Raw genomic sequence first — 72089 nt, 5'->3', positions numbered from 1 at the left:
ACAGAGCGCTTCTGGAATTAATCTCAAAGCAATGGCAGTCTCTTTGATGCAAAGCCAAAACAGTGACAAGAGAAGACAGATCAATAGTCATGAGTGCTAACCTTTCCTGAGCCAAATCCCATTCTAACTGATTTACACGATTTAGTCGCCTTCAGTTCTTATAAATAGTAGTCAATATTAGTTCCCCTGCTTCATGAATAAAAAAGCTGGAGCTTCAGGCTATGTAAATTATGCTAATTAACAAGGCTAATAAGGGACAGAGAAGACTCACACCCTCAACTGCTCAAACCATGAAATAATCTCCTGCAAAGGGAGCCAGGAGCACTGTAGGCCTGGGTTCCAGTTGCAGCTCTGTCACACTGAGGATGTGGACTTAGAAGGCCTGCCTGCCCGGTATTTAGGTCAGTTGTCTGAAATGGGATTGGTAATAAAGCTGTAATGAGAAGCTGGTTGATGTGAAATCCTTGTGGAAAGTATAAAGTGCCATAAAAATGTCAGTTATCATCATACTCCCGTCATCATGGCACATATGGGCTGGGTTGAATTGTTCCCATGTAAAGTTAGGAAATGAAAATGAAGTAGTTCTGTTCCTATTCAACCGCACAGCTAGACTCACAGGCTGGTTCTAACATCACAAAAACAAGCTGGGAGAGTAAGTAAATTTTGTAAAGTGGTGCCCCTGTGACTTTTTTCTCTGTGTGCTTCAAGATCTGACCACCACTCCTGATGTGGACTCTTGAACACACTGACTCATGCTGTCAAGCAATACTTTTTCATAATACTTACCAATAATGATGCTGAGTCAACATAGTACATTGTTTTTCTTAAGGCGCCATTTATAGAGAGTGTGTTTAGAAGGAGAAACCCTATTGGTCTTCCTATTACCTTTAACTCACTCACCACTTATCCTCCACCATGAAATGAAACCCAATTGTTCAAATTGGTGAAGTCAGCTGTGTGAGCCCTGGGTAAATTTCTTCATTATTCTGCATTTCAGTCAGCTGGAGCTAATCAAATCTGTCCTGCTTCTCTCAGCAGGCATATGGGAAAAATCAACCAAGAATATGCAAGGGTATGATAGAAGAAATGAAAGAGGAAGAGGAGCATGTTGGAAATTAGTGAGCAGGCAAAGAGGAGAGAGAGCTATGAAAATTGGAGAACTGAATACCAGAGCTAAGCAGGTTTGGGCTCTGAAATCACCACCCCACCCAATGTGCCTCCATAACCACACAGCCTGGTTCCCACTTGTAAAACATCTTCATGACAAACAGTGGTCTATCCAGGGTACTATTTTCTCAGTAAAAATAAGGATCATTTGCTTGCAGTAGAGAATGCTGTAAGTATGTTTTACATGATAACTGCATCAAGCAAATTACTACTATTACAGCCCCATTTTACAGAAGAGGCAACTAAAGCAAAGAAGGGTCAAAGACATGTCTAAAACACCCAGCTGATAGGTGGCAGAACTGGGATTCACACCTGGCAGAATGGCCCCAGAGTTAGTTTTATTTCTTTTGTGTGTGTGTGAGTGTGTGTGTGTGTGTGTGTGTGTGTGTGTGTGTGACAGAAATAGAGAGACAGAGAAAGGGACAGACAGACAGGAAGGGAGAGAGATGAGAAGCATAAATTCTTTGTTGCAGTACCTTAGTTTTTCATCGATTGCTTTCTCATAGATGCCTTGACCAGGGAGGCTACAGTAGAGTGAGTGACCCCTTGCTCAAGCCAGCAACCTTGGGCTCAAGCAATTAACCTTGGGCTTGTCAAGCCAGCAACCATGGGATCATGTCTATAATCCCATGCTCAAGCCAGCGACCCCATGCTTAAGCTGGTGAGCCTGTGTTCAAGCTGGGGACCTTGGGGTTTCAAACCTGGGTCCTCCGCATCCCAGTCTGACACTCTATCTACTGCACCACCACCTCGTTAGGCTCAGTTTTTAAAAGAAGCCAGGAAACCAGGTTTTTATACAACATAACCTGAGTTTAAAGTGTCAAAGACCAATTTGGATTTCTTAAAGTAATGTGCTGTGGACCAATTATGTTTTCACAGATTTGTTTTCTCTTTCCAGTTTCTGGTGGTCAATGAGGCCCAGGAGGGTGGAGCAGAGAGATAAGCAACCGAGAACAGAGCTGTTTGTGCCAGGATGGGCAGCAGTTTAAGATCCCCCACCCCTCCCAGCACTGGCTGTAGGATTGGTCATTGTCAGACTTTCTAGCAGAACCACTGGGGAATAAATAACAATGAACTGATTTATCTTACCTTTGCTTCTCATCTTTCTCTAGTGAATGCTGTTTATTTTTTAAATAAATGTAATCCTTGAAGAGTTGTACTGAAGCTGTAGTAAACAGGCAAGAGAAAGCAGGCTTCAAACAATTGTGTCTCATTGTGGTTAAAAGAGTGGGCTAACCTTGACCCCACATAGGACAAGCAAGAAACAGAATCAGTAAGATTGAAAATCACTTCCTGAGATGTGGAATAATAAGTAGGAGGGGTCATGAACACAAATGTCCATGAAAGTAAAATTTTTATTTTCTCCAGAAAATATAGATTTAGATACTACTAGTAAACTGTGTTATTCTCATCATTACTTCAACACTTATTTTTGAATAAAAATATTCTTTCTTGGCCCCAGCTGGTCAGGTCAGTTGGCTAGGACATTGTCCCGATATGCCAAGGTTGCAGGATCGATTCCCTCATACAAGAATAAACCAGTGAATGCATAAATAAGTGGAACAGTGAAAAAATGTTTCTCTCTCTCCCTCAAATCAATTAAAATTTTTTAAATTTCTTTTTCAGATAGTAACTTTATACTGAGAATAACCTGGCTAATGCCACCTTAAGTAAGTGACCAGAAATAAAGTCACTAGTAATTAGACATTCGGGTACCTCTACCTCCGAATCAAGGTAGTAAAAGTGACACACCATCACTTCTTGCTAAATAATGCTTAACTCCAATCTAATCATGAGAAAACTTGGAGGTTTGTCAGATAGTTACTATCATTGTTTTATTTCAGGAAGCAAAGGAGGACAAAAACGCCCAGACAACTTGATGAAGGAAGCAGGATTTATTTAGCTGGCAGAGCAGTGTGACATCCCAAATAGGCAAGTCAAACACATGCTCCCCCGAAGTTAGATTTCTTACGTTTTATATGCCCTTTACAGAACACAGGTTTACATGCAAGGGGCTCATGATTCCTTGAGGTACACATATCAATCACACAACTTCAGGATGGGAGGAGGTTTAGGTGAGGTCAGAGAATAAGCATTGAAAATCACCCATTAAAGTCTTAAAAACTTTCAAGAAAAGTAGAGAGGAAGGGGTTTTTCAGATAATCTCCTGTAGGCTCCCCTTCCCCTGCATTCCTCCTTGCTTCTTCCTCCTCAATAGGGGCAGGGGTCTGATTTCTCCTTCCTTCTTCTTCTTCTTTTTTTTTTTTTTTTTTTTTACAGAGACAGAGAGAGAGTCAGAGAGAGGGACAGACAGACGGGAACAGAGAAGAGATGAGAAGCATCAATCATTAGTTTTTCATTGCAACACAGTTGTTCATTGATTGCTTTCTCATATGTGCCTTGACTGTGGGGCTACAGCAGACTAAGTGACCCCTTGCTCAAGCCAGCGACCTTGGATCCAAGCTGGTGAGCTTTGCTTGAACCAGATGAGCCCACGCTCAGGTGGCAACCTTGGGGTCTTGAACCTGGGTCCTCCGCATCCCAGTCCGATACTCTATCCACTGTGCCACTGCCTGGTCAGGCTCCTTCCTTCTTTCTTTAAAACTTTCTAGTACAAAATCCAAAATTATCCCAAGCAGGAAGGTAATTTGCAATTTCACTGACCACTTTTAGCTGGTGTTGCTTAGCCCTCATTGTAAATCACACACAAGCATAAAAATCATGTTCTACAAACTTATTTGGCCAACATTCTACCCCTTTTGCTCACTTTGCTCTCTACACCACAGGCATTCCAATGAAGGGAATGAAGTACATTATACGAACAAATTACAGTAACAGTACAAGTCATACAGTTTTAACAATTACAAAGGCGCCCTTTACAAAATCTCTCTGAGAGCTTTGCCTAAAACAGTGATGGTGAACCTTTTTATAAAAACGGCCCACTTTTGCAGCACTGGTCAACCTGGTCCCTCCCGCCCACTAGTGGGCGTTCCAGCTTTCATGGCGGCCAGTCGTGGTGCCATTTGGTTGCTCCGCTCCCGCCCACCATGAAAGCTGGAGTACCCACTAGTGGGCAGGAGGGGCCAGATGGACCAGCGCTGCAAAAGTGGGCGGTTTTTATAAAAAGGTTCGCCATCACAAGCCTAAAACATAAAATTTCCCTGAAGCTTCTTTCCACCAGGAAGAAAAGCTTCTTGGTTCAGGGGAGTTTCCTTCTTTAGTTTCAATATTAACATTCTGGTTTAGCTAATTGTACTATAGATTCATAAGGTGTAAAACTGGGAAAGTTAGTGAAGAATATACAAAAGCTCTGTGTACTGTTTTTGCAACTTTTTGTACTATAATATTATTTCAAAGTAAAAAGTTAGAAAAATAAATTCTTTTGTTATAATCCTACCTCCAAGTCTACTTTAAACAATTTTAAAGGATTAAATCAATTACATGCTATCTTTCTATTATTTTGTCTGAATTAACAAATTCAACATTGAACTGTTGAATGATGCTTAAATGTATAAACTTAAATGAATGGGAAACTGTAGATTGTCAGTGCCTGTTCTTTCCTTGCTGTCCGTCTGCTGCTCGGTATGGTGATTGTTGTGTATGTTTCTGAACACTGCCTCCTCTGCTCTGGGACCCCTCCCTCCCTGTCCCTTGGGGACTTGCTCTTTTCTTACTGAAAACATTGAAATGATGGCTGCAAGTCAAATGAAAGCTAATACTCTCCCCTCATTTTCAAACACCAGATTGACCACATGGCCTACATCTGGCCAATAATAATACTAAAACTTCCCAGCTACAGTGATGGTCCAGGCTTGCACCTAGAGTTTTTCTCTGGGATCTTCATATTGAGCATGAGAAAGAAGTCTTTTGTTTGCCTTTTCATTATAAACTGGAAAGCTGTGATCCCACAAGTACCAATAGCTAAATACTGCATCCTGTGGAAGAGTCTGGGAAATGAGACTGCGAAGATATATGGGCTGAGAGGTGAGTGGAAAGAAAGGCAGAGGGGAAGGAGGAGAAAGGGAGAGGTGGCTGGAGGAGGGAGAAAGAGAGAGAGAGAGAGAGAACTCTTGCTAATGCTATTTAAGTCTCTTGTCCAACCTCCTGTGAAAAGAAATATAGAAAAAGATCTATATTTCTTTTTCATTCTTTTAATTGCACAAGCCAATAGATTTGCCTTTTCTTGCTTAAGCTAGTTTTAGTTAGAATATATTCTTTGTCTTCTGAAACCAAATAATATTGATTTATTCAAGATGACTATATATATATATATATATATATATATATATATATATATATATGATACTGCTTATTTCACTACATTTTGGGGCTGATTCAAAGAAGAAGGGACTGGTAATATTGGTACATTTTAATCTAAGAATAAAGTTATTCTAAGAAAGAGATACCTGAGCCAGAGTCAAAAATCACTGAAGGGCATAAGGTCGGTGGGCAAGGGGGGAAGATCATGTGAGGAACCAGACCCGGGGACTCTGGCTAGTAACTGCCCACACCCATGCGCACCAAAAGAAACTTCCCAGGAGCCCTTTGAAAAAGAGTGACTGTCCGTCAGCCAGTGAATTTCACCATGTCATATCAACTCGCCTCCACCCTAGAGACCCTTTAAACATCCCCCGTGTGGTTTTGTCCATGCGACTTCTCTGGCCTCTATCCCCCAGGACCAGAGAACCTCATCAGGCAGGATGCACTGTACTAAATAAAGCTTTTATTATTCCACACTTCATGGCTATGCCCTTCCTTCTTCCTCAGTGAGGAAAAATACCTTACATTTGGTGCTGAAACCCAGGAGGAGTTGAAGCCCGCTGGAGCTGCTTCTCTCCCCTTCCCTCTCAAGGAAGAACCAGGATCTCTGATTTTTCCACCCACTTCAGCACATGGTGCGGTAAGTCCCCTGCCTCCAGCCTCCCCTCAGTTTTTTCCGCCGAGACTCCCTGTCTGTAATCGCAGCTCTGTCAGGGACCTCTTTTCCGTTCCGTGTGCGTGTGTGCAATGGAGACGTCCTGGCCACATCCACTTTACCTAACCGTCTGGTGGCCAGAGCTTGAGTTGCGGGATGCCAGTTCTCATCTCTGATCACTCCGAGGACTGAGCGCGGCCATAGAAGGCACAGGGATCTAAACCTGACTCACAAACACTCCTGGTGCCCTGGCCAGTTTGCTCAGTGGTAGAGCGTCGGCCTGGCGTGCAGGAGTCCCGGGTTCAATTCCCGGCCAGGGCACACAGGAGAAGCTCCCATCTGCTTCTCCACCCCTCCCCCTCTCCTTCCTCTCTGTCTCTCTCTTCTCCTCCCGCAGCCAAGGCTCCATTGGAGCAAAGTTGGCCCGGGCGCTGAGGATGGCTCCATGGCCTCTGCCTCAGGCACTAGAATGGCTCTGGTTGAGACAGGGCAACGCCCCAGATGAGCAGAGCATCACCCCGTGGTGGGCATGCCAGGTGGATCCCGGTCAGGCGCATGCAGGAGTCTGTCTGACTGCCTCCCTGTCTCCAACTTCAGAAAAAAAAAAAAAAAAAAAAAAAAAAAAAAAAAAAAAAAAACACAACAAAACCCACTCCTGGAGTGCCTTATCCGAAATCTCTCCTTCCCTAAAGAAGAAAAAACTGTTCTCCTTCTCTGCTGTGGCCAGGCCACAGAACCCACTGGATAATCGGACCAGGTGGCCTCCTGAAGGGACTTTCGATTTTAACACCCTCACCAATTTATTGCGAAAGAACTGGGAAATGGTTGGAGATCCCTTACATTCATGGCTTCTAGTATTTGCGCTCCCGTCCTAATCTGTGCCGCCTGCTACACGGCGCAGGCCCTTTCTGGCCAGAGAAACCTCAGCTAAACCCTCCACTTCTGATCCTTTCTCTTTGCCAGCTCCCCCAAGGAACTCTCTTCCCCTCCTGTATGACTCCCTCCGTCCTATCGAACCCCTGCCCTCCGTTCCAGGATCCTGTTTCTCATTCCCCTGTAAATACCAGTCCCTCTTTCTCCTTCCTGGCTGGCCAGGGACCCCTCCCGTCTCCACTGTGCTCTTAAGCCTACTCCCCTCCCCCGCCAGGCCCTCCTCCACCAGGCATTGGCTCTCACGCAGGTTTGCAGGGATCCAGACCCCACAGCCCAACCCTGGTCTTCTTGCAGGAAGGCCTGGCCCTGACCTGCCTCTGGCTCTAGCATTTCCAGCTGGATCTGGGTGCCAGGCTCCCCAGGAGCCCCCCTTTTCTTATTCTCAACCCCCAAACCCCTATCAAAGATCTGTGAACATGGTATTTAAAGTTTTTAATAGTCACGACTAGTAGAAAAGGCCAAGGCTATTTACCAGGCCTGCATGCAGCAGAAGATAACTCTCCAAACCCAGGCGCTTGTGGCAGCCCTGAGGCTGGCAGAGCAACAGGGGCAAGGCACAGGAGGTGCCCAATCCAAGTCCAGGCCGCAAAGAGGAACACCATCACTGGTCCCGACAGTGTCCCTGCCCGCCTGGCCACCCACTGAGGCCTGCTCTGACTTCAAGCAGCCCGGTCACTGGCAAAATGATTACCCCTTTTGGGCAACAGGCTTTTCCTCAGCGCCTCTATGTGGAGGACAAGCCACCCGAATGGGAGGCCAAGCCAGCCAGGCAGATCCATCGCTCGAACTCCTGTACCTCATGGACTACTGACACGGCCCAGACTTGAAGACTCCCATCATCCTCACCAAACTCAGGGTAATGCTGCAAAAGCGAGTAAGTTCATCTCATTTCTTGTGGACATGGGGACTACCTTCTCTGTTTTGCCATCACACTCTGGACCTCTAGTTCCCTCACAGGTCTCGGTTATGGGAGTGGATGGGACCCCTTCTTTTCCCCTTCGCACACCACCCCTGACATGCAGTTTGCACGGAATTCCCTTTTCGCACTCCTTAGTTATGCCCTCTGAAAGGAAAGGGGCTTCCTCACTACCAAGGGCTCCCCCATAATCAATACTACTCTCATTTCTAACCATATCTTTCACCTCAAGCTTGCCCCATGCAGGACCGCTGGTAATCAGAACCACTGGGCCCTAACCATCTCCTGCTCACCAAAAGGCTGAACCCTGCAGATCCTCCTATTGCTCCCCCCTTTTTTAAAATCCTGTAAGGATCGCATCTCTGAAGTTTCTCGAGTCACGGTCAAACAGATGTTCCTCGCGACTCCCCTCAAAGCCAGCATCTTCCAACATCCCCTCCCCACAATGTTCCTAACCAGCAGGAAGTAGCCAGATGAATAGCGGTGCCCTATCTAACATGAAAGGTGCCCCTATCTAACATGAAAGGTCGGTGGGCAATGAGGGAAGGTCACATGAGGAACCAGACCTGGGAACTCTGGCTAGTAACCGCCCACACTCATGCTTGCCAAAAGAAACTTCCCAGGAGCCCTTTGGAAAAAAGCGAAAGTCCATCAGCCAGTGAGATTTCGCCATGTCATATCAACTTGCCTCCACCCTAAAGACCCTTTAAATATTCCCCACACGGTTTCATCCATGCGACTTCTCTGGCCCCTGTCCCCCGGGACCAGAGAACATTGTCCGGGAAGCACTGTACTAACTAAAGCTTTTATTATTCCACACTTCTTGGCTATGCACTCCTTCTTCCTCAGCGGGGAAAATACCTTACAAAGGGTATTAGAAAGCAGAACAAGGATCATTGCTGAAAGACTAAAGATGATCAAACTTTCTCAATTTCAAGAATGAAAAGAAAGTAAGTTCTATGAACTAGATCAATGGACTACCATTGATTTCAGAATATAGTATAAAAATTGGTTTGTATTACTGATAAAATTAAGTATTGATCCCTGGCACCCAGCATGACGAGCAAGTCATACTGTTGCCAACAAGAGTCAGTCCTGTAGCCACTATATATCTAGACTTCAGCATATCATGTGACAAGGTCTTTCTGCTCTCCTTTGAGCAGTCACTGGTAAGGTAATAAAGCATAATGATTATTAAATTAATTAACTTGTAGGGAAGTTTCTAGTGACTATCTTCTATCTTTGTAAATCCTGTAATAATAGATAAAGTAAAGACACCAAAGAAAAGCTGATGGCATTTGAATACAGCATGAAGCTAGGAGCCAATTGTTGAATGATAAAAATCAAGATTCCAGACATTCTGAGAAGCTGAGATTCAGCAGGGAAAAAAATTAGTTTTATACTTAGCACCCTGCTTTTATACACACAGAGAAAAGAAACAAAACCAGTATAAGTCAGGGTGGAAATCTGACTCAATAGTAGTACATGTGATTACAAACAGAGATCTTATATTAAACTATTAATTCAATAAGAAAAAAAATAAAACCAACTCAATTCTAAGCTATAGTGGCAGAATAATTTCCAAAAAGAGGTAAAATTCTTGCTCTGATTGACACAGGTTTGGCCAACTCTACTGCATTTAATTCTGGGTGCCATATTTTTTAAATGTATGTTAAAAATGTCCTGTCTAGACAACAGTAACCAGGATGCAATCATTAAAAAAACCTGAAGATATTTAACCTAGAGAAGAAAAAAGTTAGGCAAGACATAATCTGTCTTCAAAGTCTGAAGAGCTGTTATACAGAAAAGAGATTCAGATTTATTAGTGTGATGTTCTAGGGCAAAATTAGCATGCTTGACTAGAGGTAGGTAATGAGTAAACATGTATGTCCTTATAAGGACAGACTTTGTAATCATTTGAGCCAATCAAAACCAAAGAATGGGCTGTTTGGGGAGATCCTGAATTACCTAAACACTAGATAGGTATATTACTAAGGACTGTCATGTGTTTGGGGGGAGGGGGAGGTGTTAACTACATCAAAGCTTCTCAAACTTTAATTTCTTTTTTTTTTTTTTAAATAAATTTTTATTAATGGTAATGGGATGACATTAATAAATCAGGGTACATATATTCAAAGAAAACATGTCTAGGTTATTTTGTCATTAAATTATGTTGCGTACCCCTCGCCCAAAGTCAGATTGTCCTCCGTCACCCTCTATCTAGTTCTCTGTGCCCCTCCCCCTCCCCCTAACTCTCTCCCTCCCTCCCTCCCATGTCCTCCATCCTCCCACCCCTGGTAACCACCACACTCTTGTCCATGTCTCTTAGTCTCATTTTTATGTTCCACCAATGTATGGAATCATGTAGTTCTTGTTTTTTTCTGATTTACTTATTTCACTCCTTATAATGTTATCAAGATCCCACCATTTTGCTGTAAATGATCTGATGTCATCATTTCTTATGGCTGAGTAGTATTCCATAGTGTATATGTGCCACATCTTCTTTATCCAGTCTTCTATTGAAGGGCTTTTTGGTTGTTTCCATGTCTTGGCCACTGTGAACAGTGCTGCAATGAACATGGGGCTACATGTGTCTTCACGTATCAATGTTTCTGAGGTTTTGGGGTATATGCCCAGTATAGGGATTGCTGGGTCATAAGGTAGTTCTATTTGCAGTTTTTTGAGGAACCACCATACTTTCCTCCATAATGGTTGTACTACTTTACAGTCCCACCAACAGTGAATGAGGGTTCCTTTTTCTCCACAGCCTCTCCAACATTTGCTATTACCCGTCTTGTTGATAATAGCTAATCTAACAGGGGTGAGGTGGTATCTCATTGTAGTTTTGATTTGCATTTCTCTAATAACTAATGAAGCTGAGCATCTTTTCATATATCTGTTGGCCATTTGTATCTCTTCCTGGGAGAAGTGTCTGTTCATGTCCTCTTCCCATTTTTTTATGGGATTGTTTGTTTGTTTGTTGTTGAGTTTTATGAGTTCTTTGTAAATTTTGGATATTAGGCCCTTATCTGAGCTGTTGTTTGAAAATATCATTTCCCATTTAGTTGGCTGTCTGTTTATTTTTATATCAGTTTCTCTTGCTGAGCAAAAACTTTTTATTCTGATGTAGTCCCATTCATTTATCTTTGCCTTCACTTCTCTTGCCATTGGAGTCAAGTTCATAAAATGTTCTTTAAAACCCAGGTCCATGATTTTAGTACCTATGTCTTCTTCTATGTATTTTATTGTTTCAGGTCTTATATTTAGGTCTTTGATCCATTTTGAATTAATTTTAGTACACGGGGACAGGCTATAGTCGAGTTTCATTCTTTTGCATGTGACTTTCCAGTTTTCCCAACACCATTTGTTGAAGAGGCTTTCTTTTCTCCATTGTATGTTGTTGGCCCCTTTATCAAAGATTATTTGACCATATATATGTGGTTTTATTTCTGGGCTTTCTATTCTGTTCCATTGGTCTGAGTGTCTATTTTTCTGCCAATACCATGCTGTTTTGATTATCGTGGGCCTATAATATAGTTTGAAGTCAGGTATTGTAATGCCCCCAGCTTCATTCTTTTTCCTTAGGATTGTTTTGGCTATTCGGGGTTTTTTATAGTTCCATATAAATCTGATGATTTTTTGTTCCATTTCTTTAAAAAATCTCATAGGGATTTTGATGGGAATTGCATTAAATTTGTATATTGCTTTGGGTAATATGGCCATTTTGATTATATTTATTCTTCCTATCCAAGAACAAGGAATATTTTTCCATCTCATTGTATCTTTTTCGATTTCCCTTAACAATGCTTTGTAATTTTCATTATATAGGTTCTTTACATTCTTTGTTATGTTTATTCCTAGGTATTTTATTTTTTTTGTTGCAATCGTGAAGGGGATTATATTTTGAGTTTGTTTTCTAATATTTCATTGTTGGCATATAGAAAGGCTATGGACTTTTATATGTTAATTTTGTATCCTGCGACCTTACTGTATTGGTTTATTGTTTCTAATAATCTTTTTGTGGAGTCCTTCGGGTTTTCGATGTATAGGATCATATCATCAGCAAAAAGTGATACCTTTACTTCTTCTTTTCCGATATGGATGCCTTTTATTTCTTTGTCTTGTCTGATTGCTCTGGCCAGAACTTCTAGCACCACATTAAATAAGAGTGGAGAGAGTGGACAACCCTGTCTTGTTCCTGATTTAAGGTAGAAAGTCCTCAGTTTTATGCCGTTTAATATGATGTTGGCTGATGGTTTATCATATATGGCCTTTATCATGTTGAGATATTTTCCTTCTATACCCATTTTGTTGAGAGTCTTAAACATAAAATTGTGTTGTATTTTATCAAAAGCCTTTTCTGCATCTATTGATAAGATCATGTGGTTTTTGTTCTTTGTTTTGTTGATATGGTGTATTACGTTAACCGTTTTACATATATTGAACCATCCTTGAGATTCTGGGATGAATCCCACTTGATCATGGTGTATTATTTTTTTAATATGTTGTTGTATTCGATTTGCCAGTATTTTGTTTAGTATTTTAGCATCTGTATTCATTAGAGATATTGGTCTGTAGTCTTCTTTCTTTGTGCCATCCTTGCCAGGTTTTGGTATGAGGGTTATGTTGGCCTCATAAAATGTGTTTGGAAGTACTGCTTCTTCAATTTTTTGGAAGACTTTGAGTAGAATAGGAACCAAGTCTTCTTTGAATGTTTGATAGAATTCACTAGTATAACCGTCTGGGCCTGGACTTTTATTTTTGGGGAGGTTTTTAATAGTTTTTTCTATTTCCTCCCTGCTGATTGGTCTGTTTAGGCTTTCTGCTTCTTCATGACTCAGTCTAGGAAGGTTGTATTGTTCTAGGAATTTATCCATTTCTTCTAGATTGTTGTATTTGGTGGCATATAATTTTTCATAGTATTCTACAATAATTCTTTGTATATCTATGATGTCTGTGGTGATCTCTCCTCTTTCATTTTGGATTTTATTTATTTGAGTCCTGTGCCTTTTTTCCTTGGTGAGTCTTGCCAAGGGTTTGTCAATTTTGTTGATCTTTTCAAAGAACCAGCTCCTTGTTTTATTGATTTTTTCTATAGTTTTTCTGTTCTCTATTTCATTTATTTCTGCTCTGATTTTTATTATCTCCTTTCTTCGGCTAGTTTTGGGTTGTCTTTGTTCTTCTTTTTCTAGTTCCTTAAGGTGTGAAGTTAAGTGGTTTACTTCGGCTCTCTCTTGTTTGTTCATATAGGCCTGAAGTGATATGAACTTTCCTCTTATTACTGCTTTTGCTGCATCCCAGAGATTCTGATATGTCGTATTTTCATTTTCATTTGTCTGTATATATCTTTTGATCTCTGCGCTTATTTCTTCTTTGACCCATTCATTTTTTAGAAGTATGTTGTTTAGTTTCCACATTTTTGTGGGTTTTTCCCCCTCTTTTTTGCAGTTGAATTCTAGTTTCAAGGCTTTATGATCAGAAAATATGCTTGGTACAATTTCAATTTTTCTAAATTTGCTGATATTGTCTTTGTGGCCCAACATATGGTCAATTCTTGAGAATGTTCCATGTACACTAGAGAAAAATGTATACTCTGTCGCTTTGGGATGAAGTGTCCTGTAGATGTCTATCATATCCAGGTGTTCTAGTATTTCGTTTAAGGCCACTATATCTTTATTGATTCTCTGTTTGGATGACCGATCTAGAGCCGTCAGCGGTGTATTGAGGTCTCCAAGTATGATTGTATTTTTGTTAGTTTTTGTTTTAAGGTCAATAAGTAGCTGTCTTATATATTTTGGTGCTCCTTGGTTTGGTGCATATATATTAAGGATTGTTATGTCTTCTTGATTCAACTTCCCCTTAATCATTATGAAATGACCATTTTTGTCTCTGAGTACTTTTTCTGTCTTGTAGTCAGCATTATTAGATATGAGTATTGCTACGCCTGCTTTTTTTTGGGTGTTGTTTGCTTGGAGTATTGTTTTCCAGCCTTTCACTTTGAATTTGTTTTTATCCTTGTTGCTTAGATGTGTTTCTTGTAGGCAGCATATAGTTGGATTTTCTTTTTTAATCCATTCTGCTACTCTGTGTCTTTTTATTGGTAAGTTTAATCCATTTACATTTAGTGTAATTATTGACACTTGTGGGTTCCCTACTGCCATTTTATAAATTGCTTTCTGTTAGTTTTGTATCTAGTTTGATTGTTCTCATTTGTTTTTCTATCATTTGTTTTTGTTTGTTTGTGTTCCATACTTCTTTCCTCTGTTGCTACCTTTTTTAAGTCAAGTGTTTTTGTGGTGGTTTTTTCAAGGGTGGTTACCATTAAGTAATGAAAAGGGTACCTACCATATTCATTGTAGTACCCTATCTTATGAGTATTTCTGCACTTCATCGTCCTTTGCTACTGTTAATCTTTATCCTCTCCCCCCTTTTTTTCCTTTGTTGTCACAGTTTAAGTTTGGTTTTATTGTGTTCTTGGTGGAGTTGTTACTTGTGGTGTTGTTTTCTTTTGTTCTTTGAATCTGGTTGGAAAACCCCCTTTAGTATTTCCTGGAGTGGGGGCTTTCTGTTGATAAATTCTCTCATCTTTTCTGTATTTGTGAATGTTTTTATATCTCCTTCATACTTGAAGGATAGCTTTGATGGGTATAGTATTCTTGGCTGAAAGTTCCTCTCTTTCAGGGCTTTAAATACTGGGGTCCACTCTCTTCTAGCTTGTAGAGTTTCTGCTGAGAAATCTGATGATAATCTAATAGGCCTTCCTTTATATGTTGTACTCTTCTTTTCCCTGGCTGCCTTGAGAATTTTTTCTTTGTCATTGGTTTGTGTCATCTTTATTATGATGTGCCTTGGAGTGGGTTTGTTGGGGTTAAGAAAACTCGGTGTTCTGTTTGCTTCTTGAATTTGAGGCTTTAGTTCTTTCCACAGGCTTGGGAAGTTCTCGTCTATTATTTGTTTGAGTATATTCTCCATTCCATTTTCTTTCTCTTCTCCCTCTGATATACCTATTATTCTTATGTTATTCTTTCTGATGGAGTCAGACAATTCCTGTAGGGCTTTCTCGTTTTTTATTATTTTTGAGTCTCTTTCTTCTTCTCTCTGTTGTGCCTCAAGTTGTTTGTCTTCTATTTCACTAATCCTATCCTCAATCTGCGCTGTTCTGTTAGCTAAGCTTGTTACCTCGTTTTTCAGCTCGTGAACTGAGTTTTTCATTTCTGTTTGATTTGTTTTAATAGTTTCAATTTCCTTGGTAATATATTCTTTGTGTTCATTGAGTTGTTTTCTGATCTCCCTATATTGCCTTTCTGTGTTTTCTTGTATATCTCTAAGTATTTTTAAGATTTCTATTTTAAATTCTCTGTCATTTAGCTCCAAGGCTTTTCTCTATAGATTTTTCCACATCTATTTGTGTTACCTCTCTTTCTTTTGTATCCATAATATTCAATTTCCTCTGTCTTATTGGCATCTGAGGGTGGTCTTGTTGATAGCACTAATTAGAATTAATAAAGAGTAAAAAGTAAAAAAAAAAAAAAAAGGTAAAACACCCCACAAAAAAAACAGTAATAATTTATTATTTCCCCCTTTTTTTCTTTCTTATCTTTCCCTCCTCTCCCCTCCTCAGGGAAATATTGTGCCTATAATGGAGGGCCTGATTTGGGGTGAAGAGTTCAAGGGGCAAAAAAAGGGAGTAGGGACCTACTAAATGCAAAAAAAAAAAAAAAAAAAGGAAAAATTTTAGACAAGCATAAGATGATTTGCTTGTAAGTGATGGTCAACTAAGAGATATAATGAGAGGGATAAGAGGGAACCAGAAAAAAGGACCAAAAAAAGAATAATAAAGAAGAAAAAAATAAAAATAATAAGTAAAAATCTGTTGTATTAAGTGGAGCAAAGACTAAATACAATGGAGACCTTGGGTTGGGAGGACTCAAAATGCCACAAAAATAAACAAACAAGAAAAAAACAAAAACAAAAGCAAAAAAGAAAAATAAAGCCAGAAAAAGCCTTGAGTCCCAAATTAACTAATTTGTTCGTGATTGAGGATTAAATGGGAGGAAAGTAAAACGAGAAAAGAAAAAATGAATAGAAAGAAAAAAATACGAAAAAGAGAAAAACGAAGGAAGAAATAAAAAAGAAAGAGAAAAAACTAAATAAAGCAAATCAAAAAAAAAAAAGAGGAGAGAGTGAGAGTTAAGTGTTTTGGAGTATAACCTTAAAGGAGGGTGAGGATGAAGAAGAGAAATAAAATGTAACAGTTATGGGTAGTGTAGTTCAAGAAAAGGGAAGCATAAGATGGGCAGAGAATAGAAGGACCGAGGTGGAGGAAATAAAGGCAATAAGACAGAAGAAACAAACAAGAACAACAAAAAAATTAGTGGAACAAGTTGTAAAGTCTGTGGGTTTTTCTTGATTTTGAGAGGTTAACTTCTTCCTTTTTCTTTTCTCTCCCTCTTCCTGGTCGGTGACTCTGTACCCCAGGCTCTGTCCCTGTGTCACACTTAGGTAGGGATTTGCAGTTGATCGGATTCTATGGCAATGTCATATAATTGGCTTTAGTCTTGCTGGTAGTCAAGGCTTGTTGGCGTTTGCAGGGTCCAACGATGAGAGAGTTTGCTTTCCTGGATTCTCTCTCCTAGTCCCCCCTTCCTGAATTAGCAGCCTGGTGATCCAGCTATAAGGCTGCAACTGCTTCTGCCTGGGGAGTAAGAGGCTCAAAGAGCTGGGAAATCCCCACTCTATCCCCACTCAGTGCAAGGCTTTGGGAAAGGCTCTGGCAGTCAGGGCCTCCAGTGTAATCAGGCGGGGGTGGGAGTCAATTGTTGTCAAGGTGACTGTTCAGCGCCTAGCATTCAGTTGGACCTCTCAACCCAGGCTTTCCACACTTTGTAGCCTGTTTTGGCTGGGAAGAAGAGGCACTAGTCTCTGCTTGCGACTAGTGTAGTATAGATCTTATTATCTGCCAAGTCCCTCTTGTTAGCATTTATCCCTGAATATGGAGGCTCTATCAATCAGAAGTTGCCCCCACCTCTTTAGCGAGAGGCACTAAAAAATATCATGCCTCTTGTCTTGGGTCGCTGAACTGAGAGAGATCTTATCAAATTAGAACCGAGAGTGCGCAGATTTCATGGATTAAGCTAATTTCAGTGATTGGGTTGCAGCTGTGCTCCCGCAGGTATTTCAGGCTGCCTGCGTGCGCCCCTCCCCCAACGCTTGATTGTTAGCTTGAATGGCTGGGTGAGGTGCCCCGCCCACGGAGAGAATCTCCCAAGTAGAAGACCACCCTGGTGCCTCTCCCGCTCGCCCTGCCGCTGGCGGCTGGATCGCACCAGGCGCAGGATAATGGGGCACCCTGGGTGTGCGGGCCAGTAGGGCACTCTGGGCGTGTGGAATGCCCAGGGCACGCGCGCGAATGGGGTGCTCCGGGCACCGGTGGCTGGCGACTCTCACTCGCAGTGCGCGGGCCGCTGGGAACGTTAGCGGTGCTCGCTCTGCAACCAGACCGGGCGCTGGCGGCTCCCGAGTGTGGGCGGTGCTCGCTCTGCAACTGTACCGGGCGCGCGCCCGCGGCTGCTCCCGAGTGTGGGCTGACTCACCACAGGCGCACTCCCTGGCGGCTTGAATGAACGTCGCTGCGGTAGCTTCCTCTACACCCTCGTCTCTCAGATTCAAGTGATAACAGTCCTTTCGCTTTCAGTTTGTGTGGAACTCCGGAATGCTCCGAGGATAAATTTTTCTGTTTCTAGTTGATAAATTTGTTGTGATTTAGGGGAGAGCTGTCGGACGCGCTGCTCACGGCGCCATTTCCGTGACGTCACTCCTCAAACTTTAATTTCTAACAAGCTTCAAAGTGATACCTATCACTTTTTTTTTTTTATCAAAGTGATACCTATTATGCTGGTATGTGGACCATAAATACTCTGAGAAGCAAGTAACTAGAATGCTTTAACTCATTTTTTCAGTACAAGAGTCTCTAATTCTCATGGGAAAATATACTTCAGAAATAGAGAAAAATTATACATGTGGTTTTCCATATGAAAACGGCAGTTTTTGAAAGCATAGAGAAAGCAGGAGCATTGTCTGGAAACAGAAGCAGAAATACTCCAAAAGTTTCTCAGTAAATGCATATTGTAAAAGAACATGTTCTACAGAGCCAGAAGTATCACACTCCCTGACCTCAAACTATACCACAAGTCTACAGTAATCAAAACAGTATGGAATCGGCAGAAAAGCAGACACACAGACTAATGGAACAGAATTAAGAGCCCAGATATAAATCCACACATATACTGGCAACAAATTTTCAACAAAGGAGACAAAAACATACAGTGGAGAAAGGACTTTCTCTCCGATAAATAGTGTTGGGAAAACTGAAAAGCCATATACAAAAGAACAAAACTAGACTGTTTTCTGACACCATACACAAAAATTAACTCAGGGTGGATTAAAGACTTGAATATAAGACTTGAAACAATAAGATTCATAGAAAAAAAATAAGTCTAAGGTTATAGACTTTTGTCTCAGAGGTGTCTTTGTGAACTTGACCCTAAATGCAAGGGAAGTAAAAACAAAAATAAATAAATGGGACTACATCAAACTAGCAATGCTTCTTCACAGCAAAAGAAACCATCAACAAAACAAAAAGGCAAGCAACTGAATGGGGGTAGATATTTGCAAACAAAATGCCCAAGAAAATGATCATGCTAAAGCTAAAATATATAAAAAAAACTGATAAAACTCAACAAGAACAAAACAAACATGCTGATTTAAAAAATGGGCAAATGACCAAACAGATCCTTTCCAAGAAAGACATATATTTTCTTAACAAAATTATATTATATAAATGTAATGAATCTCTTTACCAAGCTCCATACAGGTATCTCTAAATTTCATCCAGTTTACCCCAGCATGCCATATAACTATTGTTATTTTCTATGTTGGGAACACTGCTATAGGTAGATATGTCTCTATAATATGTTCTCTTCCAGAATATCTTCTAATGACAGACTAATTTATTATAGATTTGTCTTACTATATAGTCACTATTACCCAAAAGAAACAGGTAAGTCTGTACAACTGAAAAATGTTAAAGCTAAGTTATTTCCTCGCTCCTTCTCCTATGACTCTTGAAAGGGCCAGCAGTGTTCTTTTTCTTGACCTCAGTTGTTACACAGTGTTCACTTTTTGATAAATTACTGAGCACATTGTTTTGGGCACTTGTTATTTATTTCATAGTAACAAAAGGTTTAAAATTTTTTGTTTTCTAAGACTAAGGAAGTATGGTAATCTATAGATCTCAGAACATATTCTTAGTTCCTGCTCTTACTAGCCTTGCTCCTATTATTCTCGAAGAAAACTTAATAAATGATTGTATCACAGGGCAGTTAGGAGCAGTCATGAAAGACATGATACTCACTGAATAATTCATAATGGAAATAACAATTTTTTTCGGTGTCTGACTTATCCTGTTTTATAGATATAAATTACTCAGATTAATCAAATACTATTAAAACTAACTTAAGCCTGATTAAGCAGTAGCACTGTGGATGATAGAGTGTCGGACTGGGATGCAGAAGACCCGGGTTTGAAACCCCAAGGTCACAGGCTTGGGCATGGGCTCATCCGGCTTGAATGCGGGCTCACCAGCTTGAGCGCGGGGTTGCTGGCTTGAGTGTGGAATCATAGACATGACCCCATGATCACTGGCTTGAGCCCAAAGGTCTCTGGCTTGAGCCCAAGGTTGCTGGCTTAAGCAAGGGGTCACTTGCTCTGCTGTAGCCCCCCAGGCAAGGCATGTATGAGAAAGCAATCAGTGAACAACTAAGGTGCCACAACAAAGAATTGATGCTTCTCATCTCTCTCCTGTTTGTCCCTATCTCTCCCTCTCTCTGTCTCTGTACACACACACACACACACACACAGAAAACAACTAACTTAAAAGTGATAATTGGCTATTCTAATTCATGATATAAAATAGTACTTATGGGCCTGGAGGTTATTACTCTGGTCTACACAGCAGGATAGGGCTAGATAGCACTTTATATGACAAAGTTAAGATGAATTCTACATCTGTATATGCACCTCTAGCCTTAGCAACCATTCGTTTCTTCTACATCCAAGAAATTCTGGCAAATAAGGTCCATCAGGTGAAATTCAGAATAAATTACTCATATATATTGTTTGGATGGAGATATTATATTCTTACTGAGAGAATATATATAGTTTAACTATTAAGTAAATCAACCAAATGTTTGTTCCAGGCTTGCATGGTGCTTCATTCAAGACAAATGTTTTATTAATGAGACACTGGCCTCAATGCCAACACTCTGCTAAACTGAGTTAGTTGAATAATAATAATAAAAGGGGCAAACATATTTCTGCTCTAACCATACCTACCACTATTAAACATTTGCCACAAATGTTTTTGCTTTGCTAGCACACAGCGTCTATCTAGTGTGAGAATGAAATACCCTAGAGAGCTTGAGGCCACAATTTAGGCTGTGACATGAAGGGAAAGGAAGACAGTTCACCCAGCCATCAACACATACATGTATGAATTCACAGAGGACAGAATAGCTATCAATCTGAGCCCATTCCACAACATTTCATGTGAGAGTTGCTCATATTATTGTGATATGCTTAACTGCATTGCATGGCTTATTAACACTGACATTTGTTTTTGTTAAGAAGCTTTATGTTTAAAGAAATTATCAATGTACCCATATTTCTGTAAAAATGTAGGCAAATGAATAATTAATAGTCCTCAGCTTCATTCTCCACCGAGTGTAGTGTCATTTGCTTCCTATAAAGAACATCTTTTGCTTTTTTTTTCTCCACAAGCTAATATGCCTTCTTCCCAATCTTATCCCCTTTCTTCTCTCTTTCTCTAAAATAGGCTGCGCCCCCCAGCGGTTGGAAGCTTTAAAAAACAAGAAGAAGAGAAAAAAACCTTTTGTAGATGAGACTTGATCCCCTGCAGTTTTACTTTTGGGCTGTGTCCAGCACGTTTTCGTGAGCTCCATGTAAGTCACGATCATGAACCTAACCACACTTCTCCCCTGCGGTCAATTTTCTATTTTCTATTTAAAAGAGGGAAAGGTACAGTACAAAAGAAAAACAGCTTTGTTCTGGCCAGTTGCAGAAGGGCGCAGTCCTTACGGCTCAGAAGGAAGGGCAGCGCCTACCACAAGCGCGCGTGGCGCTGTCCACTACCCGGTGCTGAATATTGCACACCAGGGCTTATCCCGCTAGGTTCATTCAACCCGTCAGGACCTAAATAGGCTCTGCCACCGTAGACTAAATTCATTTCCCCGAGAGTGAGGGGTTCCTTTAGACATTTGCTTATTCGCTTTCCACGGAAAAACATTCTTTCACAAAGAGGCATTGGGCATTTTATGGGAAAGTAATGGCACAGCTTCAGTTCGACACCAAAAGTGAAGAGCTCTACTGAAGGAAAAATGGAAAGTTTGGTGTTAATGAAACCTGCTTTTTCTCTCCTCGAGTCAACACAGCAGCATTCAAGTTCCTAGACCCCCTGGTTTATGAATAAAAAAAGTAATTTTCTGTTTAAAAAATCATGTGCTTAATCATTTTTCTGATAAGCATTGTAAATAAGTGGTACTGGGATCTGCAAAATCTGAAATAGAATTTTAGATATTGTTTTAATGAGATTGAGAGACAGAGAAAAGAAAAGTAAATTTGTCAATTAAGGTGGTTTGAATGGTTTAAAATACATTTTTAAAAATATTGCTCTAACATTGTCTTCCAGGCATGATCATTTTCTTGGGCAGTTCAGATCATAATTTGGAGAGTAGAAGCTTCCTTTCTACCTGCCTGCCCTCCTAGCCTTGGTCCGATTTGAAAGATATAAGAGCCCTGCTCTTTATAGCAGGTGCTAATTGACACCCCCAGGGCCATTATAAGACTACTTCTCCCTCCTTCCCCTCACAAAAGAGATAATCAAATAAAGAAAAAGGAAACGGACAGAAGGGAGGGAAAGTGTGCTGCATTCTCAGCCTTTAGGTAGTTATATTCAAATGGGGCACTTCTCACAGCTACAGAATTGACGCTCAGACAGGGACAGAGTTAACTGATTCCGGCAAACGGTTCCTTCCCTTTCTTAATCCCTCGCTGCTTATTTTAGCGCTTCTCCACCCTGCCAGAAATACCATCCAGATCTTAGTCCAGGTAGATCTGACGTCAAGAGATGGCTTTCGTCGATTTGACGTGTAAACAGTCATTTCCATTCCAGCTGGGAAGGTCTGGGGCTCCACTCAGCCGGGAGACGAAAGAACTGCACTCAGCACTCGCCACCGCCCAGCTCTCCTCCCATCCCTCCTGTCTCCTCAGGGAGCAACGGAAGCGGGAAGCTGTCTGAAGCCCGAGGGTGGAAGGAGCGAGTCTTTTTGGCTTTTCTCCTATCTTGCTTCTTTCCCCTCTCTGCTTCCCACTTCTGTGCAGGCGAGTGTGTGAGCCATGCAGCGAAGAGCCTGGACTCTGCAGTGTGTTGCTTTCGCTCTCCTGTGCTCTTGGTGTGCACTGAACAGTGTAAAAGCGAAGAGGCAGTTTGTGAACGAATGGGCGGCGGAGATCCCTGGGGGACCAGAGGCAGCTTCGGCCATAGCCGAGGAGCTGGGCTATGACCTCTTGGGTCAGGTAAGAGTTTGCACTTTCAAGAAACTTTCTGGGGCCCAAGGGGACTGACGGGACTGGCGCGCGATCTCCCGAGTGTGAGCCCCAGATTGCACTCTGCCAGGCCCTGGGGCCAAGAGCAGGAGCTCTTCGCGCTCGCCCCTGCGGGCTTGGAGAGGGAGCGCTTGCATTATTTATTGTTTGGGCTGGGCGCAGACAGGCTGAACGGAGCCGCGGCAGCTGGGTAGAGCGTCTTCTTGCTGTGGTCTGCTCTGGAATTGAAACTCGTTCCGCACGGGTTGAAGAGAAATCCCTCCTGGCTTATTCACAGAACTTGAGATGCACGCAGGCTCCTACCAACCGAGCGCCCCCGAGAGAGGCTGCGCTCTGTCCCCTGGGACTCAGCCAGTCTGCGTCAGGAGCTGGCTGGTTCCTTCTTTTCAATATGGCAGCATCAGACCCACATCCTGATACAAGGGGCTAAACAGGCTTGGAGGTGCCGGCCGGAAGCCCAGAGGGGCACGTCCATGGTGTTGAGACAGTGCCAGCGGCCGGGACTAGAGGCCAAGAAGCTGGGGGACCAAGGGGAGGCCTGGGAAGTCGATGGGAAAAGAGGTGGGTAAAGACGTGAACCCACTCTTCCCGCCTCTAACTGGGAGCCCGGGGTTTTCACCGAATACTTGCGAAGTCCGAGCTTCACAACTTCTTGGCCAGCAAGGGTCAAGCTGCAGCACTGACAGTGGGGAAAGGATTTCGTTCTTACTTGTTCCCAGCTGTACGCATAATAGTTTCCCTGGGGGTTTCAGCTTCCGAGGGAACTGTTGCCTCTAAGTGAGGGCTGGGTTAATAGCTAGCTGGGGGCGGGGACAGGAGCTTTCAGGGGGGAGGGCTGCTTAGCTGTGCAACTCCTGGGGGGAACCCAGAAGGTGTGAGTTCTAATCCAAAATTTCCTTTTCCTTGGCTTAGAATCAAGCCCTCACCCCTTGCCTGAAAAATTGTAATAGAGGAGAAGGGAGTTGTAAAACATTTTGGCGCGTTTTTGTGTGTGTGTGTGTGTGTGTGTGTGTGTGTTCTGGAGGTGTTGACTGAGACACTGCTGAAGTCACAGATGAGTAATCAGCGTGGGCGTTGGCTCAGCCATAGATCGAATTCGCTGGGGAATACGCCTTCCGTTTGCCAGAGGCTTCGTTCTCCAACTTTATGAGCCAAGCTGTCTTTGAAATGCCCAGCAGGAAAGTCGGTACACAGATTGACTTCTCTGTGTCCTCTGTGTCCCAGGAGAGGACCAAGACTTTTCGCTTTTGCTCAGACCTTATTCTGTACCAGGCGCCGTGTTAAGGGCTCAGAACTAAAAGGAGGAAAAGACGCTTTGAAAAAAATCAAGAATATAGAGGAGACTATTTTAAAAACAAATGGTTGTAATTACAGGTAATTGGTGTAGTAATAGTTGTACCTAGAGTCTCAATATTCGTTGACTGGAAGATTGAAAATGGAAGGGAGCTGGGAGTGTGTGTGTGTGTGTGTGTGTGTGTGTGAAAGAAGACAGCACAAAGGAGGAAACATTTGCACAACCTTTAGGAAGAGTCCAAAGTTGATAAGAGAACATGATAAGATTGGAGAAGGCACTCCAGACAGAAAATATAGCTTGTGGGAAACAGGGAGATACAAAGAAAGCTGCTTAGTTGTGATTTGGAAACTGCAAGGAATTGTGAGTTTCTAAAGGGAGAGTGTGTAGTGGGTAGAATTGTACTAGTGTGTGGTGTGGGCATCATGGAAATCTTGGTTGGCCTATGGGGAGGGGTAGGACTAGGGACTTACTCCTATGTTCTTTGAACAGCTAAATAGCACTGATAACTGTGTGGAAGAAGATTGTGGGAGAGAGCAAAAGATAAATCCCTCTTCTTTTTCTCACCTACTAGCCCCAGACATACTTCCAAATCTGAACCATTTATTATGTGAATTGCCTTTCAAAATCATATACCCCCAAACTAAAAAAACAGTAAGTCAATATTCTCGGTAGGATCTTCAAGAAAAAGATGACATAGTCACAAGCTTTAAAAAATAGTAGGAAAAACAATTTATATTTACACATGATTTGCATATGCTATATTTTCTATAGTCATTTCTAGTTAAAATAGCATAACAAACATTTTTAAAAATAATAATTCTTTGTAAGAAACTAATAATGCTTTCTTAGTTCTGCTTGTTTTTCCCTTTGTTTACACTAATTTATCATCACTGTCCTGAGTGCCTTAAAGCCTGAGGATAAAGCTAAGATTACAGGGTGACCAAAACCAGTTTGATGGCGGAAACAGAGCTAAGCACTGGTGATCTTTTCAATAGCTACTGTTTTTGTTTTTTCTCTCCCCAACTCAATCAAGAGCAGATAACAGATTCACTAACTAGGTTCAGGCTTTGAGCAGGGCCTAAACATCTCTACTTAAAAATTCTCTAGGTGATGAGAACCACCAATTTAAAGAATTAATTCTTCAGAAATAACCCATTATCAATTGTTTGTCTCTTAATATAAAAAGAAATACAGGGCATCTAGAGAATCTGATAGCTTTAAGTACTATTTTGAATAAAGGGACACTAGCTTAAAAGAATAATGAGAATAGTTCTAAATGGACCAAAGGTATTGATAGTCATCCAAGGAAGTTTACACCTGTATTTAATGTGGCATGCTGGCTTTTCCCACAAAGCTTTAATCTAGTAGTAGCTTATGTAATTATCACTGTGGATTCAATGGTTATGTTCGTGCACTAATCACATATAGTACCCAAAGGGTTTGCCTGCTTTCGGCAAATTATTGTTCTCTGAAAGAATGAATTTGATAAAATGAGGTTTTAAAAAAGAAATGTCTACCCACACAATATTGTCACATAGAAAAACGAAGTTCCTCTGAAATGTGGGAAACAGAAGCTTCGCCACCCCCAAGTGAGAGGGAGCCCAGCTGATAATTTCATGAAGCTCATCTCACTGAATACACTAACAAGACTGGGATGGCCTCTATCCTTATCTCCCTCATGAAGAGAAAATGTAACTTTAAGTACAAGGAAGGGGCTTAATAAAAGCTGTCTCTAATTTAGTTGGGTTTCAATCTAATCCATACATAACTGTTTTGGAAAATTGGTTTTAATTTTAATTTTTTTTTTATAGATTGGATCCCTTGAAAATCATTACTTACTCAGACATAAAAACCATCCCCGAAGGTCTCGAAGGAGTGCCTTTCATATCACTAAGAGATTATCTGATGATGACCGTGTAAGTGTTGTGTGTTTGTCTTCAAACCAACCTGACTTATCTGCTTTCTTTATGATTGCCAACAAGAGCAAAAGTACTTTGCAAATAAGATTTCTTTTGTGTCACCATTATTTGTATGTGTAGTGTTTTTTGTTATTCCATAGGTTTTAATTGCACATAATAACTGGATAGAATTGAATTGGTTGAATTAGCTAAATTATATATATATTAAATTAACTATTACATATAAATTATATGTAAGTATATAATTTAATATATATGGCATGTAAAATATTATATATAAGATACTAGTTCACAAATCCAGTATAAGGACCTGAAAGAAAAATTGAAAATAAAGTGACAGCACTATAAAATATTTGACAATACAATTAATAAACAAACTTTTATTTTATGCCTATTATATATATACCAAGCACTTGAATATCTGATGTGAGGATGCTAAAGAAATATAATATATGAACTTTGTTTTTAATAACATTTCACTGAAATTGAAAACAACATTGTGCCATTTCTATTTAGTTTGATTGTATAGGAAACTAGTGTTTATGAGGGAGCTTTAAACCTTTAGAAGGCAAAAGTTTTCATAAGTATTATATTGTTTGAGCCAAAACATTTTATCTCTTTTCATTCTGGTTTAAATACATATTCAATGATTAGGAACAGCAGGAAATGTCTAAAGTGAATATAGGACAATTTGAATGTATGTATAATATACCTATTGATTTTTGAAGTCTCTTTTTTTTTTAAGCAAGAGACAGACAGACAGATAGGAAGGGAGAGAGATGAGAAGCATTAATTATTCATTGTGGTGCTTTAGTTGTTCATTGATTGCTTTCTCATGTGTGCCTTGATGGGGATGGGTGGAGCCTCCAGCAGAGCCAGTGATCCCTTGCTCAAGGCAGTGACCTTGAGCTTCAAGCCAGCAACTTTTGGGCTCAAGCCAGTGACCATGGGGTCGTGTGTATGATCCCACACTCAAGCTAGTGACCCCGTGCTGAAGCTGGTGAGCCCGCACTCAAGCCAGTGACCTCGGGGTTCAAACCTGGGTCCTCAGAATCCCAGGCCAACGCTCTATCCATTTGCATGACCACCTGGTCAGGCTCAAAGTCTGTTTTTAAGGTCAGCAAACTTTAATAGAAATGTTGACTACCTTGGGAATATTGGAATTTGCATACACAATGTTGCTTTGTATGGAAAATGTACATACTGGTGGAAATTTACCCCTGCTGGCCTGATATATGTACACATGATTTCTGTTGCCTAGGACAATCTAGAGAATTATAGAAGCTTTGTGAGAAATAGAACACAGCTATTCAGCTTCCCAGGAAGAAAAGTATAAGTGAAAGAAAGGTGAAAGAATTGTTGAAAGTACATAGAATTCACAAGCCCTGTGAAATAATTTGCTCTTTTATTTGTTCTGCAACTAAAAGAATTAAATATATAGATTCACACACACACACACACACACACACACACACACACGAAGGTAGGGAGTGACTGGATCTGGAATACTACTGTTCCCATGTAAGAAAAAGCAATCACACCCAGACAAAGAATGTATCTCAGGCAGTGACCCACAGCTCATACACGCCCATTGCTACCTTTTACTCAAATTAATAATGGCTGGATGTGGAGACCAAAACAGAGGCGCTGAACACTACTTTAAAAGTATTTTGTCCAGTGAAGTCTTTCCTTCACCATCACAAGGCAGATGGCTTATTACCTGTGGGTTTTGAAAAGTAGGATAACTTTCAGGACTCTGGCTAGGCTTAGTCCTTGGGCAAATCAACAGAGAGATTTTCTTGTTTGCTAAATGCATGCCTGACATTAATGCACAAGAAAGTCAAACCAATCTTCCTTCTCATCTTTATAGGAGAGAACTGGACAGGGTGGGGCATACCAAACTGTTACTATTACTCAAAGTAATCTCACTTAAATAAACAGATGCCTCAGTTCCATTCTTGAGATATTTCCTTAATAGTCGAGGAGAGAAATCTCAAGGAATAATGAAGAAGCACTAAGAATGTACTCTCTAACATAACTTCATAGGAAAAGAAGTCTGTATGATCCTATCAAATTACCCCAGAATATTTTAATTATAGGAAAAAATCCTAGAACCCATAGGAGCTTGAGTGGAAGACTGGACTAGGTGATCTTGAATGCTTTTTCCATTGAAAGGCATTATTTACAATTGAGCACATGATACCTATTCTATACATAATAGAAAGATTCCACCAATTTGTTCTGTTCCATTTGGTCTGCACTTCTAGAGATGAATATGGAATTTTGAGGCAATGATACTGATCATAACAGTTTTCAACAATTGGATGTTTATGTGGTCAGATGGCAGAGTGCCTCTTCTTAAATTCCACTTTTAAATTGCTTTTTTTTGAATGGGGAATAATATTCTTTCAAATTATCCCCCTGAAATGCAGCAATACTCTATCTTTATAAAACTGTTAATGAAATCACCAACTATAAGTTATTCTCTTCCTCAGAAATTAGTACTTGTTCCCTAACAGCCAGCTTTCAAAGACCAACTTAGATGCAGGAGTATATTCCAAGCATTGGGTATTTTAAACCAAAAACAATTAAGCTTGAAAGTACAGGCGCTTTAAAAAGAAATTATGGTGACTAATTTTTAGCTCTCAAATCCCTCCAATATTTAAAATAGGTTTGCAGTATATTTTCTAATTGAAAATTCAGCCTTAGTGGATGGCTTTATCCTTTAGTTGCAAATGATTTTTCAGTTTTTATTTCTGGACCTGACACATAAATATCCTCACATTAACAATATCCCACCACACACTGGACTGTCACCATGTGAACAACAGAGCGGATATATTTTGGGTAGGATGCTGTTATGCTGCCCAGCAAAATCAGAGCAGGGTATTATCTCATAGTGAATATAAACACAAGGTAGTCCCTCACCCTCTCAGGACCTCAAGTATAATAGGGTTATGCCAGAAATGTGGGGCAGGTGATTTTTGTACTATCAGATGCCTTTGCATAATACATGAGACTAAATGAATGGTAAGTGTGCATGATCAGTAGTGCTCATTCACCACCCTGGAGCTGTGTCTTATATTAAATACTCTTAAGCAGGAGATTGAAGCACAGGGGAGCCAGAGTTGCAGATTTGTGAGGACACAGCACCTTTCTTGTCTTGTGTAACATTTTCAATTTCTACCTTTTGTGTGTAAAGAAAGAAATTAAGCTGTAAAATCACTGTAACAACAGTCTCTGGGCTCTCTTATCTTGTTGACTCATCGCATGAAAATGGATAATTTTCAGCTACAGAGCCCTGGAACCTCAATATAAAAAATGGGCATTTTGACTATTTGCTGATTAAAGCAGCTGAACTTTTACTTTCACTGTAATCACAGTGTAAATAATTCGAGGCAGTCATCACTTCACTGTAACAGCAGAAGCGTTCACTCCCCAGTGGGCAACCCTCTCACTGAGCTGCCGGTTTGGTCTGTAGATAAAAACACTGTGGAGCTGCCTGCACCCTGAGGGGAAAGGTACTGGAGCTAGTGAGAGGAGAGGTGATTACACAGAGGTGTCTAGTGGACTGTTGATTTTTTTGCTATAAAATTCCTCGTAGGTGATATGGGCTGAACAACAGTATGAAAAAGAGAGGAGCAAACGTTCAGTTCTGAAAGACTCAGCAGTAAATCTCTTCAATGACCCCATGTGGAATCAGCAGTGGTACTTGGTAAGTACCTGTAGAAGGACTGGAGAGGACCCGGGTATTTATTTTGTTACATGTGCACAATTGGTGTTTTTTTATTTTTTAATTATGGAGAAGTCAGCAGAGGGCTGTTACTTGGAGATTAGGGCTGATGGGACCTTCCATGATCTCAATCTATTGTTTTACCAGGTGAGAGTGTTTGAAACACAGATCATCAGCTCCTCTGGAGACAGGGGCAGCTGTTGCCTTCCTCTCTTCTTACGCTTACCGGAGTAAGTGCAGAAGACTCATGTCTTGCAGTTGGGGGCTCCAGAACAGTATTCATGGCAAAAATCTATTTGGTCAAGGTTACTCTTGAGAACTTCCAAATCAACCCAAAGAATACAGTAAACATGATTTAGTATATAAACTCCTGAGTGGCAATTCTTATATGCTTACAGGCAGGAGTTTCTGAACAAAGTTAAAGGAAGGAATGCAAGGAAAGACAAAAAGATATCTATTTACAGATGTCCAAAGTTGCAAATCATTCTACCTTTAAGACAGTTACCAAATCCTTATTGGTATGTGGGCATTGAGTGGAGGAATTATAGTGTTCCTGCCTGCCAGCAAAGTGTTCTCCCCTCTGTTGTAATATAAAGCCTCGATAGTAATGTGTGTTAATAGAAGTTTTTATTAAGAATATTATAAAGTACAGGCACTCTCCCTCCCGGGAGCATGTGCACGCCTTTCTCGTCCCTCTTCCCCTCTTCTTCCCTCACAGGCTGCATCTCCTAAACTTTAAGGGTCTCGAGGGGACTTGCAACCAGGGCAGCAATGGGCAGCAGCTCATCCTGCGCTCACCCTGAATCTGTCCCTATGGGCCCCTCTTCTCTGACTTCCCAAATAGGCTCATTTCGCTCCCATAAAATTTCTCTAGAGCCAAGTTGCTTGTTCTGTTCTAAGCCCTTACTTGTTTCACTGTCTCTGGCTTTAATAAACTTACTCTCAAGATAAAACAAAAATTATAAAAGATAAATTTTGATGACAGCCATAAGCTAAGGCTGAGACACCCTTGCTGCATATGGATGGGAAAGGGGGTCAATTCCTACTGACTCTCTTAATCTAAGCATTACTTCTCAGCTAACATCTACGCATTTACTATGTGCCAAATACTCTAAGTGTTTGACTTGAATTAACTCAATTCTTATATTATGTTGTTGAAATGGGCAATTATGCCCATTTAATAGATGAAGAAACAGAGACATTGGCAAGTTGACTAACTTAACAAAAGTACTTGGTTACTAGCGGTGGGGTCATAATTCACAGCTCCAGAGGCCTTAATAACCACATTCTATGATTGTTCTTGCGTCTCATATAGAGGCCTTCATTCCCGCTTTGGCCAACCATCGCTGTGTAGTTCCAGCCTCCTGTAACTCAGCCTCATGTTGGTTAGCAAGGTCTTGTTTTCCCCCACCTTCTTCTGAGGCACACCATCCAGGGGGCAGTCTATTATTCATTGATACTTTTGAGTGTTGTTATTTATACATTTCTTTTTTTTTTTTTTTTTTTTATTTTTTATTTATTTATTTTTACAGAGGCAGAGATAGACAGGGACAGACAGACAGGAACGGAGAGAGATGAGAAGCATCAATCATCAGTTTCTCGTTGCGCATTGCGACTTCTTAGTTGTTCATTGATTGCTTTCTCACATGTGCCTTGACCGCGGGCCTTCAGCAGACCGAGTAACCCCCTGCTGGAGCCAGCGACCTTGGGTCCAAGCTGGTGAGCTCTTTGCTCAAGCCATATGAGCCCACGCTCAAGCTGGCCACCTCGGGGTCTCAAACCTGGGTCCTTCCGCATCCCAGTCCAACGCTCTATCCACTGCGCCACCACCTGGTCAGGCTATACATTTCTTATTGACCCCTTTCCCAGAAACCTGGCACTCTTACAATGCATCTCTCTCAAATGCTTGGGAATGTGCTTATATCTGTGTTCCCCTGCTGTCCAGCTCTGTTCTCCCACAATTCCAATATTGTCACTATCAGAAATGCCATCTGAAAAAGAAAACTCCAAAACTTCTCTCACAGACACTTGCCCCCAAATCACTCATATTTGCTAACAGGCAGTTAAATTGTAAGTCCTGATGAGACCACAGCCTCCTTAGCATTCCAGGTTCCACTTTTTCTCTTTTAAACGTTATTTTAAAAAGTCCACATATGACTGTGAACTCAACAATTGCAAGTAGGTTCATTGTGGCAGTAGAGGCTTAGGGTATTGGGGGAGATGGAGACATAGGCAGTCAAAGATGGCTTAGTACATGGAAAACTCAAGCATGCCATTATAAGTGAAAGAAGTGTAGGGACAGACTTCTTTTTTAAAGCCATGTCACTCAAAAATAAGGGATAAGGGTGATTCATTCTTTTGTGTGATTTTTGATTGGAACAATTGGGGAAAGAGCAGCACTCTGATGATTTGCTTGGCTCAACTCTGTTTTCTAGTCCACCTAATTGTCTTCTTTTAAAGAGGAGAGTGACCCCAGGAGACAGAAAGATGGGTCTCTGTGGTGGCTTCAGTTCTCATTTTGCAGCAAGCAAAATTCTGATCTTACCAATGCTTCCTTGTTTTTCTTTACCAGCAAGACACTAGGATGACCGCATCCCTGCCCAAGCTGGATCTCCATGTGATACCTGTTTGGCAAAAAGGCATCACAGGCAAAGGAGTTGTTATCACTGTACTGGATGATGGCTTGGAGTGGAATCACACAGACATCTATGCCAATTATGTGAGTCTGGGCCCTCCCATGACTTGTAACTTAGGGAGCTGTACAAACAGATACACGGCTAGGGCTTTCCTTTCCTCGGGCAGGGGGCTGCTTGGATGTTGGCCGAGGGAATGATGGGCCAAGGTTTTGCCACTTTCCTCAACTCTCTGCCAGCTAGTATGAATTCACTGTATCAAGGCCATTGAAAGAATTTAGTGGAGCTAAGGAGTACACCGAAGCATGTGTGTTGGAGGTACACAAAGGCACCTGCACCACCTGCATTATTAAAAGCCATTCAGACTCTGTGCCACTCAGTATTGGCAGCATTAAAGCCATCAAATTAAGCTTGATGTCTGAGGTCATTTCCTTTTTCTTTTCTTTTTTTTATTTTGACACAGAGAGAGACAGAGAGAGGGAAAGATAGGGAGAGACAGACAGGAAAGGAGAGAGATGAGAAATATCAATTCTTCTTTGCATTTCCTTAGTTGTTCATTAATTACTTTCTCATATATGCCTTGACTCAGGGGGCTACAGCAGAGTGAGTGACCCCTTGCTTAAGCCAGTGACCTTGGGTTCAACCTAGCAACCTTTGGGCTCAAGCCAGTGACCATGGGGTCATGTCTATAATCCTACACTGAAGCCATTGATCCCACCTTCAAGCTGGTGAGCCTGTGCTCAAACCAGATGAACCTGTGCTCAAGTCAGCGACCTTGGGGTTTTGAACCTGGGTCTTCTGCATCCCAGTTCAATACTCTATCCACTGCACCAGTGCCTGGTCAGACCTGAGGTCATTTTCAATATTTCTTGTCACATTCTTTATGGGTCAGTACTCTCATGCTGTAAAGTTATGTGAATGTAATTCCTTACATTCAAATTCAAAGTATGCAACATGCAGTGCAAGAATGACCAACTGTAAAAAAAAAAAAAAAAAAGCTTATTAGAAATTGGAAATAAGTAAATGAAAAGTATTTACTTAATTGTTTATGAAGCTCTCCATAATATCTTAGACCTTTATTTAGATCAGCATTTAATCTTTAAGATGGTCCCTTGTCTTTCTCTCATTCTTTCCACTTATCCACCTCCTACAGCTAAAGAGCACAGGGAAAGGGGAGAAAAAGAAGAGATAAATATTAGTAGAAAGTAGGAATTATTTAAAGATATGGAAAATATAGAGAAGTGGCAGTAGTGGTGATAGAATCTTCCTGTGGGAGATGTGTAAGTGTAGCAATCTGGTTGGAAAAGGCAGGGGGAGCTGAAAGCTTGTCCTGAATTTCAAGGACACACTCTTTAATTGAATGACAGGCGTATTTACTACACCTGGGAAAGCTGACAGAGATCACTATGAACCGGAGCCCCCTCTTTGTGCCGATATTCACAGGAGAGATGAGTGTCAGTATTGCTCAGGAGCTCTGTAGCTAAGTCATTCAGCTTCTCTGGGTCTCAACTTTCTCAGCTGAAAAATGAGGTGGCTGAATTAACTAAATTGATTCTCTCTGGCTTTAATATCTCAGGAGCTTCTAGGAGCTATGGTTTTGGTAACAATCAGGAAGAACTGGATGCTTTTCTGTCTCTGCCTGGTTGATGGAGATTATCAGTGATCACCCACTGGGCCAGAAACTCTGAAATGCAGACTTTTGAGCCATCAACCAGGATGAAAAGGGGGTAGCTTGGGAAGTGCTGTTTTATTTTTTATGATGCTACAGTGTTATTTTTGTTGTCTCTTTAGGATCCAGAGGCTAGCTATGATTTTAACGATAATGACCATGATCCATTTCCCCGATATGATCCCACAAATGAGAACAAGTGAGTAGATGTGGATGGGAGTGGGGGGAGGGTAGTACTTTAAAATGCTTTTATCTTATTTGAGCTCTCAGAAATGTTCATGCACACCATCCATACCACAATATTTTTTTGCTTTTAAAATAGAAATCCAAACTTCTCTCTTTATATTCCTTTTGGCTTATAGAGCCATATTTCAATTAAACTTTCTCCTTAAATTATAAAATGCTCCCCTCAAATGTTACTGAGTAGTTATTGCTTTACAAAGAATGCCAAGCCCAGCCCCGCCTCCCAGTTCCTCTGTGAATCTTCTATTAGCAACAAGCTTGCTGTTAGTCAAAAAAAGAAGTAGAGATGCACGAGATAACAAATCCCCACAACTTCTGGTGGTGCCCGCCATGCTCACCAGTTCCTTCGGAGGAGCATGGGCAGACCCCAGACAAAAAAGGTACCCGAGACCTGGTCCTCAAATTCAACAGTCTCTGGGGCACTGAACTAGTTAGCAACTTGTTCCTGAGCTCCTGCTGGGAATTCTAAAGCTACGGGAAGAAAAAGAGGGTGTCTTCTGACTCCTAAATTCACTCTCTGTAGCAGCCACAGGGCGCTGGGGGAGGCCAAGAGCCAGATCCACCAAAGCAAGAGGCCAAATAAGGGCCCAGAGACAAGAAACAGTTTAACCTTGCCTGTGTCTATGTGCAGACTCATCTTCAAGGAGACATTCATACTCTCCGCTTTATTTGATTTACCCAGAAGAGACACTCAAACAAATCAAAGCCAAGACAAAATTAGGGCTTGCTGCTACAAATGAGGACAGAAAGAACAAGCAACAAAAAGCTCTCTGTGGGTGCCCCATAGATTCTCCCCTTTTCTCTCCGGGTGGCTTTCTCTCTCTATCACTCAGCTCAGGTCAGTCAAGTTCTCTTTCTCCTCCTCTCTCCTCTCACTTTCACTTTCCTTTTCCCTCTTCCCTTCTCCCTCCTCCCTCTCCTTTACTCTTTCTCTCTTATTCTCTCTCAGAATTCCCAAGTGGCTAATGCAGTAATTTTGACCTGAAGTTGTTTCTTTGGATGGTCCCCGCTCTGGAAGGCCAACCAACCCCAGGAAGGGAGGCTGGGGCTCATGAACTGGCTTCAACTTCTGGATGTATATTTCTTCCTGGGGAGCAGAGGAGGCTTGAGGAGGATTCTTTCAGTACCACTTATTCCTTCTACGGTTTATTTCTTAAAGAGTTTACAGCAAACACCCACTAGAGGTTAGAACATCCTAGTAACATTATAACAGAAATTGTGAGGAAGTGCCCTTGGAGGCAAGTGGGATCTCTCAGGGACTTACAGCAGGTCCCCATATGAATTTTCAGCCATTGTCTGAGCCAGAACAGTGCAGGACCAGGAGGAACATCTGCTCTTTTGGATTACAACCTTGTGATGTTAGATTGGCTGGTAGTCACAGCTTTGCTGATTACCAGTTTAGAGAGTGACACAAGGACATTATCTCTCCCTACCTCTATTTTTTATATTGTCTCCTAAAGTGGGTAACAAGGTGTCTGCTCCCTACCTCCCTGAAAGGAACTTCCTAAAGAAATGACAGTAAGTGCTTAGAAGGAAGGGGCACCCTTCTTGGAACTAAGTAAAAGCGACAACTCTCACCTCACTCCCATGGTCAAGAGTAAGAGGAAATGTGCCGGCAGGTCATGTGTGCTGCAGGGGAGAGTGTCTGCTAGAGCTGTCAGCCCCCTTCCTAGGCAGTGTGCCCTGGGTCTGGCCCCAGGATCCAGTGAGGGTGATGGTTGCACGATAGGTGAATTCTTGGTGAAATGCTATGCTCTAGAGTTGCTCTATTCATGAGGAGGGGGACTCGATTTCCCACTTTCCTTCCCCAAAAGGGAAATCTTACATCACAGTACAGTATTCATAATATAATTCCTTCAGCTCATAGAACTCCAAAGGCCCCTAAGGAAGCAGCCCAGATAACTGCTTATTTTGTGCATGAAAATTCTGAGCCTGCCTTGGGCCTTCCGTACAGTTTAGAGTTAGTGTGGAGTAGCTAAACAGTTAGGAGTACAGACTTTGCTGCTAGATTTAGATCAGATATTAGATCTGTCACTTAATAGTTAGGTGACCTTGAGTAAATGATTTAACTTCAGTGTGTCTCAGTTTTCTCATCTATTAAAAAGGAATAATAATTGTATCTACTTCATTAGGTTATTATGGGAATTAAGTGAGTTTATATATATAATTGGCTTGGATAGTTCCTGCTACACAAAGAGTTAAGTGTTTGTTATGATGATAATGATGATGATGATGTTCAAAGCTTCTCATTTATCAACTAAGATAGACTGCTTTTTCAGCAAGAAATCGTAATGACAAAAATAATATCTTGTGATAGAGGGAGAAACAGAAACAAGTCAATTCTCTGAGCCAGTTCAGAACCTACTATTTGAAAATTATACAATAAACAACTAACTCTCTCTCAGGGTCCTCTTGATTATCAACCAAAAAGGTAGCATCCTCATCATTTATCAGAAAGTATTATAAAAAATAGAATTATCCTTCAAGCATGTTGTCAGAAATAAATAAATATCTCAGGTTTGGAAAATAAATGGCCCCATTTTATCTTGGCCTTATGACAGTTAGAGACCTATTAACTCACAATTCCAGGTCATTATATCTCCAAACTACCTGTGTTGCTGCTGTTCTTTATTACTATGTAAATGAGATTATTAGAAGCTACATTTGAATTCTCCCCTGCAAATCAAAAAAGGCATCACTAAACAATAAAGTCTTAAAAGTACAGGTAACTCTTACTATTACGGTGGCATTAATCTGTATTCAGTATTTCAATACCAATTACAGACTATTTTTCTAGTTAAATAACATGTGTGAAAGGGTATTTTAACCAGTATAAGAGTAGTCTTTAAACTATCTTGGGAATAATTTTCTAAAAATCGATCTGTTTGAATGCCAGTTACTACCATTGTTCTAAGAAAATAGAGGGTTATTTTATCTCAGAACCTGATTTAAGAGGGAAATAAAAAAGCCACAGGTTTATAAAGAATTATGTAGAACTATTTTGATAAAGTCCTCTTTCTTTCTCAAGGTATGTAGATGGGAACTAAGAATAACAGGAGGAAAAGAATACCACTCCCTATTTGTAGCATGAGTCTACTGCACCTTTTAACAAAATAGTCCTCAGTATTAGGAGAGATAGTAATGGGTTGTGTCATACTGCATCATTTTTAGGACACTGCTGGGGTGTTTTTCAACAGGCCGATCTGCTGGCTCAGACTAGAGGCTTTCCCATCCTTGGCTCTGTCTCCCATACTATGTAAATGTAAATAAAGGCAATGGTGACTTTTGGGAGTACATTTCCCAGAGGGTGGCAACTGAATTTCTCCTTCTAGAAAAGCAGAGAGGACTAATCCATCAAAAAAGTTGCCTTCTGTGTACGCAGTGTGAACACATGTCTTAGAAAATGGGTGTGGTGATCAGGTTAGCTTCAGTTGCAAGTTAGAGAATCTTAACTCAAAGATTAAGTAATATGTGGATTACATTTTTTTTTTCACCCAAGAGGTGCTCTAGTTTCAAGCATTGCACACGCCAGGAGCTCAAGTAATATGCCATCAAGACACTCAACACTGTGTCTGTCCCTTAGTGATACTTGCCTCAATTTAGCTTTACTCTCAATAGAATCTTGCCTGGTAACAAGATCCATGTGTCTAAGAAAGAATTTAAAACTGAAGATTCTGAGAAAGAATATAAATCTCTGCCTCTGAATCTGCATTAATCCTTGAAAGCTATTGGGGAGAAAGAGCCTTGTGATAGAGAAAACCACAAGGAGTCAGGGAGGGCCACTTCCCAAAAGGGGAAAATTCTAGGAGACGACAAGAAGCAGAGAGAGACCCACCGCACTAGGAAAGAACTTGAATTAAAGATAATAGACTGTTCTGACTCAGGATTCCTATCCAATATTTGGAAGGAGCAGGAATATCATTTAGTGGGAAGGTTTTTTTGGTACTTTAGGGAAAAGATGTAAGTGAAAAAGAATTATTTTGGATGACCCAGTTAATTTTGAATTTTACGCTCCTTACTAGGCCAAATTAATAGGTGTCTAGTGTGACAGGTTCTGAAAGTAGCTGGCTGACAGCGTTGCTCTGTGCTAACCCTTTTCTCTTCCTCCATGTCGGCATATCCGGTCAACAGCTCCCCACGGCACCAGCGGCCTTCACAGCACTCCCAGGTGCTTGCACTGTGGAACCCAGTCCTAAAATAAACAAGTTTACAGTCAAGTTCTCTTGACTTACAGGCTCTCCTGAGGGCAGGGTGGTGGTGAAAAAAGGCAATTATGTACTCTTCTCAGAATGTCAGAATTGATGCTTTCGTGGTGAGCTCGGTCTATTTTAGAGATGGATCTTTTTCCTCCAAATACTCTGAAATCATCAATTACCCTTTTTGCCTGATTGCAAAACCTAATCTTGTTCAGGCGTCTGGTACCAATCACAGTTGTAAAAACACCCTGGTTTTCCAATGAGCCTGTAATGTCTTCTTAAAATCTCAAACTCCTCTTGGTCCCAGAAAACCCGAGATGCTTTAGTTTGGTGAAGGGTTAGAGGAGCAGGGAGTTCCTGAGAGGGTGCTCTGTTCTATCGTATCCTACCAGGACTGGCGCAAGATAACCTAATCTGGGACGTCCCTAACAGAAAGGTGAGAAATCACTTCGCTGCCAGGAAGTATGGAGCAGAAGCCACTTATTTAGAAACAACTCTGAAAGTGTCACGGTTGCTCATAATAGTATCCATAGTTAACTGATCTCTTATTATAGGCAGTCCCTGGGTCATGAATGAGATAGGTTCTATAGGATTGTTCTTAAGTTGAATTTGTATGTCTGTTGGAATAGGTACATTTACCTATTAAATGAAACTTAGACATATGTTTGTCTTAAGATAGTATTTATTTTTATCTTTCTGTGCACATAAATATAAAGTCTACCGGAAATTTCTGTCCGTTTCTATCACAACAAGTTTCAACACGTAAGCATATGTTAATTTGGCACATGTGTGCCTCTCTATTTTTATCACTTCTTAATGTGTACATACTGATGTAGCAAATTAACTAAAACAAAGTTGATTGACGTTAGTCTTATGTGGGAAGCGATAGTGTACCCATGGTTACTGATAAAGTTCATTTGCGCCGCTGTAATTTTTACAAATTTCAACAAGGAAGAAATGCTACAGAAGCATGTCTGTTGCATCCACCATATTCCCCGGACTTAGCACCCTCTGACTATCACTTGTTTTTGTCCTTACAAATTTTTTTGAAAGGCAAAATATTCAAAAATAAAGAAGATATCAAACAAGCACTGGTTCAATTTTTTGCATCAAAAGATAAAACATTTTTCAAAAATGGGATATACAAATTGCCCTCATGCTGGCAAGAAATCATTAATAATAATGGCAATTATAAAATCATTAATGATAATGGCAATTATTTAATAGTTTATTGACAGTAAGAAAAATTTGTATTTTGTTTTATTCCAAAAATTGACAGAACTTTCCAGTAGACCTTATATTTAAACATTTTCAAACCTATAGAACCTATCTCATTTGTAACCCAGGGATTGCTTGTTTATACCAACCACTATTCTAAGTGCTTATACACAGTATCTCATAGGATGGCACAGCCCTTGAGGACACTTACCCAAAGTCACATCACTAGTTAGTGGCAGAAGCTAGAATTTGAACTTACATACTCTGGCTCCTGTACCAGTGCACTTTATATGCTACCTACACTTCATCTAATGCTGATGGGAAGAAACCAGAAAAAAGCCAGTGTAATCATGTAGCTTAGATTTATATGCAAAAAAATGTTTGTTTGCATTTATTTTTTATACTTCTTATTTTTTAATCCTCAGGCATGGGACCAGATGTGCAGGAGAAATTGCCATGCAAGCAAATAATCACAAGTGTGGGGTCGGAGTTGCATATAATTCCAAAGTTGGAGGTAAAGCAGGGGGCTGTTCCTGTAGTTTTGCACTTTTGAGTCTTGCATCACCTGGTGTAAATGAGGTGGGGAGGTGGGCTCCCAACAAGCAGAGGAAGAAATGGACTCTGTGCAAAATTGGCTACAACACTTGAGTATAGTTTGCAAGTGAATCAGTGGATCTGGATTCCTAGAAAATGATAGCTGAATATAAGCCATGGGGGGCTGGGGTGGGGTGGAAATGTTGAATAGCTTTTAAACCAAATATAATTTTCTCTGTGTTCTGATTTAGAAGGGTTTGTTATTGAGTGCTTCCTCAGGTAACAGAAGGTGGAGGTAAATTTAGGCAAAGAATTTCCCTGCCTCTCAGTTCTATGATTCTTCATTTTGTTGTAAAGTACTGTACCTTAGTTCCGCGGGTTTATGTAGAGACACCAGGTCCAGATGAATTTTGAAGGGTTTTATTAAAAGGAGGAGATTTATTAAATATGCCGGCTGCATATGGCTAACACGGGGCATTGCAGACCCAAATCGTGTGCACCAAATGTATTTCAGAGGCTGGTTATATACCCTTGATCACACAGGCTGGGGGGAGCATGACATCATGGCACAAGCTTATACCATTTGTTTAGGGGATTCATCAGAACATTAAAACTTTCAAGGTAATACAATCAAAGACATTTACAAATCTTTTAGTGTCTCTGTTCCCTCCTTTGCCTAGAGGTATGTTACTCTCAGGATTCAAGGAAGGGAGGAAGAGCCAAAATCAATATAGGGTGGTATGTAAATTCTGTTTCCCATTGAAAGAGAAAAGAAGTTCCTCAGACAACCTTTATTCTATAGTTAAAACTAAATGACCCATTATCCTTGTAAGTCAGGAAGCTTCTACATTCTTCTCCCTCCCCTCCCTGAGGAAAGGATGGGACAGAAAGCTTGACCTTTCTTCCTTAAATATCAATATTAATTTTGCAACTTTTTGGTACCTTACCACAATTTCATAGCAAAGAACAGTTTTTAAAAAGAAAAAGAATACATACTTGTTTTATTAAGAACCCAAAGTTTCTCTCTTCAATAGCAAGAATTTAGAATCTCTAGTTGTTTCAGTAAGTGTCTTTATGGTAAAACATATGGTTAGGTCCATTAGAACAATTAAATAAAGGAACTATTTACAAGAGTTCAAAGGAAACCAGCAGGGACTCATCATGTGGGCAGATGTTACCACCTCTAGCCCTAACGGAGCAAGGGGAAGGAGTCCGTGGAAACCGGAGAGAGAAAGCTGTGGACTCATAGGAGGGAATAACTGGACACGATCTGTGGCCTTGAGTACAACAACCATGCGATTTCTAGGCAAGGAGGATTCTGGCGAATGAGGGCCTCACTCTCCCCTAAGCCCGCAGCCTCCTGCTGCTGTCCTCAGTGGCTGAACCCAGAGGGAAGAGGAGAGGCCCACTGATGCAGTTCCTGTGGAGAAGGGTGGTAGAGGCTGGATCTGCAGGGGCTCACAGAGACTGTATTGCTATCGGAAGTGAAATAAATGCACACCCTGGCATATACAATGCCTCTCTCACTGACACACCACACTTAGATTTTGTCAGTTCTAATCACTTTGATACTAGCACCATGTTAATTGAATGAATATGAAGAAGTACAAATTAAATATCACCTAGAAAAAGAATTCACTTTTTAAGTCCTAATGAACTACGTAGCTCTAGTTTATGACAGGATCAGCTGATCCCTTCATTTTCTGAAGGAAGAATCGAAAGCAAGATTGTCAAGGCAGCAGTTTGTGGCCATGTAGAACTAAAACACAAAACTTCTCATTCCAAGTCTGCTGATCCTTTTCCGTTACTCCATCCCTTGATAGTCTAGCCCCAAGTATCTTTTAATGTAGTAACTTTTCATTTGTAAGCACTGACTGTATCCTACAACACATTATTGGCAATTTTATCCTGGAAGTAAACAGAATGTATTTGGATACCAGATTTCTGGGATTCAAATCCTGGCTTCCTAATTTTAATCTGTGTGGCCTGTCTCTCCACCTGTAAAATGGGAAGAATTACAGACCCCATCTCAGTTGGTGTTGTAAGAATAGATGGGTTTATAAATTTAAGGCCTGAAGAATGGTGGTAGCTCATACTCAAAGCATGTGAGCTCTTACTATCCCCATTTCACAGTTGAAGAGGCACCGAGAGGTTAAATGATTTGCTCCAAATCATGCACCTAGTAAGTAGAGAGCTAGGAATCTCCCTCACCCCCAACACATTTTTAAACAATTTAAAAAATATGACTTTCACTAATCATGTCAGTTACATGTTCTTTTACCTATGCTCCATTGTAAATAATAGTGTGAAAATCTAAGGCTGTGCATTCCATTGCATTATCAGCCTGAAGCCAGGAATAACCGGGTAGCTGCCGTGTATCTGTCTAAATCGCTTTTGCTGTCCTGGCTCCTGAGTGCGTGAGTCTGATGATGGTGACAGCCTGTTGGGAAGCACAGATAGCGACTGTAAGGTATTTTTCCCCGCCGAGAAGGAAGGAACAGGGCTCAGAGCCACCAAGTGTGGAATAACAAAAGGCTTTATTCAGTACAGAGTGCACATCCCGCCCCTGGCCCCGAAGAAGGAAAGATGGAGGAGATGGAGACCAGGGAAGTTGCAAAGATTAAACCGCATGGGAGATATTTAAAGGGTCCCTCTAGGGAAGTGGAGCTAACATGACATGGTGAAATCCCACTGGCTGGCAGACGATGGCTTTTTTCCAAATGGTTCCTGAGAAGCCTCCTTTTGGCGCACTTGGTTGTGGGCGGTCCTAGCCAAAATTCGCGGGTCTGAGTTCCCCACGTGACCATCCCCCATTATCCACCAACCTTACATTCTGACCTTTTGTGTTAAATAGAAAAAAGGGCGCCGTTTATTCGTCTGGCTACTTCCTGCTAAGTAGGGGTGTCGTGGGGAGGGGGAGATCAGAAGATGGTGGCTTTGAGGGGTGTCAGGAGGAACATCTGTGTGGCCTTGAGTTAAGAAACTTTGCGTATGCGGTCCTGTAAGGATTAAAAAAAAAAGAGAAGTAGTAGGGAGATTTGCAGGGTCCAGCCTTTTGGTGAGCTGGAGATGGATGGAGTCCAGTGGTTCCGACTGCCAGTGGTCCTGTATGGAGGCAAGCTTGAGGCGGAACTGTACGTCAGGAGTGGCGTAAAAAGGGGAAAGGAAGGGGTCCCATCCATTCCCATAACCGAGACCTGTGAGGGAACTAGAGGTCCAGAGTATGAAGGCAAAAACAGAGAAGGCAGCCCCCATGTCCACAAGAAATGAGATGGACTTAACCACTTTTTGCAGAACCCTGGGTTCTCCGAGTCCAGGCCATGTCCTAGGAGTTCGAGCGATGCACCCACCTGGCTGGATTGGCCTTCCCATTCAGGCGGCTTGTCCTCCACATAGAGGCACTGAGGAAAAACCTGTTGCCCAAATGGGCAATCACTCCGCCAGTGACTGGGCTGCTTGCAGTCAGGGCAGGGCTCAGTGGGCAGCCATGGGCAGGGGCCCTCCCGGGACCAGTGGTCCTGCTTGCCACACTTAAAGCAAGCTGGTGGTGGCTCTGCTGGTCTCAGGGTTGCCACAAGACCTGGGGGTTTGGAGCGTTACCTTCTGCTGCATGCGGGCCTGGCGAACAGCTTTGGCCAGTTTCTACCAGTTGGGACCATTAAAAACTTTAAATGCCATGTTCACAGGTTCCAGATAGGGGTTTGGGAATAAGAGGAGGGGGGCTCGTGTGGAGCCTGGCACCCAGATCCTGCAGGAAATGCTGGACAGGGCAGGAACTTCCTGCAAGAAAATTGTGGTTGGATGTCCTGAAAACCGGTGTAAGAGCCAAAGCCAGGCTGAGAATGGCCTGAGGGAGGAGGGACTTAAGAACACAGTGAAGGGAGGGGCCCCTGGCCAGCAGAGGAGGAGAAAGAGATGGTAGTGGTGAATAAGAATCAGGTTTTTCGCCCTGGCTGGTTGGCTCAGTGGTAGAGCGTCGGCCTGGCGTGCAGAAGTCCCGGGTTCGATTCCCGGCCAGGGCACACAGGAGAGGCGCCCATCTGCTTCTCCACCCCTCCCCTCTCCTTCCTCTCTGTCTCTCTCTTCCCCTCCCGCAGCGAGGCTCCATTGGAGCAAAGATGGCCCGGGCGCTGGGGATGGCTCCTCGGCCTCTGCCCCAGGCGCTAGAGTGGCTCTGGTCATGACAGAGCGACGCCCTGGAGGGGCAGAGCATCACCCCCTGGTGGGCAGAGCGTCGCCCCCCTGGTGGGCGTGCCGGGTGGATCCTGGTCGGGCGCATGCAGGAGTCTGTCTGACTGTCTCTCCCCGTTTCCAGCTTCAGAAAAATACAAAAAAAAAGAAAGAATCAGGTTTTTGAGAAGGGAGGGGAGGGGGCTCTCAGAGGGAAGAGACCTGAGCACAAAAGAGGTCCGCAGAGGAACCAGAGAAAAGTCCTGAGAGAGGGGCACCCCCGGGGGTCAGGCAGGAGGGGGAGAGAGTTGGGAGTCCACGGAGAAGGAAAGATTAGGAGTGGAGGTTTTAGGTGAGGTTTCTCTGGCCAGTAAAAGGCCTGCGCGGTGGAACAGGTGGCACAGAGATTAAGGACAGGTGTGCGAATAATTAGAAGCTGTGTATGTAAGAGATCTCCAATCAGTTCCCAGCTTTTTTGGCGATAAATTGGTGAGGGTGTTAACACCGAAAGTCCCTTCAGGAGGCTAATTGAGTGGGTTCTGTGGCCTGGCCACAGCAGAGAAGAAGAACAGTTTCTTCTTCTTTAGGGAGGGAGATTCCTGTGCCCCAACAGCCGCCCTCAGTCCTCGGAGTGGTCAGTATTGAGTATTAGCATCCTAAATCTCAAGGTCTGGCCACGGACGGAAAAGGTAAAGTGGATGTGCTTGGGACAAGCACACGCACTTGGACGGATGGAAAAGACTTCCCTGACGTAGCTACAGTTTCGGACAGGGAGTCTCAGAAGAAAGAACTGAGGAAGGCTGGAGGCAGGGGACTTACTGCACCGTGCGCTGAAGTGGGTGGAAGATCCTGGTTCTTTCTCGGAGGGAAGGGGAGAGGACCGGTCCTTACAGACTTCTAACTCCTTCCAGGTTTTCGGCACCAAAATGTAAGGTATTTTTCCCCACCGAGAAGGAAGGAACGGGGCTCAGAGCCACCAAGTGTGGAATAACAAAAGGCTTTATTCAGTGCAGAGTGCTCATCCCACCCAGCAAGGTTCCCTGGCCCCGAAGAAGGAAAGATGGAGGAGATGGAGACCAGGGAAGTTGCAAAGATTAAACCGCGTGGGAGATATTTAAAGGGGTCCCTCTAGGGAAGTGGAGCTAACATGACGTGAAATCTCACTGGCTGGCAGATGATGGCTTTTTTCCAAATGGTTCCTATGAAGCCTCCTTTTGGCGCACTTGGTTGTGGGCGGTCCTAGCCAAAGTTCGCGGGTCTGAGTTCCCCACGTGACCATCCCCCATTATCCACCGACCTTACAGCTACTGTGCCTGCCTTCTCCCGATGAAAAATATTTCCCCCTCAGGAGCAAAATCCACAGCAATGATTCCATCCCGGAAATCATTTAGAAGAAAAGGAAACATGTTCCTTGATAATATTTTTTAGCAAACACATGAAAGAACGGCCTCTGGGTTATTTTTAATCAGTGCTTAGAGACAAGAGTTCTCTCCCTATTTGTTAGTTTCCTATTGTGGATAGGCCTTTTCAAGCTGCATGGTTTCCTGTACAGAATCATTTGTATGACACAGGTAGGGCAACAACTTTCATGGTACAGTCATTAACAGGTATGTCAAGGGAAGGTTGTTTGGCCCTAGTTGGTTTGCTCAATGGTAGAGTATCGGCTCAGCCTATGGATATCCCAGATTCAATTCCTGGTCAGGGCACACAAGAGAAGTGACTATCTCGACTCCTCCCCCTTTTTTTTCTCTCTCTCTCTCTCTCTCTCCCTCTCTCTTTCTCTCTCTCTCTTCCCCTCCTGCAGCCATGGCTCAATTGGTTTGAGCACATTGGCCCCCAGCACTGAGGATGGCTCCATGAAGCCTCTGCCTAAGGCGCTAAAAACACCTCCATTGTGAGCATGGCTCCAGATGGGCAGAAAGTTGGCCCCAGATGGGGTTGTTGGATGGATCCCGGCTGGGGTGCATGTGAGAGTCTGTCTCTCTATCTCCCCTCCTCTCACTTAAAAAAAAGGGAGGGGGCTGTTTGATGCAACTTTCTAAAAGCTATTCTGTCATTTTCAGGTTACTGGAGCAGTAGAGTGGGGGGCATTTTTAATCCACAACAACTGGCTACTGCACAGCATACTGAGTTATCTCTAAAGGGCAGATAAGAAAGTTTATGGAAGCAGTGACTTGTGCTTTTATAAGCAGGTCATGGACATTTGGAACATTCAGTGGTTATCCTGTTTTTGATTCTTTTGAGAGTCCTTTTAAAAAATAAATATTAAGAGTATTGTGCCATTCTACATGTACACACTGACATCACCTTGTTTGTTTTGCTGTTCAGGCATAAGAATGCTGGATGGCATTGTGACCGATGCTATTGAAGCCAGTTCAATTGGATTCAATCCTGGACATGTGGATATTTACAGTGCAAGTTGGGGCCCTAATGATGATGGAAAAACTGTGGAAGGGCCTGGCCGACTAGCCCAGAAGGCTTTTGAATATGGTGTTAAACAGGTGAGGTGCTTAATGCAGACCCATCTGAAATAAAATCTGACTGTGGCTTTGTGAAGAAGGGAAGAACATTTAGCTTATATGGAAAGAAATGGTTGTGAATTTGTTGTACTTGTTTATGTTTTGAAATGCATTGAGAGAGCAAAGTCATTCTTTAGAGGGATGAAAGTTAAGGGTTAAGAGATTTTTTTTCCCCATTTGGGTCTGACATTCAACAGGTTCATTACTCTTAAAACATATTTTAAAATACTCTGGATTATGTCCTTTGCTATTTTCCTTCTGCTTTTGAATTTTTATGCTAGATAAACTACTACCCAGACTTCTTCTGGATGCTGTGAAATGCATCCTGAAATCAGGCGGGGCGCTACTTCCTGCTCTACTGTAGGTGCCTGCTGAAGGCCCTGCCTTCGTGTGGCGCTGTCTCCTGGGCTTACTGCATTCCTGCCGGGAGTCTAAGGCCTTGCTCTGCATACGGTGAAACAAAATAGAGACTCTGGAGAGCACAAATTGAAAAATCAAAGAAAGAGTAGCCTTGACAAGTTCCATTCAATCAAAGAGTCCCTTTTAATGCAGCTGCAAAGCAGATCTGAATAATGCCTAATTTTGTCATTCGATTAGTCAACCAAAACAGCACACAGCAAGAAGAGAGGAAGTCCAAAGATTTGAATGTAGCGACATAAGCCAAGGGGAAAGTGGTAAAAATACGGGCAAGTGTTAATGGCCAGATTATGAATCTGCATAATAAAGAAAAGCATCAACTCAGCCCATGCCAGACAGGACCCGGATCAAGGATTGGCAGAACCAGAATCCAGTGGCTGAACAATATGAAATCCCATGAGATTTCCAATGTTGATGCCAGAGGACCTGCAGTTGAAACGGACTACAGATAACTGTCTCTGAGAACTTCATGCTGTGTTTGTTGGGAATTGTATTAGGGTATGACAGTGACCCCTAGATAATCAGTGATGTGCTATTTTGGTTTTTCTTTCAGGGGAGACAAGGGAAGGGCTCCATCTTTGTTTGGGCGTCTGGGAATGGTGGGCGTCAGGGAGATAACTGTGACTGTGACGGGTACACAGACAGCATCTACACCATCTCCATCAGCAGCGCCTCGCAGCAGGGCCGCTCCCCCTGGTACGCTGAGAAGTGCTCCTCCACGCTGGCCACCTCGTACAGCAGCGGGGACTACACCGACCAGCGAATCGTACGTTGCTTTTCTAACTCTCGGCTCAGGTAGAAGAGCATGGCTTGCATTCAAAAGAATCCTTTGGTCGATGCCTTTGGTAAAAATTGATTGGTTTAAGCTTGATGTCTCAGTTGGGGAGACTCATCCTTCACTCACTTGAATGGCTGGCATATATTGGGAAGTGTTCTCTCTTGGGGATATGACGCTTCTGCCAAGACGATGTTGCCTCTTGGTCATTTTTAAACTCAGCCCTGAAAAGCTGCCCATCTGTCATTACATATGCCTGAGACTCCAAATGTCTGTTTGGCTTGTGTGATGCCTCCCTGCAAACAGCCTTAAAGTGAGATTTTAGGGTTGTAGGGGCTTTATCACTCTGTACTTGTTGACCCTTTAATGGTAGGGGTATGGTCTGACTTGCCCTTTAGCAGATGATAAAAATACGGAGCATATAGCAGCTATGTCTCCTAAGAACAAATGTCCTGCAGGAAAATAACAGTCTAGATTTCCCCCGAGGTGAACTTCTCAGCTTCCTAATAAGCAGCTCAGGAAGGTTACATGTTCAGAGAACATCTCCGGCCCAGACTGCCAAGGGGAATTATTGGATTTCCCTTCAAGGGCATGATAAAGGAGGGCCATTCAGGGGCTTTGAGAACAGAAAGGCCATCTTAATTTAAAAATTTAGGACCCAAATTTAACTTCTGACACCAAAAGAACCAACTAGCTAAAGGACTGTATATCCTAATCTCAATGAAATAACTGGTCATGATCCAGTTAGATTGTGGGTGAACCCCACAATTATTAGAACTGGAAATGTTTGTAAAATTCATAGTAATAGTATCTCAACAAAATTGTCAGAACTACCATCTTCTTCATACAGAACCACTACTCTGGAGCTCTGCCTGCTGTGGTAACCTACTATAGTCTAGACCAGTGATAGTCAACCTGGTTCCTACCGCCCACTAGTGGGCGTTCCAGCTTTCATGGTGGGCGGTAGCAGAGCAACCAAAGTATAAATAAAAAGATAGATTTAACTATAGTAAGTTGTTTTATAAAGATTTCTTCTGCCAAACTTAGCAAAAATCCAACATAAAGTACTTGGTAAGTATTTATTGTTATATGCTTTAACTTGCTGTAACTCTGCTTTATAAATTTTATAATGTAAAGTTACTTCCCTTCTTTAAAAATCACCATTACTGTGGAACTGGTGGGCAGTCAGAAAATTTTACTACTAACAGAGATACAAAAGTGGGCGGTAGGTATAAAAAGGTTGACTACCCCTGGTCTAGACAATAAAACTGGTCTCAAAGCACTGGCCTCCCTTTATGTTCATGTCTTCAATTACACATATAACAGTGCTAATCTACCCAGGGATTACTTATGGTGGGCACATTTTATAGCCTCTGAAAGGGGCATATGAGACATGTTTTTCTCTTGTGTTCAGCACCCTTGGCTATTGTTGGGCCCTGTTTTGGAAAATGGCCTGTATGCATTCAGTCACCATTTCATAGACTATTCTTCATCCGAGATGCTCTGCTCTAAAATAGAAGAATTTCCGTCTCTGTAAAGATACCCTCCTTAGGTACATCAGCCACAGGAAAGACATAGGAGAGACAGCTGGTGAATGCTATTTGAGATGGTGGCAGTAACATAGCCTTTGTATTACTCAAACCTCCTTCTCAGCACAGTCACCTCTGGGGGCTTATTTGCGTCAACAGGTGAAAAGGCAACCCTCTAAGGAACAGAGCCACCATAACTTGAGAGATTCAGCAACTCCAAGTGGGAAGCCAAAGGAGGTGATAATAGAACAAATTATTTTTTTACACCTCCCTCCCACACATTGAAATCTCTAGCTGAAGACCATAGTGCGAGAGTCTGGGTAGGCGTCTTGTTAGTAATCCTTTGGCCCAACTAACTTATTCAACCAGCAGGACTGTGGTCCTTAAGGTGGACTGATTGGCAGTCTTTTTGGTTTCTTCCCTTCATCTAGAAGGCAACCTCTTTAATGAAGCTAAAATTAGGCTGTGTAATTCTTTACATTCAGTAATTCTGTGTAAATACACTTTCATGGGCAGGATCTCATTTCAGCCTCAGAATATGAGTCAGGAAATGTCAACGTCATTTTACAGATGGAGAAACCAAGTGACATGCCCTTGGGACACATCTACTGCATACCAGTCTTAGAACCTGGACCTAGAGCTCAGTGTAGTAAACTTTCTATTTGAAAAACTCACTATTTCCATCAATGTGCAAACGAGGAGAGTAACTCACGGCATCAAATTACATCAACAGTGAGCACAAACTATACACCAAACAAATTTTGTGCAAGTAGTTCAAGTGGCCAAAATCAGAATGGCTTTCGAGTCTTGTACCGAAGAGCAGTCAAATGTCAATCTGAAGGCAAAAGGGAATTTTGCATGAGGCATAATTTCTAAATATGCCAGACCAAACACAATGGACCTGATGATTAATGGCTGGCATAATTCACAGTGATTTTGAAACAGACCTTTTTTTATAGACAGCATTTTGCTTGGGAATCTCAGAGGAGAAAATATTCATTGTGGGAGTACTTTATCCTCAGAAAAGGCATCCTGATGCCAGAATTATAGACAAGTCGCATATAGAGGAGAGCAGATGGCACACATCCCTCTGTGTGTTTAGAGAAGGAAGGAGGGAACCCAGTCAGCTGAGTTCCTGATCCTAACAGATACAGCCCTCAGGATGATTAACCCCCAGGGGCAGGGGCACACTCCTCGGATGTTCTCCCACATCTCTCTCTTTCCTGATGCCGCCTAGACGAGCGCTGACCTGCACAACGACTGCACAGAGACCCACACGGGCACCTCGGCCTCGGCACCCCTGGCTGCTGGCATCTTCGCACTGGCCCTGGAAGCAAAGTAAGGCCCAGAGAGCTTCTAATTATTATTACTAAGGCTGATACTTCTTCTTGTCACTAACATGGATTGTTCTCTGACTACGTGATTATGGTAGCAAACTACAAAAAATAAAAATAAGCTCTCTTCCTGTTAACATCTCAATGTGGTACACACATGCCTTAAAAAATTGAGATCTTAGTATACACATTATTTCATAATTTTTAATCCACCTTTATAATATGTTAAGAGCACTTTCTCATGTCTAAATCAATGCTCCTTGACCTTCAAAAACTCGTGTTGTTGAAGGCCGGCTTCAAGGCCTTCTCCCTTCTGTTTATTCCCAGCAGGAAAGACTGCCCACAGAATTTCTTGTGGGGAGTATTAGGAATGACAAATTTCTGAACATCCTTTTTGCATATTATATAAGCCCCATCTTAGAGCTGACATAACATATCAGAGAACAAGAGAATTAAAATCAGGATTTTTAGCCTGACCTGTGGTGGCACAGTGGATAAAGCGTCAGCCTGGAACACTGAGGTCACTGGTTTGAAGCCCTGGGCTTGCCTGGTCGAGGCACATGTGGGAGTTGATGCTTCCTGCTCTTCCCCCTCGCTTCTCTCTCTGTCCCTTCTCTCTAAAATGAATAAATAAATATTTTTAAAAAACAGGATTTTTATCTTTTTATAGTATTCTATTTCATGAATGCAAATTTCCTCAGGATAAGCACTCACAATTGGAATTTCTGGGTTCAAAGGGCATGCATGTTTTAATGATTTTGATACAGGTTACTGTCTAGAAAGACTACAGTATTTTATATTTCTACCAGCATTATAAGTGTGAAAGGGCCAAACCCTTATTAAAGGCACTTTTATTACCTTTTAAAGTATTTGCTATTCTGATACATGCAATAGATCTCATCTTTATATACTTGCTCAGTATTTTATATTCTCTGGCCATTTATCATCTGTAATTGCTTGTTTGTGGCTTTGATTTTGTTTTATGGCCTTACATTAGAAAAGCTATTCATGCTTGTTTAGTTTGACATTTATCTTTTACTTTTATTTATATGTAATTTTTAACATAATGAAGTTAATATATATAGTTATACTTGTCAGTCTTTTTATCTAAGATTTTTTCTAATGTGTTTATGATCAGAAAAATATTTACAAGCTATAATTAGATAAACATTTATCTATATATCTTTTATTATGATTCCTTTGCCATATTGATGTCCTAAATCCCCCTGAAATTTATTTTAGTGTATGTTAAAAAGGGACTTAACAACAACTTTTCCTCATAGAAATAACCCAATAGTCTAATACTTCATACAGAGGGAAAAGCCAACTGTATCACACTGTGTAGCCACAGCTTTTTATTCTTCCTCATTTCTAGTTTCTAATGTTGTGTAGTAAGAAATATTTAAATGTCAAGTCAGGTGTTATGGTTGCACAATAGAGGGAGTGATTATTAAACTTGTAAGTTACTATCACCGTTTCTAATAAGGAGGATATCCTAAAAGGACATCCATATTCTCTAGAGAGGACAAAGCAGTCCCCTCATGTCACATTCAGTAGACAAGGTTCACAATAGCAGAAGAGAACAAACACCTTGGTCGTGCCACAACTGGAAGAGCCTGGAAGTTTCTCCGTCTCTGTCCAAGAGAGTCCAGAGCAGCTCCAGCAGCCCTCGAAACGCCTCTGGAGTTATGATCTGGTCCCTGCCAACTCAGCTGTAAGATGACCACAGTGGCTAAGCAAGATATGCCTATGGCACTGTTGTTATTATGTAGTGAGTACACATTAGAAAGAGGCAGATAGCAATCTCCGTGGTCTTGGAGGGAGCAAAGGAATCAGAATGATGTTTAATAGTGAACACAAATCCTGTATTGAAACATTAAAACCTTTGACATCTTTGGAGGTATTAAATAAACAGATGAACCAATCTTCTGATTTCATTAAAGGCTGGAGAAAGCCGTCAATGCTACGTGAAATCTTTGGATAAATCATGTTAAAGAAATCTTTTGACCTCGTGTGTGGTGAAATGTTGGAAAGTCCCCAGGTTAGAAAATCTCCAACATACTAGGTTTTCCTAGGTGAGATTAGAAGCTGAACTAGGTAGCCTCTGAGACTTTTTCACTTTAGAATTTTGTTTCTAAATTACCTTACCTACACTCTTCTAATTAGAAACAATGTTTAATTCCACAACCCTTATTTTCTATAAACATATCATTGATTAGCAACCTAATGCAGCTTAAAAATTTGTAATTATTGTGGATGCTGTTGAGCACTAATTAACACAGGGAGGTTGTCGGGAATGAGATGTACTATTACTAGCAGTTCCTTTTCATTTCTGAAATGCAATCACATAAATGAAGAATAACTCTGTTAGGAAAATAGGCTTAATTTCCCAAATTGCATGGCAATGAAGCCCCTTGAATATTTTGCAGAGAATAGGTTAAAAATGGAAAACAATAAGACATGCAACTAAATATAAAACAAATGCTCTACTATAGAAATATAGAAAGTCTATGCTTTGTGTTTGATTATCAAGTCCCTGCCTTATGCCTCTTTAGGACACTTCATCCCAAACTCCATATACCTGCTCACATCATAAGAGTCTTTTGCCTAAAATTCTATTTTAACTGTAAGAATACAATAATTTCAATAAAACGCTTTATAGGAAAGAATTCATTGCTTCCTAAAGCAAATAGCCATTTCTGCTCAACTAGTTAATTATTTCTGAATGTGGGATGGTCAATTTGGAGACAAGATCCACAATGAGGTGTTTATGATATTGGGCAAATAGGAGGTTTGAATAGTAAGGAATTCTGGAGATACACCCATCCCTCTATTCTTATAAACAAGTCAACTCAGGCTTAGGGAGATGAAGTGACTTGCTTAAGGTCACACAGGTCTTTGGTAGTAGAATATAGTTTTCTGTGCCTTTTATTACTGCCTATTCTGACCTCCATGATTTGAAATGACTTCTAATTGTTTTAGTTATATGCTTGTATTCTTTCTTCCAACTTATTATTTTAGCTATAACAGAACTGATTAGATAACTTTTTCAAATATAAATATAAAATCATGCTTTACCCTCAGATATTTTCATTCAGTAGACTTCAGATGGGACTCAGGAATTTTCCATATTTGCAAGTGTACCAGGTGATTGTGGTGAAAGCAATCTGGAACCCACAAGGATCACTGAAATAGTCTTTCTAAGGCCTCAATCAGTCACTCTCTGGGGGGTACGTTTTGTCAGGAGCCCACTGAGCTGCTACCACTGAGCTGCTAGGTGTCAAAGTAGCCAGATTGTGTAACAAACCAAAAATGAAAGAGTTAAGCTTTTAATTGCTTACCAGATGGTATAAGCCAGAGTCTAAAACCAGAGAAAACACCGACCCCTCTGGTCTATTTTTCTCCAGTGAATGGTGTACCAATTAAGAGTCAGGTGAAGCACCTCATTCACGAGCTTCTCCCAACCAAAGGCTCTGGTGGTTTTAGGGACTCGGATGGGGGTGGGACTTGGGGGAAGGCTTGGAGTGAAGTACCACTTACTGAGTCAGGATGGGAAAATGTTTTTGAGGTTTTTCCCCATGCCCCCACTAAGGTAGCCTCAGCACAGGAGACCTCTGCCCAAGGCCTCCGATAAGGAGACCTAAGAATGAAATGTGAGGGGCTAGGAATGTAAATATGGGAAGAGCTTGACCAAGGAGGGGGGCTGAGTCCTTGACTCCAACTCCCTAGAGACTGTGGCCTGCACTGCAGGGGCTGTGGGCCCAGGCTGGTGTGGGGCGGGAGCTTCCCTGTGAGGGCTAAGGGCAGCCTCTGCAATACCCACCACGGGACAATGTAAACAATAGGTTATTTGCCTTAGGGAAAAAGTCTTGGCAAATTGAGCCAGATTCCCCTGAGGGTTGTATCTGAACCTAGTGATTAGAAGCCTCAGGGAACTAAAAACTTGGGCATTTATTTATTAAATAATGCTTGATTGGCTTCATAGAAACAATGCAGGTCTCAAAGCTAAGAGAAAGCTTGAACTCTTGAGAAACTCTAATAACTAACAGCAATAAGTTTTAAAATTATATTTGGGGTTAGTTAACATGTAGTTACATTCAATCTTTCAACTAACCAATATTTACTCAGCATATACTCTGTGCCTGGAATTCTTCTGGGTACTGGTACACATCAGAGAACCAGACTGATTAAAATCTCAGCCCTTCTCATGGCTAATTATAGCAGGGGAACAGACATGTACGATATACAAAACAAATGCATTTTCCAGTATGTTGGAAAGTGATAAATGCTCTAAAAGAAAAAAAAGTGGAGCAGGATAAGAGAGTTCTGGAGCATGTAGGGAGAACTGACATTTTAAATATAGTGATCTGGAAAGGCATATAATAGACCCAATGATTTTGTGCATCTCTGATTTATCTTTATATTGTTATAAAATTAATTTTATCAACTTCTGATTATGGAATTTCCTTGCTCAAAATTTCTCCATGATTCCCCACTGCCCAAATGATAGACTTTAAGCCCCTTTCCTGGCAGTCAAGGACCTCACCATCTGGCTCATTACTCCTCATCATCTCCGCCTGCTCCAGCAAACCAGACTATTCACTGTACTCGGGCCACGGATTACCGACCCCACCCTCACAGGCTTTGCTCCATTGCCTCATTCTCTTTTCTCTCACTCCACTTCTTGGCATTGTACCCACTCATCAAAGTTCACCTTAAAAATTTTCTCCCAAAAAAGTCTTCCTAGATCTTCCCATCACAAAAGAATTCTCTCTCCTCTAAACTCCGACAGTGCATTATGCTACAAACATAGCATTCAACATATATATCATATTATACTTATATATCTATATATAAAATTTAGTTCTTTTACTGGATTGTTAACTTTTTAAAAACAAAAACCACCTTTTTTAATATCCCCATGGAATTAAGCATGGTGCTTTGCAAGAGTGATCTCAAGTAGCTAAGAGCTTCTTAACACTTTCGATACATAAATAAGAGACAAAAGGTATTTGAGTAGGGAGCCAGCCCATGTCATTAAAATCTGAGTCTTCTTAAGAAGGAAGTCAGGGCCTTATCTGTGTGTTAATAATGCTATAAGTGCAAGGATGTTAATGGACAGCAGAAGACTGGAAGACACAAAGGAAATGCTGTCATTTTAAATGTTTGCTTCAGTTAAATGTAACTAATTAGAAGACGTGAACCAAGTCCAACATTTCTGCAATGTTGAAGAAAAAAATTTACTCATTGTAAGAGCTTGAATTAATGTAATGGGGAGAAGTTTTCTGTACCGTATTTTGAATTTTGAATGAAAATACATACAAATAATAATACAAATTAGAATTATGTAAATATAGTTGCAAAAGTTACTTTATAGTTTCTGAATGGAGATGCTGGTTTTTAGCACTTGGTTTTGCAAGGAAACTTAATTTTTTTCCTGAAAATTCTGTCACTTTCCATCCAGTCCAAACCTCACCTGGCGAGACATGCAGCACTTGGTGGTCTGGACCTCTGAGTATGACCCACTGGCCAACAACCCTGGGTGGAAAAAGAATGGAGCAGGTTTGATGGTGAACAGTCGATTTGGATTCGGGCTGCTAAATGCCAAGGCTCTGGTGGACTTAGCTGATCCAAGAACCTGGAAGAATGTGCCTGAGAAGAAGGAGTGTGTTGTGAAGGACAATGACTTTGAGCCCAGGTAAGTGTCTCAGGAATTTTGAACAAATGTGTGCCCATGGCACTATTTGATATGTTTGTCACTGCCTAAATTTTTCTCACCTACCTATCTGAAGTAGATGAAGACAGCATTTGCCAGTGTTCCCTGTGGGTCCAGAGGGAACATTGAGATTAAAGATATGTAAATCATATTAGCATATTTGCATTTTCCTCTCATAGCCTCCCTACCGTATAGCATTAAGTTTAAGGTGTACCATTTCTATATAGCACTAAGAAAAATCATTGTTAATTAAACTATTATTAAACATCAGTTTTAAGATTATCTTGAATTCAAAGATGTTACAATGTTTAAAAAATACATCTTAGAATTGATGAAATACAGTACTTTCCAACCAGTATTATCCAAAACTCAAGAGCTTCACTTCATTCCATACTGCTACGTGAGTCATGATTTTCCTTTCCTTAAGCAAACCTTTATCATACTGCTTTTACATAGACCACTCTGACCCATGACATCCGGCCACAGCAGAATCTGCTATGACTTGTTGATTCTATTTCAACAACCATGATTACACTGAAGACCCACGCACACAAAATAGTCAAGAGTAGGAGGCATGGGGGATATGCATTAGGAAGAGGGTCTATTGAAATAATAGACTACTTTTTGATGGATCTAAGGCAGTGGTCCCCAACCTTTTTTGGGCCACAGACAGGTTTAATGTCAGAAAATATTTTCATGGACCAGCCTTTAGGGTGGGACAGATAAATGTATCATGTGACCGAGACAAGCGTCAAGAGTGAGTCTTAGACGGATGTAACAGAGAGAATCTGATCATTTTTTAAAAATAAAACATCGTTCAGACTTAGTATAAATAAAATGGAAATAATGTAAGTTATTTATTCTTTCTCTGTGAACCGGTACCAAATGGCCCACGGACTGGTACAGGTCCGTGGCCCGGGGGTTGGGGACCACTGGTCTAAAGGCAAACCTGCCTGAATTTGATTCCACAGTAAATAGCAGTTTTTTCAAGTATATGTGTTCCTTACCATTTCCTTTGTTTTTATTTTATTGTGTTAAGAACACTTAACTGGGTTCTCTATTCGATTCCATTAGTTTATATGTTTGTCTTTATGCCAGTAACATAGTGTTTTGATTATAGTAGCTTTCTAATACTGTATTTTGAAATCAGGAAGTATTTCTGATGCCTCCAACTTTGTTCTTCTTTCTCAGGATTAACTTGGCCACTTGTGATCTTTTGTAGTTCTACAAAAACTGAGTATTTCTTTTTATTTTTGTAAAAAATTACCATTTTCTATGCATTAAAATTTATTTATAGCTAATCCTGAATTGAGTTCTGCTCATAACAGGGAGAGTCAACAAGCTTAGTTGAATATCTAGTTAAGACTGATGTGTACATACTTGCATAAAATCCAAGGAAGAAGAAATACACTTTAATCAGTGATGACTTCTTAATATATTTAGAGCTCTGAAAGCTAATGGAGAAGTTATCGTTGAAATTCCAACAAGAGCTTGTGAAGGACAGGAAAATGCTATCAAGTCCCTGGAACATGTACAGTTTGAAGCAACAATTGAATATTCCCGAAGAGGAGACCTTCATGTCACACTCACTTCTGCTGCTGGTAATTTTTTTAACTTCAAAACTTTCTTTTAAACCATTTGTCTAAAAAAACCCAAAAAACCATTTGTCTAAACTTTTAACTATAAACTGAATTATTTCAAATCAATGAGTTTTTGTTTCTTTGTAGAACTAAGTCTCCCAATAGGTATTTTCAGGTCTTAAAAAATATGCTGCTAGCCTGACCTGTGGTGGCGCAGTGGATAAAGCGTCGACCTGGAATGCTGAGGTCACCGGTTCGAAACCCTGGGCTTGCCTAGTTAAGGCACATATGGGAGTTGATGCTTCCAGCTCCTCCCCCCTTCTCTCTGTCTCTCTTTTTCTCTCTCTCTCCCTCTCTCTCTCCTCTCTAAAAAAAAAAAAAAAAATGAATAAAAATAAAAATTAAAAAAATTAAAAAAAAAAAAAAATGCTGCTAGCCTGACCTGTGATGTCACAGTGGGTAAAGCGTCAGCCTGGAAACACTGAGGTTGCCGGTTCAAAGCCCTGGGCTTGCCTGGTCAAGGCACATATGGGAGTTGATGCTTCCAGCTCCTCCCCCCTTCTCTCTCTCTGTCTCTCTCTCCTCTCTAAAAATTAATTAAAAAAATATATATGCTGCTACTTCTTTTTTTCTTTTACATCAGAATTCTAGAATTCTGCCCTACTCACTTCCACTGGTCCTTAGATAAGCAAAGAATGAGGTCTATTCAAATAATACCTTTAATTAATAAGCCTTTCTGGATTTAATTAATACCCTACCACATATTTTCAAATTTTGTTTATTTTCCCAGGTCATTTACCTGTCATTCTTTTCTCTCATGTAACACGTTAGTGAAAATTACTCTAACAATTAATTAGTAAAACTAACAGATACCTCAGACACATCCAAAGAATCAATTGAAAAACTGAGAATTTTGATCCATGAAAGACGGTTGAGAAGACTAACAAATATTTCATACTGATATGATTAAGGCCATATGTTATGATATATGGACATTTGCTCTTTCCGGAGAGGGTACTAATTCAGATTAAATCTTGGATGGGAAGGAGCTTGTGATCACAAACCATAGTCCAACCAGGAGAAGCTGTTTCAACACTTGTTTTTTAAAAAAATTTTGATTGCTTGATTGATTTAGAGAGAAAGGAAGGGAGAGATGAGAGAGACATCCATTTGTTGTTCTACTTATTTAGGCATTCATTGGTTGATTCTTGTGTGTGCCCTGACCAAGGATGGAACCTGCAACCTTGACATGCTGGGACAATGCTCCAAACAACTGAGCTACTCAGTCATGTCCTGTTTCATGTTTGGGTAGGGTTCAATCTCTGAATAAATTCGATGTCTGTAGATGATGTGTGAGGAAAGATGAGCTATAGGTATAATGTCCTTCAAGGAGATGACTTTCTTAGAGGTTTTGATTAGGTTCTTCTAATTTTAGAGTTACACTTTCTAGATCTATGGGAATTTGCCTGAAATATTGGTGGAATGCTTTTTCATTGATGGCCCTATAGTTCAATTGACCCTTTTCACTTTCAAGGAAATGTTATTTATTATTGATCTATGAAAAGCTTGAATTTGAAAATTTAGTTACTCCTACTACTAGTTTTATATGACAAGAGATTATTAAATTAATATAGCTTTACTTTTTTATGTGTACACAAGCTTATAGACTCAGATACCTATCAAATTTTCAAAATTTTCCCTTAAATTTCAAAATGACAGTTACATTAAAATGTATTTTAGGTATTTGTCTCTCTTCTTTAATGTATTTTGTAAATTTAGTTCTCTGACTTCTCTTTATTCAAATAAAGCTTAATATATTCATTTATTATTTATTTTTCACAGTATTTATTGAGAACTTACAATATATCAGATAATGTGAAAAGTACTGTGATAGAAACAATTTTTCTTGTTAATGTCTATCCTGGTCTTATTCTCAAAGGGAAAATTTGTAGGGCTAATCTCTCCCAGCTGTCATTTTCAGTAATCAGATGCAAGAGTGTGTCCTATCAGAATGATTAGGACATTTATTAACTTGTTTTTCTTTTTTTGTATGAAACAAGGAACCAACACCGTTCTATTGGCTGAAAGAGAACGAGACACATCTCCTAATGGCTTTAAAAATTGGGACTTCATGTCTGTTCACACATGGGGAGAGAATCCAATTGGCACCTGGACTTTGCGAATTGCAGACATGGTAAGTAAAAATGAAAGGCTACACAAACTCATCTTTACTTTTAAACACATTAAAAGGAGTTTTAACGTTGATGTCATCATTAATCAGGGCTTTAAGGAACTTGGAGTTCCTTAATTGAAGTAAGGAAAAGATGTAGTGTTTCAAGTCCTACCCACTTGGCTACATATATTAAAAAGAAAAATTAGACATCGGCATAGAAGAAGAAAGAGAAGATATTTTGATATACAGTGTGACAGACTGTGGGATAAATTCAAGCGTGCTTGTATCAGAACATGGCCAGCCACATGACCTATGTACCAGAATAAGCTGTAGTCACAAGCATAGTTAAATGTTAGACCAGATTTGCTTATGACACTCCATTGGAATTACAGGAAGGGGCTAGTACAAATATCTACTGCAGTGGCTATTTAGAAGCAGCTTACTTATTAGAGAAGACATTTAATATGACAGTTTTATTTTGTTTCAGTTATAACACTAAACAGCATTTCTCTTTCACTCTGTTTAATAACACTGATATATTTCTATAATTATAACATACAGTGACAAAAATAAAGCAAAGAGTGTCTGAGCACAAAACCAAATTATTTATATAGCAGAATTATTTATTTTTGCATCATTTCTCCAGCATTTTCTATAGGTAAGCATATAAATAAATGGTGCTTTGGTCTGAGTTCTCCTGACAAAGACATGTTGTAAGTGTTCAGCAGCACCAGATTTCTATGTCTAAATAACTTTTTTAAAAAGAATATTTTAAATTTCTGGAGATATCAATTAAATTAGTAGAAATTCTATAGTTATTGTCATTTTTCTCTAGGACTAGAATCCTCCTAAAGACTGCTAAAATTGTAATTCAGAAATGAAAGTTGTAAAATATTTTGCTCTCATAGGGAGAATAAGAAAATGTTCTTAGTAAGTGGTCCTGTTTTTGAACATGGCCTCCACTCTTGAACTCAATTTCACCATCAGGAAACCAAGAAAATCTATTTACCTAGATAAGTCTGCAAAATTTGATTCTATACTTTTAAATTTTTTTTTAGATATTTTAGATTTCAGCACATTATTTTAAACATAGTTTTTGAGCTTCCAAAAAGTATTACTCTTTCCATAAATGTACCGATTTTAAGGGCCGATTAATACTTAAAGCCATTTGTAATGCTTTATAGAGGCTGATGTTCTTTCCAATGAAATGTTCCTACAAGTTGATAATTGGTAAATGTAACACACCCCATACAGAAAAGAAAGTTAAGATAGAGTGTTGCACATTTTTAATTAAGTGAAGCAATTAATCATTTTTTAAATCCTTGAGTCTATAAACTGTCAATTTTCATAGTAAGAGTGAATACAGTGATTTATTTCTCTTTCTTCCTGTTTTTATTTTTTCTTAAAATATTTTTTTTCATTTTTCTAATTGGGGTGACATTGTTTAACAAAATTATATAGGTTTCAGGTATATAATTCTATATAATACAGCCGTACCTCACCATATCGTGGTTCATTTTTCAGTCTCACTGTATCGTGGATTTTTAAATTGTATATATTTAATTTTGTATTGCAGATTTTTTGCTATATCAAAGGATTTTGTGCTATATAGGTATTTTATATATTTATTATTTTAATTATTTTTGTGGTAAAATAAGCATTTTCTAGCCTAAAAAAGAAAACAATATAAAAATATTAATTAAAACATATTAAAAGAATATTAAATCATCTTTATCATTCAAGTTTTAGTATATTCACTGCTGAGTACCCATATAGAATTTTATATGTTGTTAAAATTACATACATTTAAGAGTGTAGAAAGTGTTTAAGAGCATAAGCAGTATTTATAAGAGTGTGGGAAAGGTTAATAACAGTGTGGAAAGGTTTATAAGAGTGTGGAGAGGGTTTATAAAGCCTTAAAAATATATAAGTAATAAAATAAATATAAGGTTGCTACTTCGTGGATTTTAGCCTATCACGAGGGTTCTGGAACTTAGCCCCCGCAATAGATGAGGGACCACTGTACATCATTGTCAAATGTCCTTCCATGATCATTGATACCCCAAAGTGATTTATTTCTTTTTACACAGAGCTCTACACATGGAATGCACAGAATTTTTAAATTAGATTTTAACTATGAAATCCTTTGTAGATATTTTGAAGGAGCTAAAATTGTGTGTGCTTATTCATCAGTCCGGAAGAATGCAAAATGAAGGCAGAATTGTGAACTGGAAGCTGATATTGCATGGGACCTCTTCTCAGCCAGAACACATGAACCAGCCGCGTGTGTACACGTCCTACAACACCGTGCAGAACGACAGACGAGGGGTGGAGAAAGCGGTGGATTCAGTGGAGGTCTGTGCGGCAGATTCCTTCTCGGCATGTTCATGTTCTTTTTTTTAATTTTTTTTTTTTTTTGAACTGTAAATTGACAATGTAGTGAGTGAAGCTACTCCTAACTTTTAGGAAGAGAGTGAGTCAAGCAAGGGAGGGAAGACGGGAGTGGCAGGAGCCAATGGTTTGTTTTCCTCTGGATGGAACCCTATTGTTTCATTCACTTTTTCTTTCATCCAGAATTCAGAAATTTAAATTAATGAATTCAAAATGATTATATTCCCTAACATGAATTCTACCTCACTTATCAAAGTGAAGGAGACTGATCAGTACGAGCGCTTACATACATTATCTTACTCAGTCTTCAAATCCACCAGAATTGAAGGTATTCTTACTCCCATTACAGGTGAAGTTAGAGAGATTAAAAAAGATAGGTATATCAGTAAATGAAAAACTGAGGACTGAAACCTGAGTCAGTATGACTACGCCTCGGCTGTCTCTGCTCCCAGACTGCCTCTCAGCGGGCAGGCAGTGGGCATGCGCTGCCGCTGGCCTGCCTGGCACTAAATAATGAGCCTTTCCCCCTGGGTGGTGGGTCTCTGTGTTTCAGGAGCAGCCTGCAGAAGGGAGCCTGAGCGAGAGCCCCCTGACTGCAGACAGCCTCAGCAGCAGCACTGTGGAGAACAGAAGGGATGAGCCAGTGGCGGGGACCCGATCTGAGGCCATGCTGCGACTCCTACAAAGTGCTTTCAGCAAAAATTCACCATCCCCACCAAAACAATCACCAAAGAAGTCTTCAGATGCATCGCTCAACATCCCTTTAGAAAATTTCTACGAAGCCCTGGAAAAGCTGAACAAACCTTCCCAGTTTAAAGATGCAGAAGACAGCCTGTACAATGACTATGTCGACGTTTTCTATAACACCAAGCCTTACAGGCACAGGGATGACCGGCTGCTGCAAGCTCTTGTGGACATTCTGAGGGAGGAAACTTAAATACGTCCGTGGTCCGGAGTTGGAAATGTTCATGCTTCTTCCTTACCCTTAGATTTTTGGCTGTGTCTGAAGTGGTTGTTTTTGTCATTGATTCTTAAGCTTATAATATCCTTTGTGATCCTTTTTCTTTTTTTTCCCAACTGGACATTTGAAAGGGATGAGCCTAAATAGAAAATCCAACTTTCTGAATGGATCACAGCTCCCTCAAAGCATCTCTTCCCTGCCGACACAAGTGAAGTGATCTTTCTAGAGCCACAGTTCACATGTGGTCCTCAAATCACATTAAAATACCTCCTTAGGCCCTCCCATTTCATTTCTCCAAAGAAAAGTCATAACCTGGGTAGCAGATTAACTTGAAAAAGTAATCTGCAAAGAATGAGAGGAAGGAAATATGTTCTGGTGGCTTGTCCCCTGTCTGTGCCCTGTGGTTGGGAAGTCTCTGAAGGAAGAGTTCACAATCCCCTATGTTTTCTATTCCAAAGCACTACTTGTTCAGGGAGTGACCGTCTGCACTTGGGAGAAAGTTGGCTATTTAGATCCATAAGAGAACCAGAATCTGCATTGTCTGGTTTGCACCATTTGGGAACATTCTCCTTGGTGTGCCATGTGAGAAGCCTCTGTGGATCTAAAGGGGACCAAGACTCAGGCTGTGGAACTAATCTTGACTATTTTCTTAGAACAAACTTACACTTGTGATTCGGCAAATTCTACTCATACTTTTTTGTTTTTGTTTTTTACTGATAATAACAGAAGGCCACTCCTAACACAGAGAACTAATAAGAGGAAAATATTTGTAAAGGGAGAGCCAATAGGAGGATTTTATTTTTTGTTGTTAATTGTACTCATTAGAATAATCTTTTCTGGATCTTTGAAACTGAGAGCTCATTCCTTGACACTAAAGGCTCTTCCCCAGTCTTAGAGCAGATAGTACCCAAATTCTCATCAAATGGCTTCCAAGCTTTAACTCAGAGGACATGCGTTGGCAGCCCACAGGCCACATTTGTCCCCCAGGTAGATTTTATTTGGCATGAAAAATGATTTAAAACTGTGAGTGGTTACTGAAAATATAAGAGTAGAGCCTGATTCTCAGATCCATCTTCCCTCATGGCAATGTTGCCTGGAGCTAATTAGCAGTTGCCCCACTAGACTTGAGTGCCAGGTCCCCCAGGTGCTCTGCTTCAAGCTACTTATGGCAGCCGCCTGGCTCTGGATAGGCATTTTATTTTGCCCACTCTTGCGCTAAATGAACATGGTCAAAGTGTAAATGAATTAGAAAAAAAATATCTTCAACTTATTTTGGGCAGAATCTGTATGATAATAATTATTAGAATTTTCCATGACTTTAATTATTGGCCTCAAAAATGGTGTTTAGCCCTGGCCGGTTGGCTCAGCGGTAGAGCGTCGGCCTAGCGTGCGGAGGACCCGGGTTCGATTCCCGGCCAGGGCACACAGGAGAGGCGCCCATTTGCTTCTCCACCCCTCCGCCGCACTTTCCTCTCTGTCTCTCTCTTCCCCTCCCGCAGCCGAGGCTCCATTGGAGCAAAGATGGCCCGGGCGCTGGGGATGGCTCCTTGGCCTCTGCCCCAGGCGCTAGAGTGGCTCTGGTCGCAATATGGCGACCCCCAGGATGGGCAGAGCATCGCCCCCTGGTGGGCAGAGCGTCGCCCCTGGTGGGCGTACCGGGTGGATCCCGGTCGGGCGCATGCGGGAGTCTGTCTGACTGTCTCTCCCTGTTTCCAGCTTCAGAAAAATGAAAAAAAAAAAAAAAAAAATGGTGTTTAAGGCTCCTGAAAGTACCTCTGGTATCAGTTTGACATGTTTGTTTAATCTTCCCTCCCCTGGATGCCTGTTTATACATATTCATTAACTGGCAAACCCCGAGTTTCCCGTACTCTGTAAGCTCACAGAGGCTCTGTCACCTGCAGTGGCATTCTCCCACCGGGTTTGCTGTTTGCAATTTTTCCATGAAGTTTGAACTTTATCAGAATGCACATGAACTAGACCAGAAAGAGAACACTAGAGTCTGTCACTTGCCTTGGTTTGAAGTATGGTTAGTAAGAAAATTTAACCCCTATTGGACCATACGAATTCATGCAGAATAAGGGAATTTCAGAGCAATGCCCATGAAACTTTAAGGATGTTCTCCTGAAAGAACTGTAGTATCACTCTGTTCTTAGAAGTGTCATGTGCTGTTTGATGAGGAGTGTTAGAATTTTGAAAACTGCAGCACATCAAAAATATTAAGGCTGGAAAGGATAAGGTAGTTATGAGAAAATTTTCAACTAAAAAAAAAAAAAAAGATTTGAAGGCCCAGAGAAGCCAATAAAAAGTGATGAATGAAAACTCCCCCTTTCTCCATTTCTAGCCTCCTGCTAATTATATGAAGCTTTATTTTTCATCCTTCTAACAGTATCTTTTTCTGATAGAAACACCAACCGACTCATTGGATTGTAGCCAAAGGTTCACTTAGAGAAGCTTTAATATTTAAATAAAGTCATGTTTGAATGTTTCCAAACTAGAGTATATTGTTTGGACAAAAAATATTTTTGTCAGTCTTTCTCAGTGCCTGTGTGAATTTTTGTGAAAATGCAAAAGAGGAAACTTATATAATATTTCCCTCAAAATTTTAAACTATATTTTCTTTACAGGTATTTATAATGTACCAATGCTTTTATCAAATAGAATTTTCAAAAGCATAATAAATTATATTAAAGAACCAAAACTTTCCTGAGAATAAGAAAGTTTCATCCAGTAAAATATTTTTTGAAAGGCATGTTCCTCTGTCAGCAAAAGAAAGTCTAATATATATGTGTTGTGATAGTAATAGTGACATTTGTCTAATAGCCTAACACAATGTGTAGCTGAGTTTAACGTGTGTCTTAGCATTCTTAAGGGAACTACCACATTATACACTTGATGTATGAAACAGAATGTGTAAAATATGCTTATAAATTATAAGAATAAATGATTTCTCACCAAGTCAAAAAGAACTCGAGTGCTGTGTTGCATGGACATGGCCAGTACCCTCATGAACACTTTTTATTCATCTTTGTATCCCCAGCCTAGCCAGTACCTGGTATATAATACTTTCATATGTATTGGTTGAATTGCCTAATCTGTTTCTTTATTTTCCCACCCATCTAATGTACAGTTAAGAGAAAAGTGCCAATGAGTGAAAGTGGAGAGAATCACAGCTAATACTCATGGAGAACTCACTGGGCGGGCAGAGGGCTGAGCATGGTGCATGGATTGTTTCATAACCTTTACTCAATGATATAGGCTCACTTATTATTAGCCCATTTTCTAAAAAGGGAAATAAGAGTACAAACAGCCAAAGTCTCTTGATCCAGGTCACAGTTAGTCGGTGGTGAAAGTGCATTGAAACACAAGTAGCTTCACTACTTTGATAGCACCCCGTAAGTTATGTCAGACTCTAATTGGGAATCCAGAGTCCCAGGAGAAAGGAGGAGACAGTCAAAGCTCAGGAAGGGAAACACTGACATCAGAAAAGCAGCAGGAAAAGCGCTTGCTCTGTGTCCATCCAGTGACTTAGTTAGCTAGGAAGATCTGGTCCACCTTTTTCCTCTTGTTTTTATGTTCTATATCAGGTAATAATAGACTTAATTATGTTGGGCAGTATAGTTTTATTCAACTTTATATTATATGTCATCAGTTTGAAGCCCTGAACCCTAAGACTGCCGTATAATTCTATGTATATTGATAAGGAAACGGCACTTAAAAGGCAATTGTAATCTGCTGATTATTCCTCATACTGATTTCAAAGTACCCCAATGAAATAACATAATAAAAGGTAGACAAAGAAACAGGCCATATGTCAGGTGTATTAATCACAAGGAAGCCAGACATAAGACGAGTATCTGAGATTAAAAAAACCTGCATGTGACGTGGCAAAGCAAACAGCCTGCCTAGGATACCAAGCTCTGCACTCACTAGCACACGTCAGTAACCACTTCAGCAGTCTTCAGTGCACGTGAACAAAGTGCTAAGAGGTTTTTTAAAGCTTTGTTTTTCATTTTGATTTCTCTAATTACTCATGTGACCATTATTGGTCATTACACCCAAATTCACATTCAAATCAGGAGATCATCCTAACCTATTGCTGAATACATTAACTTGCTTGGTATTTACATGCAAAATTCTCTAAGAATCATTTATTACGCAATGTCACCTCACATTGTTAGAATACTTATTATCAGAAAGATAAGCAATAACAAGTGCTGATGAGAGTGTGGAGAAATGGGAACCCTCCTTCACTGCTGGTTATAATGTAAATTGGTGTGGCCATTATGGAAAACAGTATAAAGGTTACTCAGAAAGTTAAAAATAGAACTACCATATGACCCAACAATTCTAATCCTGGGTACACATCTGAAGGAAATAAATCACTGTCTTGAAGAGATACTTACACCCTTACATTCACTGTAACATTATTTGCAATTACTAAGAAATGGAAACAATGTAAGTATCCACTGACAGATAAATGGATAAAGAAAAGATGATATATATGTATTATATACATATATATACATTATTCAATCATAAAAAGAAGAAAATTCAGCTATTTGTAACAGTATGGATAAATTTTGAGGCCATTATGCTAAGTGAAATAAATCAGACAGAGGCAGGGTACTGGTGGGAGGAAATGGATGAAGGTGATTTGTGGGCACAAACTTTCAGTTATAAAATGAATGAGGTCTGGAGATTGAATGTACAATGTGGGGACAGGTGTTAAAGATACTGTATTTGTATACTTGAAAGTTGCTAAGAGTACATCTTAAAAGTTCTCACCATGCACACACGCACACACACCTAACTATGTGAGATAATAAAAAATGTGGTAATAAATTTTATTGTGGTAATCATTTCACAATACATGCATATATCAAAACATCATATTGTATACCTTAAACTTAAACTATGTTATATGTCAATTATATCTCAATACAGCCAAGGAGGGGAGCTAATAATAAGTTTTCCCAGATGATGATTTGGGTCCATTTTTATTTTTTATACTATATAAACTCTTGAAAAGAGTCAAGTTTTATTGTTGTTGTTTTTTATTTGTTTGTTTTTCCCTAGTGTCTTTCCTTATACAGCTATGGGGAAAGTTAGGGAAGAAAATCCCATATTTAATAAAAAAAAAGAACATCCAAATTTAAAGACCTCTGAAAGCTATGAGATTCTTTTATTCCATGAACTCTGAATCTTCCATTTCCAACATCCTTCTTATCTATCATAGCTAAAGTTAAACTACTCTGTTACCAGGCTTTGTTTTTATTGTTCTGGTCAGGAATTTAGTTGCAAATCACAGGTGATTTCTGACTAATTTAACAAAATATTATTTATTAAAGTATATTAAGAACTTCTTCAGAATCTCAACAAGAGCCAGAGAACTAGACTTAAAATTCTAAGTAGCTAGCAACAAAGCACATGGGAACCATGTCCACTTATCTGTGGGGAAACATCCTATTGAAAACAGCAGTACTGCCACCTCCCACTGCTTGGCACAGAGCATACTTATGATCAGACATGCCACCACCAGGAAGTTAGAAGAACCAGGACCCCTCAGCGACCATACTTGGCCAGGATCAGTGTAGGACCCCATCCTAACACTGCTCTCTTCCTTATCCATATCTTGGCTGGGTGCCTCCAACTGGGGAAACCTAAGTTATGTGCTTGTGGACCAGAAGCAACAGGAATTCTGATGCAGTCTTTTGCATCATATCTTGATGCAGGACTCAAAATGCAGAAACCATGAAGACATGAGAGAATACTGGAGCCTTGAACCCAAAGACTGCCATATAATTCTATGTGTTTTGATAAGAGAGTGTTTGCAAAAGATGCAACTGAGAAGTTATAGGTGCCTACTGACCCACTGGCACATGAATTATTTAGATTGAAGTAGATAATATGATGAGTTGTGGGAACATGCTGTGAAAATACGCAGAGTTAGGATAACAATTAGAGACAGTGAGGTGCCCTAGGGCAAAAGCCCTGAGCGAATGAGAGTCCAGGAGCCTCTCTGACCCTGTACTAGAAACAGTACGTGCTGGAAACAGCAAAACAGCAGGATAAGATTTAGCAGCAGAAAATGTTTAGGCTCTCAGAACAGAGATTAGGAATCAGAATGTTCCTTACACTTTACTTCACCCCTTGGAGAACTTCTTTCTGTTTCCTTGAGTTATATGTACTGGTTAATAAATATCTGAGTAAGGCTGGGGATGGGGCTTCAGTCCTCCAATCTGCTGACTAGGACTGTTGCCTCCCCTCAGCCACTCGGTGCCCTTAATCTGGTCTCTGAGTAGTTTTTGTTGTTGTCACAAGTGGTGCCCCATGTGAGGAACAGGCACCAAATGCTACTCTGAGTAGTCATTGTCACCACAACAGTTGAGTCACAAGAAAGTGTTAGGACAGTGTTCTCACTGTGTAGCATTCTTTAGTCCACATGCTTTCTGTTACACCTCCTCTCTATGTCAAAAGTTCCAGAAGACAATAAATATTCATGGACATATAAAGTTTTTATTTGCCTGGTATGTTCTTTTTTAAAGAACTGGCTTGTTTTCTAGAAAGATCTCTGTTATATGGTCTAATGTATTTCCTGCTGTTTATCATATCAGCAAAAAGCATATAAATAAAGGGGGAAAACATTTTGAATAAAAAATCCTGCATTTGGATTGCAAAACATATGGTTTTGGCAGACATTATTTTGGTGCCATGGAAACTCATCTTTTCTCTACCAAATATGTTTAAATAAAGGCAATTATACAATTTTGAGTGAGTGGAACAAGTTCTCTACATAAGGTGCCCATTATTAATGTTTTTACACATTTTATATCAACTTCACATGCCAATGGAAAATGTCCACACTCAGAGTAGGCAAAATATCAACTCTTTTCAGCAAAAAATACCCAGTTCCAGAAGATAGCATGCAAGGCCAAAGTTTTCTAGACTCCTGGTAGATTGAGATTTCTCAGTTAGGCTTTCTGACTACTGTTTGAGTTAAGAAAATAATCAGTCAAGGGAACTTCCTCGAGTGATTCAAAGAATGACAGGACTTCGCATTGCTCCAACACCTCAGATTCTGCCAATATGAAATCATATGCTCTGTGTCTAGCCCAACCAGCCTCACAGATGACAGAGCTGCTAACACCATGCCTTTGAACATTACAATGTCATTCTTAGGTATAGTTATTCTCAAGTCTATCTTCGAAGGCAGTAACTGCTTCTGTTCTCAATGACTACATCCACAGGGCTGCAAATCTTCAGTACATTGACCAGTTTTTTAGGAGCCCTACATCGTAGTAAAAGAGGAAAATATGCTGTTTCCCAAAAAAGACAAATGGCTATGCTCTCTGTGGATTATTTTTTGGCAATAGTAGAGAAGATTAAGTTGATCTACCTGCATCAGACAGTTCTATTGCATTTGTCTAACACTTTTGGCAGAGAAAAACAACACATTGTTACAGACCTGAGATATTTCACATCCCACTCTGTGCCTCACCCAAAGAGCCTATTTATCATCTATTATAAACAGTCCCTTGGTGCTCTCTGCCATCTCATCTCATCTCCAGCTCACAAGTAGAAATGATCCTTAAGACTTAATTGCTGTTTATAGGTCATCACTGTCATCCAGCACTCTAAGAAGCAAAGTTTTAAAAGGCATGTACCATAATCAGCTGTCAGGGTGTTCAGCTTTTCCTTATCAGACAACGCTGCCTGTCAAACGGGAAGAAAAGGATCACAGCAGAAAGCTATGCATGTCTGAGTGCAAGCAGATGCTCAGGAGTCTTTAATGATGAGGAAAGCAAAGAAAATGGGGGATCAGCTCAGAAGAGAGAGGGAGGCATGTCCCAATTAGCAAACACTTTCTTAGCTGTGCCTGGACATTGTACTAAATAATTCAAAATGAAATGCCAAAGCCACTGAGGAAAGAACTGCTGTGCTTCTGCTTAGAAGCCTACTCATGAAGAACGAAGGTAAGGCTGGGCTTTGAGAGTGGGGTGTTGGTGATGTGAGAAGCCGAGAGTACCTGCCATCCCCCAGAAAGCATGGGCAGTGACTCCACACTTTTTCTCCAGAGCTGGGCAGAGACACAGATGCCCAGGAAGTCAGTAAAGCTCTATTTCATTAGGTTGAGTATAACTTGGTGAAAGAAACACCCCGGAGCTGAACTTCTAAGATGATGATGCAGAATGTGCTTTCTTCAGTGTGCGTTGATGAGGCTTCAGGCTGAGGTCGTTAATCAAGCAAAGAAGAAGGGTCACAGAAAATAAAGGCAATGAGAGAGTGGTTTCTAAGGTACACCTGAGGAAAGGCAGAAACTTCGCACATTTCAAGCATGAAGGTGCAAGGGAAGTCCCAGCAGGGTTTGTCACTTTTGTAGAGACAGGGACATCATTTCAATTTGGCAATAGCTAGAATCCTAGGCTACCCCTTAACTGGCATTAGATTTGTTCATCCTCTGCCCAAGTTCAT

General features: G+C 40.7%; 1 protein-coding gene across 1 annotated transcript; it reads left to right on the top strand.

Annotated features, from left to right (window-relative positions):
- Positions 1-22110: 22110 nt before the first annotated feature.
- PCSK1 (proprotein convertase subtilisin/kexin type 1) lies at positions 22111-66371 on the top strand. Its single transcript, XM_066273873.1, has 14 exons — positions 22111-22583; positions 25719-25823; positions 29431-29541; positions 32132-32278; positions 33984-34060; positions 39944-40032; positions 46551-46723; positions 47712-47924; positions 50700-50800; positions 56261-56494; positions 57956-58113; positions 60153-60286; positions 62459-62620; positions 63210-66371. The coding sequence occupies exons 1-14, from the start codon at positions 22404-22406 to the stop codon at positions 63591-63593; spliced, it is 2268 nt and encodes a 755-aa protein (XP_066129970.1). The 5' UTR covers positions 22111-22403; the 3' UTR covers positions 63594-66371.
- Positions 66372-72089: the final 5718 nt, after the last annotated feature.

Source organism: Saccopteryx bilineata, chromosome 4 (assembly GCF_036850765.1).
Source record: "Saccopteryx bilineata isolate mSacBil1 chromosome 4, mSacBil1_pri_phased_curated, whole genome shotgun sequence".
Lineage (NCBI taxonomy): Eukaryota > Metazoa > Chordata > Mammalia > Chiroptera > Emballonuridae > Saccopteryx > Saccopteryx bilineata.
The sequence above is the reverse complement of the archived record's forward strand: the minus strand, read 5'-3'. Positions and strand labels throughout refer to the sequence as shown.

What these genes read in the sequence shown, in the direction of transcription:
- PCSK1 (XM_066273873.1), top strand. Translation starts at nt 22,404, where the DNA reads ATGCAGCGAAGAGCCTGGACTCTGCAGTGTGTTGCTTTCGCTCTCCTG. An exon ending in GATTATCTGATGATGACCGT is followed by an intron (nt 25,824 to 29,430) that starts GTAAGTGTTGTG and finishes AATTCCTCGTAG; the next exon opens with GTGATATGGGCTGAACAACA. An exon ending in TTGAATATGGTGTTAAACAG is followed by an intron (nt 46,724 to 47,711) that starts GTGAGGTGCTTA and finishes TTTTTCTTTCAG; the next exon opens with GGGAGACAAGGGAAGGGCTC.